Below are 70365 nucleotides of genomic sequence, written 5' to 3'. Positions count from 1 at the left end.
TAAAGGCCTGAGCCAATGTGGTTAGAGGTAGCAGCAGTGGTAGTCCTACGACCCCTTTCATCCGTAAAAAACTTCAGATAATGAATACAGCTCTCATATCCCCCCTGTGTCTTCTCTTTCCTAAATGAAAGGTCTCCATTTCCTTTCAATCACGCCAATAAAGGAGCAAAGATTGACACTATGGGAATATTCAAGAGATTATGTCAAGGAATCCTATGGCACCCTGGCTAGTGTGGCTCTGGGGATTGAGTGCTGGCCTGTGAACCAAGGGGTCACCAGTTTGATTCCCAGTCTAGGGCACATGCCTGGATTGCGGGCCAGGTCCCTGGTGGTGGTGTTGGGGGGTGGCCCATGAGAGGCAATCGCACATTGATGTTTCTTGCCTCTCTTTCTCCCTCCCTTCTCCTCTCTAAAAATATATAAAATCTTTAAAACAAACAAAAAAAAGGAACCCTATGGCATTTCCAAAAGAAACATTTTGAAAATGTCTATACAGTGATGGCCCCACTAGAATAGTTAGCAGATCGGTTGAGACTGTTTTCATTTGCAAGTGATACATAACCTGACCAGTAGTGGCTTTAACCCATGAGGTCGAGTCTTCTCACATAACAAGAAGTCCTGAGGTAGATGATTGTTGTAACACAATTCATTTCTGCACCAAGCATCAAATCTATGTTCAAGGCATGAAGAATAGGGAAGCGGCCCTGGGTGGTATGGCTCAGTGGAGTGAGTACCAGCCTGAGAATCAAAGGGTCACTGGTTCAATTCCCAGTCAGGGCACATGCCTGGGTTGCAGGCCAAGTCCCTAGTAGGGGGCATGCAAGAGGCAACCAGACATTGATACTTCTCTCCCTCTCTTTTTCCCTCCCTTTCTCTCTCTGTAAAAATAAATAAAGTCTTAAAAAAAAAAAGAATAGGAAAGGGGAGGCATCAGTAGCTGCCTTTTATTAAGAAAGCAAAAGATTTTTGGAAGCCCCTCAACGGATTTCTGCTTATATCTCACCAGCCAGAGCTGTCTTGTAACCACCTACAAGGTAGGTCTGGAAAAGTCTGAAAAGTGGTTATTTAACATTTCCAGACTCTGCATTGCCAGAAGGGGCAAAGGAAAAGAGGTCAATGAAGAGACATTGGATTAGCCAACCACGAGTAATCTTCCATAGTTTTGGCAGAACTCAGAGTCCAGGGGTCAAACCCAGTTTTATATGGTTAGACTCTCAGTGGTGCCAGAGTTCCCAGTATCAATCAAAATCAGGGAAACGACTCCTGCTACTCAAGCTCACAAAAAGATCAAATAAAATCCCGATGTTTTCACGTGTGATGGGGGACAGTTGTTAGTTTACCTTGCAGGTGACAGAGCAAAGCTCCTTCCCCAGGGAGTAGGTTAGTGCATCCAGGCACTGGAAAGCCAAGATTCTGTGACCTGGTGGATGGGCAGGTTATTTAGCTTCTCTATGCCTCTGTCGATAGAGTACACCGTGTGCCAGCAACTACTTGACAAGAATTGCAAGGAGAAATCAGCAACATGCATGTGGAACAGACTGAAATTATGAAATTCAAATTTTAAAACCCAACAAATCAGAATAACACTATGAACCTTCAAGACTTACTATAAAGCTATAATAATAATCAAGACAATGTGGTAGTGAAATAGACAAACAGATCAATGGGACAGGACAGAGAACCTAGAAATAGATCCACACAAATAGAGTCAACTGACTACATTTCGCTATCATTTACACAGGAGCAAAGACTACTCAATGGAGAAAGGATAGTCTTTTCAACAAACAGAGCTGGGACAATTGAATATAATAACCAAAAATATGAATCCCGGTCTGTACCTTTGTACCATGTATAAGAATTAACTTAAAATGGCTCATGAACTTAAATGTAATGCCTAAAATGACAAACTTCCAGGAGAAAATGCAAGAGTAAAGTTTTATGACTTTGAGTTAGGTAATGATTTCTTCGATATAACAACAAAGCATAATCCATAATGAAAAGCATGATAAATTGGACTTCATAAAAATTAAAAACTTCTGTTCTTACAAAGTTACTGTGACATGAATAGGCAAGTCACAGATAGAGAAAAGATTTGCTAATCACATATCTGGTAAGGCACTTTTATTGAAAACATATGAAGGAGATATATAAATAACTCCAAAAACCCCAACTGCCAGACACTGTGCTGGGGCAGGGGGGCGGTGCAGTAGTGAGTGAGACTGACACAGGTTATGGCCCCGTGGGGAAGACTAAGGCCAAGATTTAAAAAGGGAAGGCAATGTAGCATGGATGGCCGCAGGCTAGGGGCAGTATGAGGAATGACAGTGGCCCACAGGAGCCTTCCTAACCTAGTTGTGAAGCATGAAGAAAGGGTTACCCAAGAGTGACATTTGAACCCAGGCCTCCCAGGAAGATCCACAATGTAAACATATTGTTTTAGTTGACGCGCACATACCAATTTTGTCTTTTCACAAAATTCTCCAAACCCTTGCTACTTAAAATGTGTTACGGGACCAGCAACATTAGTCTCAACACAGAGTTTGTTAGAAATGTAGGTTCATAGGCTTCATCACAGACCTGCTGAATCAGCAGCTGCATTTAAGCTGGATATGCATAGAAAGTTTAAGACAAACTGTTTTAAGGTAGCTTGATTACAGAAGCTGTGGCTTTTGGACTTCATTGATCCTTAGTCCCATTAGAATATCAGCTTCATAAGGGAGGACCTTTTTTCCATCTTATTTTCTTCTGCTTGTATATGGTTAAAAGCTCAGGCTGAGAGCTGGGAAACCTTATGCATTTAATCCTACACCTTCCAATGCTCTCACAGAAGATCCACAGAATACGAAAGCTGGAAAAAATGAGCTAATACTGTCTCTTAGAACTACCTGTGATAATGAAAATGTTCTAAATCTTTGCTGTCCAGTATGATAGGCACTATTCACAACTATCTGTTGAGCATTTGAAATGTGTCTAGTGTAACTGAGAACTGAATTTCAAATTTTAGTTAAGGCCCTGGCCCAGTAACTCAGTTGGTTAGAGTGTTGTCCTGATACACCAAGGTTGCGGGTTCGATTCCTGGTCAGAGCACATACAAGAATCAACCAGTGAATGCATGAACAAGTGGAACAGCGATCTTTTCTCTCTTTCTCAAATCAATTGATAAAAATAATAAAATAAATTAATAAATAGCCATACATGACTACTATATTGACATCACAGATCTAGACTAATCCTCTAATCTATGGACAGAAAGAAGGAGACTCAGGAAAATGTCAGTGATGTGAGTAAGGTCACACCATGAGTAGAGATAGGCATCTAGGTGTGATTTGGTGAGCATTAAAAGTGCACCGAACTTAGAAACAGACAGACCTAGGTCTCTGGTACTGATTCACCTACGACAATGGGCAACTTGGGTAACTTTTGGGCCTCACATCTCTTCTGTAAAAAGAGGCATTTACTTTACCATTTGCTTGCTCTAAAATCCCTTCTAATTATTCATGTGGAATGGTTCTAATTGGGTGATTTGTGTGTCTCCTTGTATCATGCCACCTAGTGGTGAACTGTGAAGCCTACATCTCCTCTTGGATCAAATTCTTAGCCAAGGAGAATGGAAACGTGTGAGGTTACCACTTGCTTACTGTGAGTGATTTGGCCATCAGATCCCCCCACTCACATCTACAGTCTTCACATAGACTAGGCAGCAGTTCAGCGCTGACACCGCTAGATGTCCCAGGGCTTTTCCTGATTATCTCTCACCCTTTGCATCTATAGGACCAATGCTTTGGGACTGTGCTCTTAGTGAAGTTGTACTTAATTTACATGTCAAAATTGACCAGTCCTGCCGGGCTGGTGTGGCTCAGTGGAATGAGCACTGGCCTGCGAACCAAAAGGTTGCCAGTTTGATTCCCAGTCAGGGCACAGCCAGGGTTGCAGGCCAGGTCCCCAGTTGGGGGCATGTGAGAGGCAACTGATCAGTGTTTCTCTCTCACATGGATGTTTCTCTCCCACTCTTTCTCCCTCCCTTCCCACTCTGTAAAAATAAATAAAGGAAATCTTTTTAAAAAATACTTATATCTTGGATAGTTTTGAGAATTATAAATAACATATAAAGTACTTAGTGTACAATAGCTAATTAATAAATGGTAGTTAGTTATAGCCACAGTAATAACGCACACTATTTGCTCGGCAGCAATTTCTAAACTCTAGGGGATGCAGAAGAGCTGTGGAAGACATGATAGCAGCTGGCTTCTGCACTGGTTGTAAACAGCAGGCTACCACACAGGAGCAAGAGCAGGTAATTGGAGGTAGGTTATTATTAAGTTCAAAATGCGGGTGTCATGGCCTGTGAGTGCTGCAGGGGCACAGTGCCAAGAAAGATAATAACCATCCTTACGTCAATATAACACTTCAGTGTTTACAATGTCCATTAACATCTATAATTTTACTTATAACAACCCTGAGGTGGGTATTAATGTTATCATCTCCAGTTTGCAGAGGGAACTGAGGCTCTCAGAGGCAAAATGACATGCACAAGGCCACACTAGGAAGTGGCAAAGGTGGGACTTTAGCTACGGGCATCCTGACTCAGAGGTGGCCTTTTTTTTTTTTTTCATCCCCCAGAAAGCTTTCTGGATGAGTCTGGACTTGAGATGGGTCTTGGAGGGCAAGAGGCATTGAAGAAGCAACAGAAGCTTTTCAAGCAGTGCTACCCACCAGGGATGCAATGAAAAAGGACAGAGAATTAGACCAGGTCACAACTGGGATCCCTCCGAGTGGGGAGAATGTCCTCATTTTATAGACTAAGGATTCCTAACCCAGTCTGGTGGGACGGATGAGGTTGGAGGGCTCCCTGGAGAAAGTGGTATCTAGTCTAAGACCAGAATGATGCGCAGCTGGCCGGAGCTCTCAGGCAAAGGAAATATCATGAACACATTGAAGACACCAGCACAGTTCAATCAGGCAGGAGCAGAGTACGGTTAAAAGTGAGGCTGTGGCCAGTTAGGGAAGGGCCTCGTAAACCACATTAAGATCCTAGACTTTATATCAGGCCGCTGAAAACTCAATGCGGTGTTTACCCAGACAATTTGAGCTTTAGACCAATCACTCTGATTGCAATGTGGAGACTGAATGGCAGGGGGTCAACCTGGAGGCAAAGACCGGTGATGAGGCTGATGCTGCAACCCAGGCAAGAAAGCAGGGCTGCCTGGTATAGGGAACACAGCAAAGCAAGGATTGGGAAACATGGCAGATTTGGGAGACAATTTAAGAGGCAGAAATGGACTAGAGCTGATGAATTAGAAACTGGGGGTCTCTTTCTTTCCAGAAAGAAAGCAGTTGAGGATGACTTCTGGTTTCTGGCTGGAGCAGCTGCATGGGTGGCTGTGTCAATCCTTGAGCTGGGGAAGAGGAGGGAGAAACAGTCTCTAAAGGGAGAGCAAAGGAGTGAGGCTTCTAAGGGTGAGAGGGATTTAGCAGCTGATGGGGATTAGGGGGTGAAGTACTCTTAGTGGAAGAAAGTAGAGTTTCCCCTTTTTATTCACTCAACACATTAGGGACCTACTCTGTGTCAGACACTAGGGTTACAGCAGTGAACCAGACAGACCAGGTCCTTGTCCTCCTGGAGTTTAAGGTCTAGTAGGTGGAGACACACAATAAGCAGAGAAATAAATACAGTTTAAATCTGTGTATCAGTGGACCCACGGGTTCAAGTCCGTGTTGTTCAAGGGTCAAGTGTGTATAAATATGTCAAGTTGTGGTAGGTGCTACGAAGACAAATGAGACACAGTAAAGGGATGTGGGTGACAGAGGCTGCTCTTTGGATGTGGGGTGATCAGGGAAGGCCTGTCTGATTTTTAGGCAGAGACCCAAATGAAGCGAGGGAGTAATATGGTGGGGGCAGACTCTTGTTTGGCCAAACAAGGGCAGGTCTTTAAGGTTGAAAGGTTCTCTGCATGCTGTGGCCACTCTAGCCATGGCAGGGGGCAAGGTCAGAGATGGGAGCTGGATACCCAGTAAAAAAACTTGGATTTTACCATAAAGCCATTTCCTCTTCCCCTAAAAGGTGAAATTCCCCCAAATCATTTTTTGAGTCCATGCTTCTAAAGACTTGAACGGGCCTTCTTCTCTCCCAGCTCTGCCCCTTAGCAGCTGCATAGCCCTTGGCATGCCACTTACTTTCTCTGAGGCTGTGTTCTCGTCTATAAAATGGGCATAGTAGTACAGAGTTGCTGTTAAATGATTGCTCAATAATGTTAGCCTTTTACTTTCCCCCTGGAAGGATAAAAGACACAAAATGGAGAGAACTGGTTTAATTGAGGTGTGAGAATCTGATACATTCTAGCATTGAACTCTCATAGCGAGACTACTGGTAGGAAAAGTGTACACCGTACATTCCTTCCCCTCCTTTTCTCTCCCCTCTTTTCCTTCCCCCAGCTCCTGACCTGGATGTATTTGTGTTTCCAAGCAGGCCTGCTGCAGAGAGATTGATAACGGATGATTTTCCTGGAGTCCTGATACCCTAGGTTCTGTCTTGAAGCCTCCTCTTCTTCTGCCTCCGAGCCCTCTTCCCCCACCAATGGACTGCTTACATTTCATTATGGGAGGAAGGAATGAGCAGAGTGGGTGTGGTGGAAGAAATGACTCAATCTGGAGTAGGTTGATTTTTATATAAGCTTTGCCCTTTAAATCCCTGCTAGGGGGTATCTGTGCTGGGCAGGCCCTTCAGCCCTTACCAGGTGTTATATGTTGTGATTCTGAATGTTGAGCCTCTGAAGACCACTGATCTAGGATGGGCTATGGGTGGCAGGGTGGGCAGGGTAGGTGATCATGACTGTGCTTGTGATTCAGATTCATGCCAGAGCTTGGTCTCTATGGGCAAAGAAGGAAGAGCTCTTGGAAGGAAAGGGCTGTGGAGTAGGGAGCCTCAGGAAGCAGAACTGTGTGACCTTGGCTAAATCACTGTGTAATCAGCCACACCCTTGCTTAATAGCCTTGGAAGGCTACTGCCACAGGATAAAGTCCCAAAGGCTTAACCTGGCCCTAACCTACAATTTCGGTTGGGTCTGCTATGCAACTCCACCCACTGCCCAAGCTTCCTGCAATGCAGCCTCATCAGAGGCCTCAGAGAGAGGCCTCTTGGAAGAGCAAGACCTCCTTTCTTTTCTGATGCCTTTCTCCCCTGGGTTTCATATATATTGTGGAGGCAGCGGGGCGTGGGGCGGCGGGGGCAGGGGGGAAGGGGTTCTATGAAAACTAACTTAACAGGGTGATCTGACCATAAATTCCTAGCTGGGCAGGTCCTGGGGGCGAGTCATGCCCCAGGCATACAACATCTTCAGGAGTGGGTTTACCTTTGCCTCAGGTAAGCCCCGTCCATTGTCCTTGTGCATCTAGGTCAACACACCTTTGAAATACCAGAAGAAGTACCCCTTGAAGACAAAAGAAGAAAAAAAATACCCCATAAAGGGGGTTTTAATCCTCAGGAGAGCATATAACCTTGTTAACTATCCACTAATCCAATCCCTACCATGCTCTCTCCAATATTCCTTAATTTGAAATGCATAAAAGAAGCTGCAAAAGTGTTATTTTCTGGAGCATTTGAAATCTTGCTCCCTGGCAGACTGGCTCAAATAAACTCATAAAAATTCTCTATAAGTTTCTTATGATTCTTATGTTGAAAATACACACACGCGCGCACACACAGGATATATAAAAAATAAGCTTTTGCCCTGACTGGTGTGGGTTGGGCAATGTCCCCCAAACTGAAAGGTTTGCTGGTTGGATTCCAGGTCAGGGCAATGCCTGGGTTGAGGGTTTGGTCCCTGGTTGGGGCACAGGAGGCAACCAATTGATGTTTCTCTCTCACATTGATGTTTCTTTTTCTTTTTTCTTTTTCTTAGATTTTATTTATTTATTTTTAGAAAGGAGGAAAGGAAGAAAAGGAGTGGGAGAAAAATATCGATGTGCAAGAGAAACGTCGATCAGTTGCCTCTCTCACACCTCCAGCTGGGGACCTGGCCCATAAACCAGGCATGTGCCCTGACCGAGAATCAGACTGGCAACCTTTTGGTCTGCAGGCCGGAGCTCAATCCATTGAGCCACACCAGCCAGCACAAATTGCTGCTTCTCTTCCTCTCTTTCTCCCTCCCCTTACCTCTTCCTAAAATAAATAATTTTTTTTAAATTAAGCTTTTCTTCAGCTAAAGAGCTAAGAGATATTGTCCCATTTTTTTCTCCCCTTTATGCCCCTCTGCCCTGCACCCTACTCCCTCCACCAGTCCCCCCTCTTAGTTCATGTCCATGGGTCATATATATAAGTTCTTTGGCTTCTCCATTTCCTATACTATCCTTAGCCTCACCTTGTCTATTTTGTACCTAACAATTATGCTTCTTATTCCCTGTACCGTTTCCCCTCATTCTCTCCCCTCTACCTCCCCACTCATAACCCTTCATGTGATCTCCATTTATGATTCTGTTCCTGTTCTAGTTGTTTGCTCAATCTGTTTTTGTTTTTTGTGTTCTTTTTAGGTTCAGTTGTTGATAGTTGTGAATTTGTTGTCATTTTACTGTTCATAGTTTTGATCTTCTTTTTCTTAGATAAGTCCCTTTAACGTTTCATAGAATAAGAGCTTGGTGGTAATGAACTCCTTTACCTTGACCTTATCTGGGAAGCACTTTACCTGCCCTTCCATTCTAAATGAAAGCTTTGCTGGATATAGTCATCTCAGATGTAGGTCCTTGCTTTCATGACTTTGAATATTTCTTTCCAGCCCCTTCTTGCCTGTAAGGTTTCTTTTGAGAAGTCAGCTGATAGTCTTATGGGAACTCCTTTGTAGGTAACTGTCTCCTTTTCTCTTGCTGCTTTTACGATTCTCTCCTTATCTTTAATCTTGGGCATTTTAATTATGATGTATCTTAGTGAGTTCGTCCTTGGGTCTAACTTTTTTGGGAATCTCTGAGCTTCCCAGACTTGCATGTCTATTTCCTTTGCCAGATTGAGTAGTTTTCTTTCATTATGTCTTCAAATAAGCTTTCAATTTCTTCCTCTTCCTCTTCTCCTTCTGGGATCCCTATGATTCAGATGTTTGAACATTTAAAGTTGTCCCAGAGGTTCCTAAGCCTCTCCTCATTTTTTAAAATTCTTTTTTCTTCATTCTGTTCTGGTTGAATGTTTCTTCCTTCCTTTTGTTCCAAATTGTTGATTTGAGTCCTGGTTTCCTTCCCTTCATTGTTGATTCCCTGTCTATTTTTCTTTGTTTCACTTCGCATAGCCTTCACTTCTTCCTTTGTTTTATGACTGTACTCAACAATTTCTGTGAGCATCCTGATTACCAGTGTTTTGAACTCTGCACCTGATAGTTTTCCTATATCCTCGATGCTTAGTTCTTTTTCTAGAGTTTTGATCTGTTTTTTCATTTGGGCCATATTTCTTTGTCTTGGTGCACCTGTTACATTGTAAGGGGCAAAGCCTTAGGAATTCACCAGGGTGGGGCAACCCACTTCACTGTTTTGAAGCGCTATGTGTGGGGGAGGGGTAGTGAGGGAACAGTACCATTTGCCTGGCTCTCGCCCCACTGTCAGTCACTTCCCCTGCTTCCTTCAAGCAGATTGTGCCCTTTTCAGGTGATGCCCTGGTGCTGATTCCCGGGTGGGTGGGTTTGTGTATGTTCTAGGATCCTGTGGGCCCCTCTAACAGACTCTTCTATGAGGCTGGGAGTTTTTCCCATCACTGCAACCCAGACAGGTTTTTACAGCCAGAGGTTTTGAGGTTTTAGTTTCCTGTGCTGGAACCCTGGGTTGTATGGTCTTTCTCACTCCTCAGTTGTTCCTCCCAGTTATCCGCACATGAATGTGGGACTATCTGGTTCACCAGCTGCTGCCATGCCACGTGTCCTTTCCACCCCAGCTTCCTGTCTCTGCCCCTCCTACTGGTCTGGATGAATGTTTTTTCTTAAGTCCTTGGTTGTCGGACTTCCATACAGTTCAATTTTCTGGCAGTTCTGGTTGTTTTTTGTTCTTAAACTGGTTGTTATCCTTCTTTTGGTTGTGCGAGGGAACAAAGCATATCTACTCATGCCTCCATCTTGGCTGGAACCCATCCACACCCTATTCTTAAAACAAGTCACCAAGCCCATCCCACACTCAAGGGGTAGGGAGTGAGATTAAACTCCACCTTCTGGAAGGGAGAGCTTCTACATAAATTATTTGGAATTTTTTAAAGATTTGTCTCTTCTCCCCCATTTGTTTATTTATATCATAATACGTATGTATACATATACAGCATCTGGCAGAAATAATGCCTGCCTGAGTGTGATTGGTAGGTTCTCACACAGTTGGACAGCAGTTTGAAAAAATGTCATATGGTGTGCTTGAGTGTGATATTGTTAGGTTACAGAACCACATGATTATGATTTTGTAATAAAAAAGGGGCATTATTTGTGCCAGACCCTGTATTTTATTTTGGGGGTTATAATCCTATAACTGAGCAAACTGGGACCTGTCCACATGTTGCCTTGATGTATGGCCAACAAGTAGTGTTGAAAGAAACAGGGTTTTATTTACGGGATTCCAATCTGGTGGGGGCTGGGAGCTCTCCTGCTTGGAGCCCTGTTCTCCCATGAGACCCTGCATTTCCCTTGCTCCCCACCAGGCTATAAGCCAAAAACATGCCCAGAATTTCCTCATGTCCTTATCCGTTCTTAAGGTGGCTGCACAAACAGTTCTCCATCCCCTCTGGAAGGTACACTTGTGGGTTTCTGAGTCACCATCCTCTCGCAGCAGCTCCCTCATTCAGGATCTGGCATATGTTGTCCTCAGCTTCCATATAATAGTCCAGGAAAAAACGTGCCGTGTTACACTGCATCATGGTGGAGTCTAGGGAGGCACATGTCCCAAGAGAGTGGCTTCTCTGTTTGTCTTTCAGAGAAGCCGAAGTCTACAGTCTCTGCAATCCTAGTCACAGTTGAGTTCAAGCATCTCCCACGAATCCAGGTGGCTAGGCAGGTTCCCACGGCTTCGTCAGCTTTGCTGGGTTCCCGCACAGCTCCATCAGCTCTCTCCTTTTACCCTTTCCTCAGTCTGTATGGCTACTGCTTCTACACTATAGCCCACATGGTTGTGTCTCCTCATGGCTGCCTCTTCCTTATTACACCTGGCTGCATGGTGGAATCCTGACTCCCAGCTGGCATGGCTTCTACCTTACACACCAGCCCTCATGGCTGAAGCCTGATTACAAACTGCATAGCTGCTTGCTGCATCCTCTCTCAGACCTTGTGGCCAAATCCTGTTCTCTCTGAGCCTGCCCTTATTTTTAAATGCTGACCTGGAACTTCCTATGTGACCTCATATCCAGCCCCTCCTACAATGTGCTACTTTTGCCAGTTCCCCCGTATCTTTTACCTTCTTTCGGCTGCCATCTTTAGTCAGGGCAGAAGTTCTCAGTGATGCTTTGACATGCCCCTCCCTTGGCTACATCAGGAGTCACTGAATGCTCTCAGAGTCACATATTCCTTTTGCCCAGAGCAGCAGCAAAGCTATCAACTTGCCATTTGTTATGCAAAGTATCTTAAACCATATCATCCACTTCCTGTTCCCCCAATCCAGGTTTGTGGAAAATATTCTCTGCTTTTTTGAGGTACCCCTGCTCTGCACCCTGTTACAATCCAATACTATGTTATATATTCTGTTGCTCACATTGTCCCATCATTGGGAGCTTTTTCAGGTTGACTCCTTTGTCCCTTTGCCTTGCCTCCGTTCTTTTGTTTTCTGAACACTTCCTTACTTTCTGGCACTACAAGGGGCTCTGGGCTCATCTTGTCTTTTCTCTTCCCCAGCCTTAGAATCAGCCACTTCTTCAAAGATCTCTGGTTCTTTTTTATATGAGAACAGCTTTTAGAAACCAAAATCTGGATGTTGGATCATTGTTCGTTGCTACTGGGGAGTAAACCTATGTTCTAAAATCATGAAATATATCTTATATTCAGAAGAGTACATCAAACATATAAATGCAGTTTGAAGAATAATTATAAACTGAACATCATTAAATATGTTTTTAGCATTATGTTCATTCCTTTTTATCTTCCTCCTGAAACCTTGCCCTGACCTGCAATGCCAGCATTGGGTGCCCCTGATATGAGCACTCATAGCACCTAGTACTTATTCCTATCCGGAATCTATATTAATATATGTCCATGGTAAACAAGTTGGAAGATGCAGATGTTTAAATGAGAATCAAGCCAGCATTTCTACCACCCAAGGGAAAACTTTTTTACTGCCAGAGTGGTCTGAGGATGTAACGGGTTCCTTCTAGATCTGTGCTTTCACTAGCCACCTGGAGCCACCGAGCACATGAAACGCAGGTGGTCTGAATTGGGATGATTTAGTGCAAAAAAGACTGTAAAATATCTCAACAGTTTTTATATTGATTACATGTTGAAAAGATATTATTTTGAATGTATAGAATTGAATAAAATGTTAAAATTAATTTCAACTATTGTATTTTTTGTAGTGTCAGAAAATTTTAAATGATATATGTGTGGCTCACATTGTATTTCTGTTGGCCAGAGATATTCCATACAGAGTGAGCTCCCCATGACCAGATGTATTTGAGCACCGAGTGGATTTCGGTGGAGTGGAGATGGTAGTAGTGGCGATTGGGTTAGGTGATCTGTAAGCTTTGTGAGTTTATGATTCTATGTCTCCAGCCTTTTCTCCCTCTCTTTGCCTATGCCTCCACTCTGCTTCTACCGAAGTGTTATTCCCCAAACTCGCCTTCTGATTTCTCACCTGGAATGACCTCTTTACTATTTCTTTTGTCAAAATCCTACAGAACTTGAAAAGCATCATACATGCCTCCTCATCCTTGAAGCCTTTCCTGTCCCTCCACAGCTGGAAAGTAAACTCTGAATGCCTCCAGCACTACTCACCTACCAACCTCTCAGTACATTCTGTAGTTTGGCAATTTGCTAACTTCTTTAGCTGACGTTTCAGATCTTCAAACTTTACATGTGCTCTTTCCTAAGACCCAGCTTCTGGAGAATACATGCTAAAGTCCAGGTCCAACTTCTCCTTTTCCACCTCCCCTGCTCACACTTTACAAAAGCTTCTCCAACTGAGGCTTTTACCCACATTACCCCAGCAATAAAAACCTCCAGATCACCAACCAAAGGTGAAGGATCCTAATGACTGAACAATAAAGCATTTTGCAAGTTGGCAGGTGCTAGTTCTTTGCTTTCAATAAAGTTGAAGAAGGTTCTAATTTTTTTGTCATTAAAAATAACTTAATGACAGGTCGCTTTGTGACTTTATGGCTTGTAACTCAAAAAGAATTTAAATAATTGAGACTTTGTTTATTGTAACAAAACTTCCTCCATTCTCATCTACTTATTTATGAGAACATGGTTTCTCAGTGATTCTATTTATAAAAATAAAAAATAGATAGAAAATTGATGCTGAATCCAGCCACATTCTAGCAGTAATATTTATCCATAAATATAAAAGTAATTGCAAAATATCTATTTCAGCAAGAGATGCATTTCCAATCATTTTACTCCTTGTTTAATAATTGTTTATCAAAAGATATATATTATGTTGCTTCGATCAATTGTGTACTAATATAATAATAATACTGGTGATACTTTAATCCAGTAGAAATTTTAAAGACATACTGTTTTAGAGTCAATTGAAATTTAAAAGTTTTTCAATGTAAAAAAAAATAAATTTAAATTATATGCATGTATATAAATTTCTGTTGAAATATGAATTACGTAATCAATAACAGACTTTCAAGAATAAAATATATCATCCTAGGGTAACATTCTGTGAGAGAAAGCAAAATGTAACTACACCTTCAAGTTAAAGTAGAGCTTGTTCCAGTATATTCTTGAAATGAATGACAGTATCAAATCACAATGGTACTTGCATTCAGTGGATGATGGAACAGCTTTATTTAAAATATTAGTATTTATAATATTCTAGGAAGTATATCCTTTGTAACAATATACAATTTATTTGTCAATTTAAAAATATGCCACATAGAGCCCTGGCTGGTGTGGCTCAGTGGACTGAGTGCCTGCCTTTGAACCAAAATGTCTTGGTAGATTCCCAGTCAGGGCATGTGCCTGGTTTGGGGACCAGGTCCCCAGAAGACAGCGTGTGAGAGGCAAATGATTGACGTTTCCCCCACACATCAATGTTTCTCCCCCTCTCTCCCTCCCTTCCCCTCTCTCTAAAAATAAATTAATAAAGTCTTTAAAAACAAAACAAAACAAAACAAATATGCATGGGCTGCACAACATGAACGTACTTAATGTCACTGGAGTATACATTTAAAATGGTTAAAATGATAAGTTTTATATTATATGTATTTTGCCACATTTTAAAAAAATAAATACCTTTAAATTAAAAAATAAAAATAAAATTAAAATATGCCAGATATCCTGCATGTGGACTTGCAGATCCAGTCTCCACCTTCCTTCTCCCTGACTCTCCCCTGATTGGCTGACTTGAAGGTATCTTCTGGCCTTGGCTTGGGTTTGGCCAATGGGAAATCTTGGCGGAACTGGAGGGAGGGAAGAAAGTGAGGTCAGCATCTCTATTCTCCTGATTCCCAGCTCTAGTCAGTCTGGCTCTGTCTCTGGACTGAAAGTTAGTGCTCCTCTTAAGGCAGAGGAATTGTGTGGGAACACCCTGACTGATGCCCATCCCTGCTTTCTGCATGATCCCTTGTGATTTCCCTACACCTTGACCACAGCTTCTAAATTAGCCCCTTTGAATATAGAACCTTCTTGAATTATCTTGAGTGTGCCATTTGTTTCCTGCTGAATTTTTCTCAAATACAGAGGGCTTTAGAGTTTAAAGAAAAATCTTAAAGAGGGCACAAGAGTAAAAAGTCTGAAGACTGCTGATGCAGACTATAGCCTCATCCATTTATCCAATAAACATCGACAGCATCATGCCCCATGCTTGGTTACACAGATGAATTACAAGGTGTCCCTCTTCTCAAGTAATAACAATCTAGTGGGACAGAAGCACACTCACAATTAAGCAAACAGCAAAATAATAGCATGTGATACGTACTGTAATAAAGATAGGGTCAATACGTGTGGGAGCACCATGGAGAGAGCAACCACCCAGTTCCACCTGGGGAATTAGAAAGGGCTTTGCAGAGGATGTTTCATTTGGCTTATAACATTAAAGATAAGTAGAAGCTTGCTCAGAGGGAAAAGTAGGGAAGGTATGCAAGCGAAGGGGTGACTTGAATAGTCACTAGAACCAATGGTTGTTAGGGGATTGCTGAGACATGCTGGGCACTTAACGGTGGTTCAAAAAGCACCAAGAGTAAAGGGAATAATATTTAAATATGATTGAATTAAAATAGAAACTTGTATATGGCAAAAGTCATTATAAACAAAATTAAAATATTAAATGACTCCTTGGGACAAGATAATTGTAATTTCTATATAAATAACACCTAGAAATCAGTGAGAACTAAAGACAAGCAAACAAGTTGAAACTTAAGCAAAAGACACAAACAGTCAATTCTCCTAAGAACTCTTAACACTAGGGAAATGTGAATTAAAATGGCTAGATACCACCTCCAGAGAATAGACTAGGGAAAAAGGAAAAATAGTAACTTTGCAGTGGGGAAACCTGGAAACACCACATTAACCAAGTGGTAGAGGGTAATAACATCACCGGTAACAAGGCATGTGGGTCGCCTGTGCCCCCGCTGGGACACGATGAGAAGGGCACTTCACCTCTGTGCTGTTCTTTCCCTAAACCCGTAACTTCAGTCTAGTCATGAGGAAAACATCAAACAAGTTCAAAGTGAGGGATGGTTTGCAAAATACCTGACTAATGCCGTCCTCAAGATTACCCAGGTCACAGGAACAAGGAAAGATCAGTAAGCTGTCCCAGACCAGAGGTGACTAAGGAGACATGACTAAGCGCAACGTAGTGTCCTAGAAATATGGAATTAGTGAAATCTGAATAATGTCTGGAGTTTAATCAACAGTAATAAGCCAATATTGGCTTCTTAGTTTTGACAAATCTACCCTGCTAATGGAAAATGTTAACATTAGGAGACATTGAGTGAGGGGGATATGGGAACTCCCTTGACTACTGTAACTTTTCCGTAGATCTAAAGAGATTCCAAAGTAAAAAAGTGTATTTAAAAAAATGATGAGAGTCCCAGCTGGTGTGGCTCAGTGTGTTGAGCTCTGTCTCGTGACCCAAGGGGTCGCCAGTTCAATTTCCAGTCAGGGCACATGCCTGGGTTGCTGGCCAGGTCCCCAGTGGGGGGCCCTCAAGAGGCAACCACACTGATGTTTCTCTTCCTGCTTTCCCCTCTCTAAAAATAAATAAATAAAAAGATATTAAAAAAGATTTTATTTACTTATTTTCAGAGAGAGGGGAAGGGAGAAATAGAGGTAGAGAAACATCGATGTGCGAGGGAAACATCAGTTGGTTGCTTCTCCCACGCTCCTAACTGGAGACCTGGCCCACAACCCAGGCACGTGCCCTGACTGGGAATCAAACCGATGATCTTTTGGTTTGCAGGCTGGCACTCAATCCGCTGAGCCACACCAACCAGGGAGGAAAAGAGATTTTAAAATTGAAATATATTAATATGATGGAATATTTACTATAGAGCAGTTAGTTAAGAGGAAAAAATGAGATCTGTATATACCAACATGACTTGATGTAAAATATAATACTGGGTGAAAAAGTAAAGATGAAGAAGGATGTATATGATATGATGGCATTGATATAGATTTAAAAGACACTCAAAAAGACTATATATATACACTCTATATCTAAATCTATATCCTAATTCATTCATCTAACAGATCACTCTTGAATGACTTATGTGCCAAGTCCTATTCTCAGTTCTGAGGATACAGCAGATACATGTTCAGGATACAGAACAATAAAAGCTAACAGTTGTGTAGGACTTACTATGAGCCAAGCATTCTAATCATAGCAAGCGCATGAAGCATTTAGTCGATAGCAGGTGTAATTTTAAGCTCTTTATATGCATTAACTTATTTAATCCTCACAGTAACCTTATGACATAGGTTCTCTTATTACCCCCATCTTGTAGATGAAGACATCGAGGTGCAGTGAAGTTAAGTACCTTGCCTGGGGTCACATGGCTAGGCAGTGGTAGAGGCAGCATTCAAATCCAAGCAGCCTGGCTCCAAGTCTGTCCTACCAACCATTGTGCTCTCTGCCTTGAATACCTGCGATCGTGGAGCTTACATTCTAGTGAGAGCAACACAGTCCATAAAAATATGTAGTATATCAGGCAGTGAAAGAGCTATGGAGAAAAATAAAGGAAAATAAAAAGGAAATGTAGAGTAGGGTTATTCCCCTTGATGGAAGGGCTTGGGGGTCAGGGAAGGCCTCACTGAGAGGTAACTTCTGAGCAAAAACCCTAAGGAAGTGAAGGAGCAAACCATATAGATATCTTAGGGGTAACTGCATTCCCGGCAGAGGGAACAGCAAGGTCAAAGGCTCTGAGGAGGCAGTAAACCCTGAGTGTCTGAAAAATAAATAGCAAGGAAGCCAGGGTGGCTAAAGCAGAGGGAATAATGGAGAAGAGTCAGAGATGACGCCAGAGCAATGTGGGGGCTAGATTGGGTGGGGCCTTATAGGTCATAACAAGGACCTTGGAGGGGTCTGAGCAGGGGGCGACAGCTTTTGACTCAGCTGTAGAGAGATGCCTCTGACTGTTTTGTTGAGAGAAGAATGCTCAGAGGACACTGTAATAATCTGGGCGAGAAAGAGCGGTGGCTCGGACCAGAGTGGTAGCAGTGGGGGTGGTAGGAAGTGGTTGGATTCTGGGTATATTTCAAAGATCGAATTGACAGTATTTGCTGAGGACTGACGTGAAAAAAAGAAAGAAGCCATCCAAAGGCAAGAGAAACAAGTGGGACTAGATCAAACGAAAAAGCTTCTGCACAATGAATGAAACCATCATCAAAATGAAAAGGCAACTTGCTGAATGGGAGAAGATATTTGTCCATGACACATCTGACAAGGGTTCATATATAAAATATATAAAGAATTCACACAACGCAATCATAAAAAAAAGCAACCTGATTTTAAAATGGGCAGAGAATCTGAATAGACATTTTTCCAAAGGAGACATACAGATGGCCAACAGGTATATGAGAAGATGTTCAACATCACTAATTATTAGGAAAACACAACAAGTGTTGGAGAGAATGTGGAGAAAAAGGAACCCTTGCACACTGCTGGTAGGATTGTAAATTAGCGCAGCTACTATGGAAAACAGTATGGAAATTCCTCAACAAATTAAGACTAAAACTACCATATGATCCACTTCTGGGTATTTATCCAAAGAATACAAAAACTCTAATTCTAAAATATATGTACTTCTATGTTCATAGCAGCATTATATACAGTGGTTAAGATATGGAAACAATCTACTATGTGTCCATCAGTAAATAAATGGATAAAGAAGAGGTGGTACCTATGTGCAACGAACTCCTACTCAGCCATAAAAGGAGTGAAATCTTGCCATTTGGACAACAGGGATGCAACTTGAGGGTATAATGCTAAGTGAAGTAAGTCAGAAGAAGAAAGACAAGTACCATATGATTTCACTCCTATGTGCAATCTAAAAGCAACAATAAACAAATAAGCACAATAAAACAAAACCAAATGCACAGGAGGAACAGATGGAGGTTATCAGGAGACGGGGGCTAGGGATGACTGAAAGGGGTAAAGAGGGTCACTGAACGGTGATGGATGATAACTAGGCTTTTGGGGGTGATCACTTTGTAGTGTGTACAGATGGCAATGACAATGTCATATACCTGGAACATATAAAAAAATGAAGGAAGGGAGGGAGGCAGGAAGGTCAAAGATAACTCAAATTTTTTATCTTAATAAGTGGAAGATGAAAGCACTGTTACCTGGACTGGGAAGAGAATGGGAGAAGCAGGCTTGAGGAGGGAGTGGGAAGGCCTGGAGTTCCGTTGTGGACATGTTGAGTCTGAGATTTCTCTTGGACGACCAGGTGGACGTGTCAAGTCATCAGCTGGATGTGGTTAGTGGTCTGAAGTTTAGAGCAGAAAAGATAAAAATCTATGTGTTGTCTGCACAGAGATGTTACCTGAAACCACAAGAAAGGATGAGATCATTAGAGAAATGAATACAGATATAGAACATGAAAAGGTGAGAACTCAACCCTGAGGCCCTAACATTGGGAGGTTGTCCCTGAGGAGTAGAACGAGGAGAAGGGGAAGGATTCAGCAACAGGGGACTGAGCAGGAACAGCCAGTAAAGTGGGAGGGGAAAAAAACCCCAGGAGAGTGTGGGGTCTGATTAGCCGAGGAAAGTGTTTCAGGAAGGAGAGCATGATCAAATGTGTTGAGGCTGCTGATAGGCAGAGAAAGATAAGGACTGAGTATGGCCATTGGATTGAGCAACGTGAAGGTGTAAGGTAGCAGAATATGCCACCCCACAACACGCCACTTTAGCGTAAGGATTATTTTGAGTTGAAGGCAGTTGGAAAGAAGCAGATCTGAGAAAACTCTGTCCTCCCTCTATCTGCATAAAAGCAGGACACAAATTTACAGGTGTCCCTCCTTTCCTCTCTACCAGGAAAAACAAGTTAATCACAAGAGACAAATTTAGACCCGTATGAACCTGGAGACAGCACCAGAGGGATCTACAGAGTAAACTGTACTAACTAGCCTTTATCTACCGAGTTTCCCATATATTTGCCTTCCCACCGTTTGCCACCCCTAGATAGAGGTCCTTTCCCGTTGTCTTGTCATTTCTCTAAAAATGTATTGTTCCTTTGCTAAGATGCCATATATGCGCAAGTTCTAACTAAACCTTCGAGTCACTCATCTCTGGGTTTGCAATGTACATTTATGAACTTCTGTTTTTTGCACTAAAAAAAATTATTTATTTTTAGAGAAGAGGAAGGGAGGGAGAAAGAGAGGGAGAGAAACATCAGTGGGTGAGAGATACATCAATAAGTTGTCTCTCAAACACCCCCAACTGGGAACCTGGTCTACCACACAGGCATATGCCCTGACTGGGAATCGAACCAGCAACCTTTTAGTTTGCAGGCCGAAACTCCGTCCACTGAGCTGCACCACCAGAGCCTGGTTTCCTCTTGTTGACCTGTCTTTGACCAGTCTGATTTATAGGGCCTCAGATGGAGAATCTAAAATGGGTGGAGGAAGAGATTTTCCTCTGCTACAAAGATCACCAGTGGAATTGACAAGAGGAAATCGGGTACAGTATATGCGGGTGAAAACCTAACTGAGCCGGATTAGAGAGACTGGGAGGAGAGAAATGATGCATACACTATAGACAATTCTCTTGAGTTTGGCAGTAGCTGGAAGGGAGTGTGAGGTGAAGACATTGGTGTTAAAGTTTCTAAAACAACACATTACACTCGTGATAGAGGTTCCCTGTCACCGATAGAGGTTGACATCCAGTCCATTCATGGTAGTTAATCAGGTAAATGTATGCAGGACAGGCTGGGGCGCTGCTCTGAGGGCACTGGCTAACATCCTCATAATAGCCCCCCAAGATTGGCTTGCTCCCCACATTATGGAGGGAGACTGTGGAACAGGGGTTTGATTGACTTATCTAAGGTCTTACCACTAGTGATGCTGGGACTTTTAAAAAATATTTTACTTATTTTGAGAGAGAGAGAGAAACATAGATGTACAAGAGATACATCAATGGGTTGCCTCTTGCATGCCTCCAACTGGGAACCTGGCCTGTAACCCAGGCACGTGCCATGACCAGGAATTGAACCAGTGACCTTTGCATTTGTAGGCAAGCACTCAGTCCACTGAGCCACACCAGCTAAGGCATTAACCTACATAAAACGGCTATCCACATCAGGCAGCACCTGTACTTAACTTTTATGCTCTACCGCCTGGTCTGGGCCGAGCCTTGGCCATGGGCTGTCCCAGATAGTTTCTCCCAAGAGCTCTTTCCTGGTTCTGTCACGTTACAACGTCCTCCAGGCTGTGGAGGATCTCAGGGCTGGCCCTTGTGGGATCTGCTACCCGCCAAGGAGTCACTGAGGATGAAAAGAGGGAGAGTCAGAAAGCAGGGAGGGTGGGAGCACAACAGTGAACGTCTTCAAGACTGGAAAGGACTAGAGATCTCAGGCTTCTGGCTCCATGTTATCTGTGGGAAGTCCCTCTACCAGCCCCACCTCCTCCCTCTCTCTTTTTTTCAACACTGAACCTCTGGTGTTTTGAAAGAGTTCTGATTCACTTATTAGAAAGCTGGCTTCTAAGTTCTGGATCTGCTACCTAATAGCTGTGTGGCCTTGGCCAAATGGCTTCATTTCTGAGTCCTGGTTTTTTATCTGTAAAATGAAAATGAGCCCTCACTATGCACCAGGACTTGGATCATTGAAAAACCTGGGGCCCTTGGTTGTGAACTATAAGGGACTGAACCATTGAGAAGCATTATTGTCATTATTCCGATCCTGGTCCTAAATGCTGTTCCTCTCTTTGGTTATTTCCAGTGTAACTGATGTTCTCCTTTCACCTGCTCCCAGGTGATGCAAGGCCCTTGGCCTTCTCTGAAGGCTCCTCTAGGCTCTTTTGTCATCTCTCAAGTGACTGGACCTGTGCCAGGAGAATGTGAGGTAGAGAGAATTCAGTTTAATGCCGGCACCTTCCGTCACTATCACATCACTCTGGTATTTTAATATATCTTTTCATGAAAGGACAGCATATCTTTAAAAAAGTACACAAACGAACGTTTGATGAGTTATCACAAAACTACATCTGTGCAACCTTTGTTAGCACCACTCAGGAAAGAAATAGAACATCATCAGCACCTAGAAGCCCTTGCTGTGCCTATTTTGTGGCCCTTCCCACTCACTTCCACTTCCCTCCTCCCCATGACTTGTATCGGTATTGCCGGAGTCCAGCATGCAGCCTAGTCAAGAGGCGCAGTAAACATTTGCGAAACTGAACTGAAACCCTTTGAAATCATTTTGCTAGGCACTCTGGCCTTCTTGGCTTTGATTTACTCTTCTGCAAAGTAGGGATGGCATTTCAGTAGTTTCAATAGTTCTCAACCCTAACTGTGCATTAGACTCATCTGATGAGGGATCTTTTGAAAAAATACCCGTCACGTTTGGGCACTTCCCAGGAGCAACCGGATCCAAGTCTCTGAAGGTGGGTCCCAGGCAATGGCGGTGTTTAAAAACTTTCCGATGATTCCAGTGTACAGCCATGGCCTCACAAATCCTACCAATTCCATCCAACACTATACTTTCAAATCTCAGTTCGACTACTACTGTGAGTTAAATTGTGTCTTCCAAAAGATGCTGAAGTTCAAACCCCCAGCACCTGTGAAGGTGGTCTTATAGTGTTATCAAAGATGATCAAGTCAAGATGAGTCGATTAGGAAGGGCCCCTAATCCAGTCTGACTGGTGACCTTATAAAAAGGGGAATTCGCATCCAGAGGCAGAGACACAGGGAGATCGCCGTGTGAAGACAGGGGAGGGGATACCAAAGATTGTGAGCAAACCAGCAACTCTGCCAACACCTGGATTTCAGACCTCTAGCCTCCAGGATATGAAACAACAAGTGTGTGTTTAAGCCACACAGTTCGTGGTATTTGGTTGAAGCAACCTTGGCAAACTAATACAGCTATTTACATACCAGCTAAGGAACTCTCTTCACCCATTTCCTCAAGTGCAAAACGGAAACACTAATAGTAGTTCTATGTGCCAAGCTTCATTTTAAACACTTTACACAGAGTAGTTATCCCAGGATCCCTCTGATAGGTACTACTACCATTTCCACTTCACAGATGAAAAAGTGTGGAACAGGGAGGTTAAGTAACTTGCCCAAGGCCACATGGTCACTACATTCATAAGATAATAATACATCCTTCACAAGACTATTGGGAATCCTTATGAGACTGCGGCGCGGACGTTGAAGCGCTTTGTAATTAGTAAAGTATTTCACCCTTGTTTGATAGAATCTCTGCAGATTCAGGACTTTTTTTGTACCATCATCTCTGGCTCTCCTCTCTTCTTACGGAATACTTCCTTCCGTCGGCGCCAAGGGGTCGCTGCGCCTAGAGGGTGCTGACAGGTCCCTCTAGCCTGCTTACGCTGGATGCTCGTTGGTGCCTATAAGTGGCAGTGACCGGCTCGACTGGGTTTCAGTCCACCGCCGCTGGGGCCGGACCCGGCGCAGGAACTAGAGCTGGAGCCGGACGCGGAGAAGCTGAAGCTGGGCCGGGGCGGAGCGCAGAGCCGCGCCGGGGCCGCGAGGAGGGGCGTGTTGCTGCTGGCCCACCGCGAGCCGCCCCCAGCCCGCGCCGAGGCGCGCTCTCGCCAGGCCGCCTGCCTCCGCCTTCCTCTGCCCTCCCTTTCCCCGGAATCTCACCCCGGCGCGCTTGCACCCCGACGCTTCTCTGGGTGGGGAAGCTCCCGGCTGCTTTCTGGCTTCGCTCCTTCTTCGCAACCTGGTCTCCCAGCCCCCTCTCTTGTTTTTCTGGGCTGGGTCCCACCCCCTTCTGATCCCTTCCTTAATCGCAGGCTCCCTGCTTCCCTTCGTCCAGTCCCCGCTCCTCAGTCACTTTCCTCAGCCAAGAGTCCCAGCCTTCCCTCTTCCTTTTCCTTTCCCGGGGTGCACCCTATCCTGTCCCTTTCCCTGCCCTCGGGTGCAGTGGATTCCCCACTCCTTTTCCCTGGCCTGGAGTTCCAGACCTTTTGGTCTCCTCCTGTGGTCCGTCCTGGGTCCTTGTCCCCCTTCTCCAGTTTGGAGTGCTAGATCGAGAACCCAGCCTCCCTCCACCCGCGGAGGACTGCTTCTACAAAAAGACCTCTCTAAGACATGAACTTTTCCTAGAGACTACCGCAGTCCTTCTTCCCACCTGCTGACCCCTTGCTACCTATGTCCCAGGTCTGACTCTCACTTTGCTAAGGGTCAAGGCCTACCGGGCTGAGGGAGAGGCAGGATGCTTTTGTGGTCTGGCATCTGTGGCCTGTCTCCGCCTCGAATCTTCCCTTCGTTGCTGGTGGTAGTAGCGTTGGTGGGGCTACTACCTGTTCTCAGGAGCCATGGCCTCCAGCCCAGCCCTACTGCCAGCACCATCCGAGGCTCAGAGGCGCCACGGGAACGCTCGATTGGGGATGTCACCACCGCCCCGCCAGAGCTCACCCCTGAGAGCCACCCTGTTAACCATTCCAACACGGCAGAGGGCAGGAAGACCCGAAAGCCCTTTCCTGTCCTGGGCATTGACTACACACACGTGCGCACACCCTTCGAGATCTCCCTCTGGATCCTGCTGGCCTGCCTCATGAAGATAGGTAAGTCCAGTTTACTCTGGAGCGCTCGTTGCCACCAGACCGGTGAGCTACTTGCCCCATCCTTATCCTCCCCACCTGAGGCAGGAATAAAGGTCTGGGCTCCTCCTGTAACGTAGGCAGCTTCCATCGTGCCATCTTGGTTCTTCTCAAGCTTGAGCTCTGTGGCCTCTGGGGCCTGTGGCCTCCCAAGATTGGAGCCAACGTCGTGCACGGGAAAGAGCAGAATTAGAGCATGGGGTGCTTTTGATACTAGGTAGTTTCAGGAAGGCTACCAGACCTGGCAAGTCTCCTCTGGCTGGGCCAGACCCTGAGGGGAGCCGGGCACCCAGCTGTGTGTAAGGCAGAAAGGAGTGTCTCCCAGCAAGTGGCACAGTCTGCTGTGTCAAGAGCAACCAGCGCAATTACACGCCGCATGGGGAGGTGTTCCAGGGTGGAGTGTATTTCTACTTGGCCTGTGTAAGGAGTTTGATGATAGCGGGGGATCAGTGGACTGGACACCTAGAAGTGTGAGGGGTCCAATATTTTCTCCCTCCTTTACCTCCGGAATATTGTCTGTCAGCTTTGCCTGTCCGGGCAGGTCAGGAGCCCCTGAGTCAGTTTCCGGGCCAGGAATGCCATTCTTTAAACGGTTTATGGTATAGGAGGTCGTGGAACTTCTGCAGTCTCTTTGGGTGAATGGAGGCGGTTGAAGCTTGGCCTGACGCCAGCTCACCTCCAGGTTGGCACCTGGCTGTGTCTCAGAGTGGTGTCTGGGCTGACCCATCATTGGTGGTCAGCTGCCCAACCAAGCAGGAGAGGGACAGGTGGAGGGGCTCAGGAGGTTCTGGTCTGAAGAGACTTTGAAATGTTCTTTCTGGGAGAAGGAAGCATGAAAGTTGTCCCCTTCCAGAGGGTTGGTCTCCCTGCTAGGCCTGAGCACTCTGTTCCGCTGGGTGATTGATGGAGCTCACCGGAGCCTGCACAGCCCAGAAGTCCCTGGAAGGAGGGGGGTGGTGGCTTTAAAAGCTGCCTTTGCTTTTTTAGCCCCAGCTAGCTGTGGAAGGCTTGGGGGCTGAGGACTCTGATGCTTTGGGTCTGGGGAGTTTGTGACTCTTGGCAGGAAGCCTTGCAGCTTTCCCAAGGACAGGCCGGGCTGAGTGGCAATGCCAGGTCGGTGTGAGGCAGGCTCTGGGACACACTGCAGCAGGGCACTCTGTTTTGACACATCAAGGAGCTTGGCTTCCTGGTGCAGGGCTTGGGTGCTGTGACGGTAGCAGGGCCTGGGCCACTGGCACCTGTACCCTAATGGCAGCCAGTTTCCTGGAAAAAGTTAAGGACTGGGCCTGGGGAGCCATGTGTACCAATTCTGACGAATAACATGACCTTGAACAAGCTGGGTCCTTTTTCTGCAGGTCTTGCCCACCTGTGAAACTGGCAAGAATCTAAATTTGAACTTATCATTTGAGTCATAAAATCTGTGTTTTAATTGTTGTAAGAATCTGAAGTAACCATGAAGAGACCTTACAAGCACCGTCTATACATTGCCCTCCTCTCCCAACCCCCTCACCTCCCAACCACACCTGACATTGTCTTAGAGCCTTGGGGGCTGATACGCACGTTGTAGGTCTCAGTGACTTCTGGTGGGATGACAGCATGGCCACAAAAATCCTACTCTGGACAGGCAGGAGTTTGTCCCTGCAGGCCTGATACCTCTAGTTCTAACGGAGTCGGGCTTGGCCTGCTCTGTCCCCACCAGAACCTGTGCCAGGGACCCTGGACAACAGGAGAACAGAGATGGTGCCGTGGCAAGACTATCAGTCTAGAAGTTAGAAAACTTGGCATCTCATCCCAGCTCTCCCTGTGACCTCAGGCCAGTCACCCGTCTCCACCTATTAGTTGATCTTTGTGGCCCTTTCTGGTTCTGCCATTTCACTGACTTGGATAACCCAGGCACGTCGCTCAGCCTTGGGGCCTCAGTTTTCCCATGGTAAAATGAGGACGTTGGACATGATCTTGAAGGCCTTTGCAGCTCCAAAGGTCTGTGTTGCTGACTTAGAAGGGCATTTTTCTGCACCTGAAAACAGAAGGGTCCTAGCACCTGGCCATCTTGGGGAAGAAAATAGAGAGAAAGGTGACCAAAAGATCTCAAGGGTCCCTGTTCAGGTGGCAAAAGTGAAAGCCAATCTTTTTCTTCACCTTTGCAGTGTAGCATTAGATAAGGGCTCCACCACGTTTCCTTTTCTTTGCCCTCTCTGTGCCTCAGTTTCCTCACATATAAAATGGGGAAATAACATATCTGGCCACAGCACTGCTGATGTGCCCGTGACTAAATTAATGCATGTGAAGTTGTCTTTGTACCCACAGGAAGCACTCAGTGAGGGGCAACTGCCCCTGATGGTATTTTCACCACCTAAGGCAACGCATCCCCCTTCCGCACCCTCCCAGAGTCCTCTTCTGAGGCTGGATGATTGCATGTCCCTCACACGTAGGCTGCCACAGGGTGTCTTCCCTTAAGGTGTCAGGGCTTGGGGTGTGTCCTACTGACTTTATTTTCCTTTCACTTAAGCTGCCTCCCGAGTTGGTCCTGGTTGGAGGGGAGATGGCATCAGCTGACTTCGGAGATAGGGTTGGGGGCTGAGGCCATGTTCCCTCTGCACTAGGAGATACCCAAGAACCTAGGAGTTCATTTTGGGGTCTTGCCTATTCCCTCAGTGCCCCAGTGTGGGTAGGAGCTATGTTGGAGCCCTCATTCTGTCATCTGTGGCAGCTGCTTCCCTTGCAAGCTACCCCTCCTTTGAGAATGGAGAGGGCTGTGTGCAGTCCCCATTCCCATCTAATCACTGAGCCAGAGCCTCAGGTAGACACTGTCAGGGATGCGTGTGGGAGGGGTGGGGTTGGAGCTGAAGTTTCAGAGTAGATGCTTCTGGCTTCTCCTCTAACTGATACAGTGGGCTAGTAGGCAAGTCACTGCCCTTCTCTGGGCCTTTTGTTTCTCTCTGACAGTCAGGCATTCTTGCCTTTTCCTTGGTGTGGAGGGGCTGGTGGCCTGAGGGGTTTAGATGAGAGAACTGTGAGAGTGACCCCAAGCTTTAGGCTAGGTCCATACCCTGCCCCCACCACGCATCGTGGTGTGGACTCTGCATGAATTCTGCTTTGTCTTCAGTTCACCTGGCTCCCAGTCCAGTGCTTGTTCCAAGAGAGAACCTCACTGTAACCCGGCTCACCACTGGCACCCACTGGATTTGTTTGCCCATATCCTTGACCTGGAACTCCTGGCAGAGGCCTGGGGGCCCATAAAGCAGGTATTCATCTTGTCTCCTGACCGGAGGCAAACAAACATCTTTCAGCTTGTTTTGATCTCTGCAAGGTGTATCCTGACATTTCCTCCTAGAACAAGTCTGTGATTGGGGAGGACGGGGTCATTACTGCCCACTTCCCATGCAGGGATATCAGAGCCAACTTCTGGTTTCCTGTGAAAATAAGACTAGTACTTTTCCCTCCCACTTCCCAAAAGGACAGAGGAACAACTTAAAGGTCACCTTGAAACTGTCTCAAGAAGCCCAGATGGGACCTTTCTAAAAAGAAACAGGTGACTTTTTTTCTCTTCGGGAAAACAGCTGACTGGAGGACAGTGGGAGGGGAGGTCAGCTGAGGACGAGGAGGAACCTTCAGGTAGGACATGTGTCTTCAGAAGCGCCGGGGCACTCACAGGGCTGGGTTGGTCGTACTGTTCGCATTTCGTTTAGCTGCACCCTTGAGGCACGCCTTTCCTCTTGGCCGTGCCCTGCCCCTCCAGCTCTGGTGGGAAGGAAAGACCTGCTTGGAAAGCCTGAGCCAGGCACCGTGGTCCTCTGAACCCGATTTGCCTCATCGGGAAGGTGACATGCTGTCTCTACTTTCTAGGACCCGTGTGGAGATTGAACGTGGGAACACCCAGGATAGTGCCCAGCTCGCGAGAGCAGCTTTCAGGGCCTGTTCAGACTCCGGCCCCTTTGGGCGGTCTTTTCAGCCCTTCCAACCCCAGCAGTGGCTTTCACTTCTCCTCATGAACCCATCTCCCTTATTGTTTATCCACAACTTCGGCATTAGGCCTCGCCTGCCCTGTGACATCTCTTCTGTTGGGTGTGTGCGTTTTAATAAGAATTACCATTTATTGAGTATCTACAGAGGAGAGTCAGGCACTTTATAAAAGTGATCTCATTTAATACTTACTAAAGTCATATGAGATAAAGGCTATCTTTGTTTGGCAGATGAGGAAACAGCTCAAAGAGGTCATCTGCTGTGATGCTGAATTGTTGTTTGTTTTCTGTTTGACTCCTGCATAGCCTCCCGGAGGTACAGCCACATCTCCTACCCCTCACGTTCCCCATGGCAGATGCACACGACACTGCACTGAGTAGGTGCCCTGCTTGCTGCTCCTGCACTGGGGAGTTTAGGACTCCCTCTAGGGGCTGGGCAGGTGTCAATGGTGGGAGCCCTCTCTCTCCCTGAGAAAACTCTAAGGGTTCTGTGATGGCTTTGGGCCCAGTCTCTGTCCCTGGGAGTCCACATGGGTGTGCCTGAATCTCGCTGTCAGGCTGGGCCTATCCCTTGGCCTCTGGTAGTGCTCTCCATCTCTCGTTCTAAGTATTTTGAACAGGGATGTCTTGGCTGCTCTCTGGATCATTACTTGAGTTTGAGGGAAAACTGTGACCCCCCTCCAAGTCCCACTGTGAAACAAATATTCTTTCTCGGAGGTGGCTGGCATGAGAAACACAGGAGGGGCTGGGAATTGGAGCTGAAGGGCCCCAGGCTCCCTTTGGGAACGCCAGCCTGTACACAGCTGGCAGGCCTTCCTCCTTCCCTCCCTCTTCCCATTACAGCCACTCCCACCCCCACCCCGGCCCTGCCCACTTTCCTTCCCTGGTGGGGTGAAGTCTCACTCAGCAAGCCCTGGACCTGGGTTATTCCTGAGTCATCCATCGCCTGTGTGGGCCTAATTTTGCAGCAAGCACTCCCCCTGCAAACGTCTGAGTCAGACATGTCTCCCCAAGGTTGTCTGCACACACCGCACTGGGCCAAACCATCTCTTTGAATGCCGATAAACGTTAACTGATACTTTAAGGCAGCCAGTGATTACGTGTGGGTATTTTTAATCTTATGGGCTAATCTAATTTTAACTGAGCTAGGTTCTGGATTGGGCCTGGATCAGTGGGCCACCCCCCTTCCCTGGGATCATGGTGACTTCATTTTCTTTTCCCTAAAGCTCACTCAATGTGCGGGGCCAGTTTTGGGGTTCTGTCAGGTCAGACCTGACCCCTGAGTTCTGGTACTGACTTGCTGAAAATCTGGAATTCCCTAATTTACCCCAGCAAGCTGTTTCCTGAAAAGATGTGTCCTTAAACAGCACCGAGTGAGGCTCAGGATGAGAAGTCCTGTTCCTTCGCAGTCCCCCTTCCTGGTCTCCTGGGGCACACATACCCCTAAGCCCAGACTGGCCCTTCCACAGTGCTCAGCCTATTTGAGACCAGGTGGAGGGGTGACACCACAGCTGTGTGTCAGGCAGAGCCCACAAGCTCACCAAAATAATAAATAGCTGACACTCACATAGCACTTGCCTTGTGCCAGGCAAAATGCACAGAGGCTGTGTCTGCACTGGCCAGCCAGGACTGGGAGCAGCTAATTAATTCGTCTGTTCAGGCTAGGGTGGAAGAGGCAGGTCAGCTGAAATTACCCACCAGGCATTTAACTTGTAGCCCATCGGGGAACCAAAAAGTGTAAAACCCTGGCCCTGCTCATTAGGACCTTCCGGTCTGCTTAGGAGAAAGTGGCTGATTTGTGTGGAGGGCCGGGCAGATTCCTGGCAGAAATAAAGTTCTAAGGAATAATCAGTCCCCTAGGGCAGGGGTGGATAGGGAAGGCTTCTCAGAGGAGGTGGAACTTGAGCCAGTATTGAAGGATGGAGAAGAATTAGATAAGCAGGCAGGACACAGAGAGCTATTCTTAGTACAGATGCCTACAAGAATGTAAGCCCCTTGAGGACAGAGCCTTTCTGTGCCCGGCACAGAGTGAGGGCTCCTAAATATTTGAGGAATGAATGAGTGCTTGACAGACTTTCAGGTAGACATGGGGTCCATGTGAAGCCTTTGGGCACACAGAAGCCAGTTTGACTGCTCTGAGGAGGGAGAGCAAGGGCTGGGGAGGCTAGTTGCCAGACTGAATGCCAGGCCAGGGGATTTAACTGAGCTTGGAGAGTGGCACAGAGTGATGCTCGATGCACCCGTCCGTGTGTTGCTGTTGCTTCCTGCCTCCTTCCCTCCTTCCCTCCCTCCCAGCCTCCTTCATCTTGGCTCTAATGGAGGGTCTTGCAAGGACATCATCTCTGGGCTGGGTGGGGTCTCTCTAGGCAAGTCTGGGTTTGTTTGGTCTGCCCTTGATTTGCGTAAGTAAAAGCAGGATACCAGAGCTTCCTCAGGGAGCTGCTTCGATAGTCCTAATTGAATTAAGCTTTTCCTGGGAAGATTCCTCAAGCCATCTACCACGCTGTGACTGTGAATTAATGAGACCAGTGGCCATAAACCACACAAGAAGGCAATCTTGTTAATTTATAGTTGTACCTGGACCGGTTGACGTATGGCTTCTCTTTGTTTTTATGTGTGTGTTGGGAGTGGGTTGGGGCCAGAATCTCCTTTCTGTGGCAGATTTATTTTTATAATATGAATAAATAAAACATGTTCATGGTAAAAACAACAACAACAACAAAAACCCAAACAAATAAAAATAAAACCCCAAAGTACTGCAGGGTGTTAAGGTACAAAGTAAAAGTTCCCCTCCTCACTTCTCTGGCCTCCCCCACCGTCACACTCGCCGGGGGGCGGTAGTGCTAACTTTCTTGGGTGTCTTTTCAGAACTTGGCTGTGCGTGTGTGAGCGTGGGAGTGTGTGGGCAGAGTTTCGTGTTCACGAAGCCACTTGTGTAAAGAGAAAGAGCCCTAGACTGGGAACTGGGGATCTGGTCCTAGTCTTCGCGCTGCTGCTTTCTTGTGTATTGACCTGTGGTAAGTCATTTTGTCTTCCTGGGCCTCAGTTTCCCCGATCTGTCAGTTTCCACTGTTGAAAGGCTCCCTGGGACTTTCTAGCTGGAAAGGCAGTCAGGAGGGCGGGGGCTGCTCTGGTGAGGCCTGGGCAGACTGAGAGGCCCTTGGAGGGGTATCTACACAGCCCCATCGTTTGGGGGATGGGCCACTGCTGTCCTGGTCCCTGGCTTCGAAGCACAGACTCCTCCAGTACGGAATCATGGTCATTTCCAGCTCCAGCTCAGGATTATGGAATTCAATAAATGGGTACTCAGAGAGCCTCCTCAGTTGCTGGGAAAGTAAGACAACACACAGGGAGAAAGCATAGGTAGGAAATTGTGTGGCTCAGGCTGGGATGCAGAGGAGATCAGAAAGGAGGGGTAGGAGGAGAGATAAGGGAAGGCTTCCTGAAGGGGGTGATCTTGAGTAGTGGGCGGCCAGGTGGAGAAGAACATCATTCAGGAGGGCTTGCTGTTAGAAGGGATTGTGGCTTAGATGGGAGAATGAATTGGGTGATCTGCGGTTCTTCCAGGGTATAGATTTTTTAAGATTCTTCCTCAGCGCATGATGGGGTTGAGGGGATGTGTGGACCCCCAAAATGACCTGCAGACACTTATATATGTGTACTTTCATCAGAGGGAGGGGGCCCGTAATAGCCACAGATTTTCAGAGGGATCTGTGACCCCCAAAAGTTAAGAGCTTTGGCCCTTTGTGCTACATGAATTTGAAGAAGGATAAAGGACTTTCCTTGGAGAAAGTGGTACTAACCCTGGGACGAGTGGGGCTTGCCTGGGGAGCTGCAGAACTCCTAGGTAAGGGGAACAGACCTAGTCAGAATAAGTAAGCTGTATCGTGGGGGAGAGGAGGGGAAAATGACTCTAAGGAAAGTACAGAAACGCTTTCCTGGATTGGGGATCGAAGCAGCTGCAACAGGGCAGGTACTGTCTTCCTTCCGCCCCCTGGGCCTGAGCGGTTCTGCGGTGAGCCCAGCAGGTAGTTCAGGTCTCTGCCCTGTCCTAACACGGCTGGAGCCCAAACACACCTCTGAGGTTCTGTCACGGGGAGCAGCTACCTTTGAGGCAGCAGGAGCAGGGGATTGCCCCTGAAGGGGACAGGCTTTTGAGGGCTTTGTGTCAGGCAACTTCAGTTGGCCTCTGCTGTTTCTTGGACTAAGGGCCCCCCATCTCTGCTCTCACCCTGATTTTGGAAGGAAGCAGAGAATGTTACTCTAGCTCTAGAATATTAGAGGTAGAAAGAACCTTATCACAGCCTGTGGCCCCAGGGCCCAAAGGGTAAGTGGAGATGTTTTGGTCCAGGGCTCTCATTTCCAGTTGAGGCCCGGAGAGCTTGTGCCCAGAGCCACACAGGAATCAATGGCAGAGGGAGGCCTTCCTCTGCGCTGCTAACCCAGGGGTCTCTAGGTGAGACCAACAGGAGGGACTATGGTCTTTGGCCTGGATGTTGGTATGTAAGCATTGGTTAGTCTCTAGTAGGCCCTTTAAGGCTAAGGAAGGGCAGCTTCCTGCTGGGGTACTTACCAGAGAATTGTTAGTGGCAGGGAAACCGTGTGGCCACACCAGTCCTTGCAGGAGAAACAAGGGCAGGGCTTGGGGCCTTTGAGCCAGCCTAGAGGCTTCTGCCCTCACCCACCGAATTCCTCAGGCCTTTGTTCTCCATCACAAAACGATGTTGAGCCTGGGTGCTCTGCTTTTTATAGCATCTTTTGCCATCAAACCAGGGAATGAGATCTTCTCCTGGGTCCTGGGTCAGGGCTTGCAGGAATCTGGATGCTGTACCAGGTAGGCAGGATGCCAGCGTCAGGGGGAACCAGCTCACCCAGCCGAGCACAGCCCCAGCCTCGAGTTACACGTCGGGGGGGGGGGGGGAGGGGAGCAAGCACCCTTCCAGGCCTGCCTGGCTGGTGGAACCAGCAGGAGAACTGCCCTCTCTTAGGAGCTCAGGGACTGGTTTGAGAAGTGCAGTATAGACACTGGGCAGTCAGGCAGTAGGAAGCAGCTGCAATTCAAGGTGCAAATGGAATTCCATGAGGGTTTAGAGGAGGCAGAACGACCTTACCTGGAGGGGAGAGGGGGGCGGTGCTTTGCGGTGGTGATTGGTGAACGGGGATGTAGATGAGATGCTTGAGATGCTTGAGTGAAATAGGTCTCATTGGGCACAACCAGCAACTTCTGCTTGGAGCAGGACCTGTGATGTGCTGTGAAGTGCATAGGAGCCACCCAGAGTGGTTCCCTGGGAAACACGGTGGCGAGGAACAGAGGCTTTGCCTCGAACCTTACCACTTCCTAGCACCATCACTTCGGGCAAGTCACTCCCCTTCCTTCTGAGTCTCAATTTGGTCATCCACAACATGGGGTAAGCCCTGGCAGGGATGCCAGGAAGGGTTGGGGAGCGTACTCTTGTAAGATGGGTGGCACAGAGTTTGGCACATTCTGAACATACATTAAAAGGTGGCACTTAGGAGCCCCTCCCGGATCCAGGAGGAAGGGAAATGCGGGCTTGTTTTAGCTGACTCCTGAGTCTCCCAGCAATCTGAATGATCCCTCAGTCAGACTTACTGGTGCCCTGCTACGTGTCCGGTGCTGTGCTAAGTGCGGGGTGAGGTGGCTACGAATAAATAGTATTTCTCCTTTTAATGAGTATGCCCCTGATGTGGGCAGAGCACTTTCTAGTATGCATCAGGAAACCTTTCAGGGAGATGCTGTTATTCTCTTTTTTTGTCAATGAGGATACAGGCCCAGAGAGGTTAGGTGACTTGCCTACGATCATACGGCCGGACTGTGGCACAGCTAAAGCCAGACCCAGGGCTTCGCATTCCGAACCCTATACTGTTTCTCCCACTTCACAGTCATTTCACCACCTAGCTGGAGCAGCAAGACTTACCACTTGAAATACTTAATGAGCAAAGCACCATTTTGTATGACAACTTGACATGTAGCTGTAAAAGTTACAATTTTGCAGAACAGAGGATAGTTTTTAAAATAGACCCAGCGATGATGAGGTGCCAGGTGAACTGTGCCAGTCTTAAGGGCAGAAGATTCTGCCACTTCCTAACTACCTCAACCTATCTGAGCCTCAGTTTCTCCTGTCAAATTTGCTAATGTCTTTAAAGCATACCCTGAGCACTCAGAAGTGGGTGTCACTACTATCCTAGCTGCATTTAAGGAAGAGGAGATGAGAACAGTGGAGGATGACTTCAGGTGTGTGGGCCAGGAGCACTGGGGTAGGGCTGAGTGTCTCCAGGACTGGTGAGACCGGGAGCCGAAGTGTCTGAGTTTAGTCACTAGTTGGGAGAGGGGGAGACCCACACTCAGCAAACACTGATTCATGCCTGATAAATGCCGCACTAAAGGTGGAAAGATCAGTGAATATAATCACAGCCTCATGGTGAGGGGGTGGAGGAGGCCAGTATGCAAAGAGGCACTTGTGAAGTGGGGAGCAGGGGCCCACAGAGCTGTGGGTGCATGGGAGGAGTTGGGTGGGGGGCGGATCAGGAAAGGCTTCCCAGAGCTTTGAGCTGAGGCTCGAAAGTTAAACAGAAGTTTGCTTCACTCACACAGAGGGAGGAGCTGGAGGAAGGTACAGAGAGATGCGAACAATGCAGAGCCACTGACTTTGCTTTTGGAAACATTTTGGGGCATTCTTCACCCCTCCACCTCATCCGCAATCATATTTCACCCGCTTGCCTGGCTGGGTAGAGAAGCTGAGCCCGTCTGTGTGGCTTGAGCCCCAAGGGTGGGTATTGCTACAGGTGGGCGGTAAGGAGGGAACTACTGTTGATTGGGACCTGCTGATCAAGACCTGCTGAGTGCCTGGTCTTGTGCTGCGGGCTCCAGATAGCACGCCATCGTCCTTCGTGCAGGTACGGTCACAGGACTATTGTAAGGGGAGGGGGCAGATCAGGCGAGGGTCACAATACCCACGGAGGCTCCGAGCAGTCGATGTGAGTGGCACCTGAGCGGAGGCCCAGCCAGCTGAGGCTTGGGGCTGGGCTGGGGGTCAGTGAAAAATAAGACTGGAGAGTTGGGCCAGCTGTGTTCCTGAGTATCCAGAACTCCCGCCAGAGGGGCGTAGCCTTGGCCAGGGCTTCTCAGGCTGATGGAAAGCATGGCTCCATGGGCCGAATGTAGCCCAGGTGACTCCAGTGACCTTCCAAATGGTCTTCTGGCTCCGCTCCCCTTTGCCTGTTGCTGGCTCCCTCTAGAGCAGCCAGAGGGATGTTGAGAATGCGGTGCTCCCCTGCACCACAGGAAAACCCTTCCGTTGCTTCCTGATGATCTTGGGGTAAAATCCAGGGGAGGAGTGGCCTACACCTTTCTCGACTTCACTCCCTGCTGCTCTTTCCCCTACTCCGCTCACACCAGCCTTCCCGGGTTCCTCAAATACACGGAGCCCTGCCAGGCCTGTTCCTCCAGGCAGCCACCGCACTGGTTTTCCCCAGCCCAGAAGACAGCCCCTGGCCACCATTCTAATGTGTAGCACCCCCCACCAGCCCCACGCCCCACGTCAGACTTTGTTCAGGGTACTGAGGACACAGCCAGGAGCGAGGCGAGGAGGCTTCTGATGTCAGGGCTCACTTGCCAGTGTGGGGTGTTAGAGGGTGGACACAATAATGTTGGACAGTGATAAGTGTCCTGAAGAAAATAAACGTGAGAGAGATTCGCTTTTTTTCCCTTCTCTCCAAACTATAAGCAGAAGTTTGTTTAGAAAGTCATAGAGGTAAAAGAAGAGTTGAGCTTGGCTACTTTGGATGGTCAGCAAAGGCCTCTCTAAAGAGATGGTTTCTGAGCTGAGCAATGACAAGAAGGAGCCGCCTTTCAAAGACCAGGAGACCTAAGGAGTGTGTGTTCAGGGAACCCGGAGTAGAGAGGGAGGTGTGTGAGAGTGGAGAGGAAGGTACGGGTCAGATCACACTGGGCCTGTGGGCCCTGCGTTAGACGTTGGACTGGATTCCGGGTGCTGCGTGGTGCCATCGGAGGCTTTGAGCAGGAAGATGTGGTCTGACCTGGGGCGGGGTTGGGGGGGTTCGGAGGGGGGTGGTCTGTGCACAGCAGCCTGGGAGTCAGAGATGGAGAGTTGACTCTGGCTTTGGACTGGCCACAGAGAGCCAAGCAAAGCAGGTCCCTGGCCCATAGCTACTCACCTGGGTCTATGAGCATCAAGAGCAAAGCTTTTAAACAGGCACCTCTGCCCATGCCGAGGGGACAGAAGCTGCGGCCTGGGGAAGCTGTTCCTCAGGAGGGGTGAACAGGCTACAGGAGGGGAGCAGAAGGGGACGGGGGTCCATGGGGAAAGGAAGGGCTGAGTGCCAGGCTCTGCTGGACTCCTGCCCCCTCCTTTGCCCAACCCCAGCATCAGCAGGCAGGCGGTCACCAGACCTGTCATGTGGGAGGCCAGCACTGTCCAGCTCCAGGACCCTACTGCCTGTTCCAGCAGAACCCTGTGGTTCCACGTGGCCTAGGGAGTTGTCAGCCCAGAAAGGGCGAGCCTAGAGTCAGAGAGTCAGACCTTACTGTTGAGAGGGATCCCAGAGACAGAGTGAGGAGTCCCAGAGGTGCAGTGGAAACGATAAGGGGGCTGGGGGCCAAAAGGCCGGGACTCGAAGCCTGGCTCTTGCTTTTGCAGCTGCGTGGTGCTTGAGGTGCAGATTTGCGGAGGTTCAATGACAGTGCTATGGAGTGAGGGCTCGGAAATGTTTGGTGAACAATGATGGAGCCTAGCCCAACCCCCTCATCTCACAGAGGAGGAAGCAGAAGGCCAGAGCGGAAATAACTTGCCCACAGGCCTCAGTGGGTGGTGGTAGAGCTGGGGTTAGGTCAGGTCCACGGCTCTTCTCCGATGGTGTAAATGGTCACTCTTTCCCGCACATTTCCCTCTGGAGCAGCCCCCTGTTCCTTCCGCAGAGGTGAGGTGGCCGCCCCCGGGTGTCCCACCTTCTCTTCCTCTGGCCTCTGAGCACCTACTGTGTGTCAGCACTGCTGTGTGGGTGGAGCTTCCTACCCTTTCCATGCTGCCAGTTTTGTGTGGGAGATAAGACACGCAAACAGCTAAAACACAAGGCTGAAGTGACACAGGGAGGCAGCGTGGGCCCTGGTGACAGACGGCTCTCGGCTCTGGCACTGCTACTTAGATGTAGTGGCGACGAGGCCCAAACCTACTTTGGACAGATTGGGAAGGCCTCTGATTCAATGCGGACGAGCATGACCTGCAGAGGTTTTGGGGGCGACACTATGATGGGCCTGTGTTTAGGACAAGGTCTCTCCTGGCAGGTGGACAATGCCCTAGACGAAGGTTTTCCCGGTATTCTTGGCTCTGGGAGTTTTCCGCCTCCTCTCTCTGTGGATAATTATCCTTCCTAAGAAACTGGTCAGATGGGAAACTGCAGGAAATGGTTCAGGACGAGGATTGGGAGGATTGCGGAGGAGTTGGGGGGAGAGGGGGGAGGATGCAGCAGGAGGGGAGACACATGCCAAGCAGCAGGAATGGCCCCCTTTGGAGGGGGAGGGAGGGGAGCCTGGACAGGCTGGAAGTTTAAAGCAGAGTGTGGGTGGCTCCTGGGGCGGAGCCAAGTTCCTCAAAACTCCTCTACTCCTGGTCCCTGGTCGGTAGAGGGGTATGGTTGACTGGCAGGGTCTAGCTTTTCTGAATCAACAGGGGCTGAGGGGCCCAATGGGAAAGTGCAAGGCAGTGTGGCCCAGCGGCCAGAGTACTGTCAGGTTCTGCTGCTTGGCTGTCCTTCCACATCTGAAATCCCATCACTGTGGCAGAGCCTGTCATGGCAAGCGGATGGGGCACCAGGCCCCTTTCCTGGTATAGAGCGCTCCTTCAGACCCAGTTCCCAGTAGGCTCAAAGCTCTAGTCGTGGGCCTGGGCTCTGCTCTTGTTTGGCCTTGACCGTGAAACAGCAGCTGTCAGTGTGCTGAGGCTTATGGGACGCCAGGCTCCACTTGGCATAAGCAGGTGCCTGAACCTCAGCAACTGATGAGCAGTGAGGAGCAATTAGGTCCTCAGATTGAAACCCAGGACTAAGGCTGCCTGTGCAGTGCCCGGACGGTGGGGATTCAAGGCATCCTTCGGGACAGTCAGGAGTCAGTATATGTCCAAGGGACCGAAGGTCATCAGACCTGTCATTGAATCCCAGCTTCACTACCCGCCAGCTGTATGGCCTTAGCTGAGTACCTGACCTGTGAGCATCGTTTTTTCTGGAGATAATTTTCCCCTGCATGTTTTTTTAACCTTTCCCCCTCCATTGTTTAATTGAGAGATAACATACATACAGTAGTGATCATAAGCTCACCGATTATGTACAAATGTTTGCATCCATGTTGACAACCACCCAGATCCAGGCAGAGGACGTCTGTGTCCACCCCCCGCCCCCACCATAGCCCCCTCCTGCCCTTCCTAGTGTGTACCCTGACGCTCCCCTGAGGTGACCAGTATTCTGATTCCTGTCATCAGTTGGTTGCACCTGTTCTTGAACTTCACATAACTGGAATCAGGCAACAGGTGTTCCTTTGTGTCTGGCTTTGGCTCCGCATCTCCGTGAGGTTCCTCTTTATTGCCACATGCACCAGAGGTGTGTTCTCTCAGTTGCTGCGTGGCGTTGCCTTGTATGAATACGCCGCAGCTGGGCCGTTCTTATGTTGACAGACATTTGGGTTGGTTCCCTTTTTTGACAATTATGAACAAAGCTGCTCTGAACATTCTTACACTTCATAGGGGTTTTGTGAAAATTAAATGAGATAATACAGCACAGTGTTTAATGCTGAGTTTTGATTTAGAGCTGGTGTTCAAAAAATTTCCCCCCAGATTTTCTTTTTGTTTGTTTGTAAAAAGGAAAAAAGATGCAAACACAACATAAGAAAAAGCCACAGGTCACGTCCCTTTCACTCCCTGCTCCTCAGGCTGACCAGTCTTTACCATTCACCGTGTCTGCCCGGGCTTCTCCCTGTAGTTGTGTGAAATTGTATTTCATAAAAACTGTTTTTTAATGATAATGCTGTCCATACTCTTTTGCAGCTTTTTTCATAATATCTGATCTTTTAAATGAGTCCCCTTATCTGCACTGAAGGAGCAACTTTGAGAGGGATAGGCTGGAATGAACTCCGGAACCCGTCCCTCGGGGCCTTCCATCCTAGCCTGGCCGGCCCATCATAGGCTTTCCTTTCTGTGGAACCCAGAGCCCTGGGTCCACGTCCTGCCTTCTCGAGCCCTGGGTGCAAGTCCTGGCTCTGTTGTGCCCTGTCTGGGTGTGTTCTTGTGCTTCAATGCCCTGAGCTTTGGTTTTCTCATCTTTAACAAAGGAGAACCCATAGCCACCTCAGAGGGATGCCCAGAGGTTTAAATCCAAAATGGAAAGTGATGCATGTATGCTGGTTGTTATTGTGTAAAATCATGGGCTGTCAGAGCTAGAGCAGCCTCTGAGAAGCTCACCCAGCTCATTGCCTTACACATCAAGGAAGGCCACAGAGCTAGCAAGTGATGGGGCCAGAACCTAACCAAAGATGGCCTGGGCATTGCAGCTGCCCAGTCTCCCTGGGCCAGAGCTTGGCTCTCACTGGCCCACTTTAAAACATATATTATTTATTTATTTATTTTTAGAGAGAGGGGATCGGAGGGAGAAAGAGAGGGAGAGACACTTTGATCAACTGCCTCTCACACACACCCCTACTGGGGACTGGGCCCGTAACCCAGGCCTGTGCCCTGACTGGGAATCGAACTAGCAACCTTTTGCTTTGTGGAGTGATGCCCAACCAACTGAGCCACGCTGATCAGTGCTCACGGGCCCACTTTCATCTGCAGGGACTCCTTGCTAGGGAATAAGGACACTCTAGAAAATTTCCCAGCCCCAGTCTCCCTCCAGTCCCTGGCTGAGGCCACAGGGGTGACCAGAACTTCCAGGCAGAGATCTGTGCCTGCCATACGCTGGTCCCAGAGGATAAGGAAGCAGGAAGTGGGGGCAGAGGAGTGGGGGCTTGGGTGGGGAGGGGCATGCTGCCCCAGTCTGGGCCACAGCACCTTCCCTATCCTAAAACCTGGGCCTCTGTCGATCTCCCAGCCCCATGGAGCTCAGTCCTTCTCCCTGAGCAGCCAGACCAGCACCCCTGCCCCCTGTCCCTTTGGGTAGATGACGGCCCGAATTTGAGTAGTCTCTTGGCTTCTCTTAGCTCAGTGTTCATGTTCCTTACCCTTTGCCCTCGGAGCTTCCATAAGGACAGAGAGGACTCTCCCAGTTCAGTGGGACTGTGGCCTAAGCTGAGGTCAAGAATCCGGAAACCAAACCCTAATCGTCATGAGCTGAGGCTTATGCCTCACTCACCCTGCTCCTCCCCAGGAAGAATTTGGTGTGATAAGGTTTGCCCTGTGCCAGCCCAGGCGGGCTCCACGCTCCCGTGTTAGCCACTGCGTGCAGTATCAGGCACATGGTGGCGGAAGTGGCTCCCCTGTTCTGGTTCCCACCTCCCTTGGAACCGAAGTTCGTTATGAAAATGCCAGCGGCAGCGATGTTAGGGAGTCGGGCAGGGCCTGCCTGGGAGTGCCCTGTTGGTCCAGGGCAGGGTTTGGGGAGTGGCTCCGAGTTCTGGTATTTGCTTTCAGGGTGAGGTTGTGGAGTGACACGTGTTCTAGTGGCTGTGAAAAGTAATGTCACAGAAGTTACCACACAAGAAAGTGGTGGAAATGGGTGCCCTTGAATCAGGGAGCCGGAGTGAAAGAGCCATTTGAGGTTACTGGGTCCTTTTTCCTCATATGGCTGAGCAAACCCAAGGGCCAGAGTTGGAGCATTGCGGGGACTGGCATTCAGGGACAGTGTCCCTTCCACTATATTGGTGACAACGATAGCCTGCTCCTTTGAACCTTCTGAGACAGTTCTAGTTAGGCCCCTCCTTTGGAGAATTGAGAAAATAGCTGTCCAGAGCATTTGAGATCTTGCTCCTGGCCTGTGTCGTCTGTTTGTCTCAAATAAAGTCAGAAGGTTGAGAAATGTCCTGGAGGATGAGCGCCTTTCAATTTCAAGTCAGTTTCCTGGGCCTTGCCACTATCAGCTAACCAGCTAGGTGGCACTGGGCAAGTGACCTCGTCTCTCTGAGCCTCAGATTCCTCACCTGTGATGTGGGTGTGATAGTGCCCTTCACTGAGCGGCTGTGAAGACTAAGGAGCCCTCAGTGGGTGCTGTCGTCACCAGTGTCCAGTCTCGTGAGGAAGCGGAGTGACTGAGCTGACTAGAACCAGGGCTTCTGCCTGAGGGCCAGGCCCTTCTTGCCCTGCCCTGCCTGCAGAGGCTTGCTTCCCCGTTCCTCCCACTGTCAAACTTCCCTGCCTCTGTGCCACGTGCAGAGCCCTGCCCAGGTGGAAGCAGGTGCTGATGAAGGTTTTCTTTACTCCTTCCTGGGCACAGGGCAGGGACTTCTGTGGGGTAGGCGGGCAAGCCATACTCAGTCACTGACGGATTCCCAGCCTCCAGCCAGGCTCTCGTGCACAAGAGCCAGACTCGGGACCTGTGCCTTGAGGATGAGAGCAGCGGGAAGCAGTTACAGGCCGTTCCCCTAGCCTGAGGGCAGAGCGGGGCCTCTAGGGTCAGGTAGTCCTGGGATCGAGTACCAGTTTTGTTGCTTTACTGGCTGTGTACCATTTGGGCAAGTTCTTGAGCTCTGAGCCTCAGTTTCTCCGCTGGAAAATGGAAATAGTGCCTATCTCATGCTGAGGCTAAGTGAGAAAGCACAGGGCTCGGTGATACTTCTCCCTTCTCACTCTGCTGTGTGAGGCTGGAGGGCTGTGCTGTGTCCTTCCAGGCAGCGCACACAGCGGGTAAGCAGGGGCCTTGCAGGCCCAACCCAGCCGTGGGAGGTGTTTCTGGAAGAGTTCCATTCCTTCTCGCTAGGGTACCAGATGGCTCCTGGTTCCCCTGCTGGCAGAGCACTCACAGAACTAGGGCGTATTGGTTCTGCCAGGGGTCTTCGAGGGACCCAGAAGTTTAGTGTGAGTGGGTGGCTCACCCCCAAGATTATATGGGAAGTGAGTGACAGCCTAAAGTGAACCAGGCTCCTGGTCCCACACAGCAAACAGCGAGTCAGGACTCAAAGCTGGAAGAGGCTTGGCTGGGCTGTGGCTCTGGAGTCAGAAGACCAGCTGTGGAGCCTCGGTTAAGTCCCTTCACTTCTCTCTGCCTCAGTTTCCTCAGCTGCAGAATGAGGGTGGTGATAGCTACATCAGAGAACTTCCAGGAGAATCACGCAGTTAAGGTGTGTGAACCATCACAGCGAAGTGCTCCATAAAAAGCAGTTTAAACAAAGGTGGGAGTAGGTGAGGGGTGGCATTTTGTTCCAGGTGAGGACCAGCTTTGGAAGATGAGTCCCGGCTGTGAGTCCAAGCCACTGCCTTGCTGTGTGAGCTCGGCCAAGTCCCTGCCCCTCTCTGGGCTTCATTCTTTGCATTTGTGAAATGGACACTTTATTTATTTATTTATTTATTTATTTAGAGTTTTTATGAGTTTATTTGAGCCAAACTGATGATGTATACTGGGGAGCATGATCTCATATGTTCCCTGGAATGGTCTTGGAAGGCCCTGCCTCCTCTAACCTCCTGTGGCTTCTTGGTGCCCCTCTTCTGCCCCAGGGGAGGCCTGACTGCCCTTTGCTGTTCCTGGAGCCCTGGGCCCTCCTGGCGCCGGAAGCGGTGCCTGCAGCCGACCGTGTCCTCATCTTTTCTCTGCAGTGTCCTCTAAAGGGCAGCATCCTCTGAGCATGCTCAGCTCTCCCATCTACTCAGTATGTCTTCTGGCTCCTAGAGGCCTAAGACGACAAACTGTCCCTAGTGGGCAGGGAGAGGAGGCAGGAGAGGCCCTCCAGTGCGTTCTGTGTCCCCCTCTTTCATGACAGGCAGCCAGCTGGGCTGTTTTTAGGAGATGTGTGGGGGAGACATTCAGGACATGCCCTCCGGCATGGAGACGGATGCCTGCGGCACCTGCCTAGGGGAAGCTTTGGCCTCCCTACCCCGCCTGCCGGCCTCAGGAACCTGCTGCTTAGGTGTTAGGGAAGCTGCAACTGCATGGCTCAGCCACTTGTACGGCTCTTGTGACCGGTACTCAGGCAGCCTGGAAGGAAGTTTTTCAGATTTTGTAGCAGCCAAGAAGTCGGTTCAGTGGGGCTTCAGAGGGCTTCTGCCTCCTCAGCCTCCCTCCAGCCTCCCCCCAGCTTCCCTCAGCACCTCTGGATACTCATGCCGGCCAGGGCTGAGCCTAGAACCAATGATGACGGGGACAGAGTGCCAAGCTCTGCTTCAGAGGGGCTGCCTCAGAGTGTGCCGGTCCCCTGACTCTGGCTGCTTCCCTGGCAACAGTGCGGGCCCTGCCTGGGCCTGGGGGCCGGGGGTGCAGAGGTGGAAGCTCTCTGTGCTGTACACCTTCTCTGTTAGTACTTTGCTCCAGATACAGGTCTCCTCAGATCTTCAGAACAGCCCTTTGAGATAGAAATGATTATGAGCTCACTTTTCGGGTAAAGAAAGGAGACACAGAGGGTGAGTACCTGCCAATGAGACATAGCTAGTAGATGGCAGAGCCAGGAAACCAGGCTGCCAGGTTCTCAAGACCGAGCTCCCTGTTAACCACAGGACTCCCTGCCTCCCCTGTCTGACAGCTGAGTCTGAGCGGACACTTTGGACAGAGCCCTGAGCCAATGCTCTTGCTTGTTTTTTCAGATTTTCCCTTCCCAGCCATCTCACTCAGGATCTCCCAGTCTGCACGTGGGACCACCTCCCCTGGACCAGCCCTCCTTGCAGCCCAGGCCCAGTCCCTCTGCCTCAGTCCCCAGAGTGCTGGCTGCCCAGCCTCTGAGAGAAGCTGCCTTTGGTACAGGCCGCCGCCTGGCTAGTAGGTCCTCCTCGCAGTGGGCCTGGGCGGAGGCTCCAGAGTAAGCCAGGCAGTGAGGGAGCCCTGCTCCAGCGGGGTCCCAGCCCCCACAGTGTCGTGATTTTCCTGCTGTGCTCTTGTGGAGCCCAGCTTCGGTGTCCTCTGTCCCCCTAGTGTCGTCTTTCAAAGCAGAGCTGTCACAGCGATGCCACAGCCCTCTGGGTGCTTGTTTTTGTTTTTCTGAGTGGTTTTTTTTTTAACCTCCATTCCCTCTTCTTTCTCACAGCTCCCCTGGCCCCTGAGCACTGCTTATCTTCATGCTAGAGAGGAAGGGGGTGAGGCTCAGGGCAGTATCGTGATTTGCCAGAAGTTCAGGTTTAGAGCTGGGAGAGAAGCCAGCTCCCATGTAGCAGACCAGGACTCTACAGTGCCCTGTGCTCCTCGTGTGATCGTGCTCTGTGTGAAGACTCTTCTGGGCCCAGGCGCTGTGCTTGATGGTGAAAATGTCATAGAGCCTGGCTTTGTCCAACAGCACAGGTCATCAGTGAGATTGCAGAGCTGGAAAGGCTTTCGACACACCTCTGCGGATGGGGAAGCTGAGGCCAGAGAAAGGCAAGGGCTTGTTCAAAGTGCCTAGCGAGTCAGTGGCAGGGTCCAGACTGGATGCAACTCAAGCTTCCTGATCCCCAGCCAGGGCTAGGCTCAGGCCCTCCTCTCTCCGAATGTAGCTTTGTGGCCTCTTGAGGCATTTGGAGGTGGGGTGGGGAGGGCTCACCCATCCTGCTAGAATATTCAGGAGGCAGTGCCAGCTGCCCCTGGAGCCTAGATTTAATGACAGTGCTGCGGACCACGCCGCCCCATCCCAGGGCGCTGAGCCGGGTGGGGGTGGGGCAGGGGCCTGCACCACCTCCCTTGATGTCCTCCCTGAGGTGCTTGCTGGTGGCTTCCACAGGATCCGGGTTCAGAGCCCTCTGGTGGCTCTGCCTGGCTCACCAGGTTGACTCAGAATTCCCTCTTAAGGATATTTAAGGCCTTTTACAATCTGGCCCTGGGTGAGCACTGGGCTGGGAGTCAGCAGTCCCAGATTTGAGACTTGGCTCTGGGCCACCCATGTGATCTTGGGTGAATGTGTGGACCTCCCTGACCGTGCTTTTCCTGTCTGTTGCTTGCTGCCTGGGGTTTTAGTGAGGACCAGAGGAGTGGCTGCTTTATGACCACCTAAGCAATTATTTCCTCTCCAGCCTTCACTGCCGTTTGCGCCCAATAGAAATCCCCTACTGCACCACGCTCGTTCCTCTGTCCTGCCTTTCCAATGCTGCCGCTCTGCCTCCCTAACCCCGACCCTTCCTTCAGCTTCAGGCCAGTTCAGCTAGCATTTAGAACACACGAGCTGAGTGCCAAACGCTGCAGATTAGGAAGTCAGACGGGAATTCTGCCCTTGAATAGTCAAGCAGACTCAACGAACAGGTCTTAATCCCTGCCATGTGCTGTGCTCTGTGCCAAGTGCTGGAGAGTCAGAGATGCGTTAAGACAGGGTCCCTGCCCTGGAGAAGTGGTTTGGCAGGGGAGATAACAACCTAGCACACAGTGTGAGCAGGCTCAGTGGGGCCCTGCGTCCTGGGTTCTGCAGCACTGAGTGTGACTAGTTTCTGCCCTGGCAGGTGGTTAGGGAAAGCTGCTCCCAGTGACCCGCCCTGACGAGGTCTGAGGCTGCTCCACGCTCTCATATCTGTGGTCTCCCGGGATCCTCACGGCATTGTGAGGTCACTGAGGCAGGAGATGATCATCCATTGAGCAGATACTCATTGTGAGCCTACTGTGTGCCAGGCACAACTCTAGGTGCTAGGGTACAGCAGTGATCGGGACAGTCTGCCCTCTCGGAGCTTGTGTTCTATGCTGGGGGCGGGGCAGGAACCGCCAGTGAGCACGTGCAGACTGTCAGGGAGTGGTAAGCACTCCAAGAAGGATAAAGCAGGGGGAGCCAATAGAGAGGCTTGAAGAAGACCTCCCTGAGGAGATGGCATTTGGAGTAGGGACCTGAAAGGTGTGGGGGGGAGTCTGCCCTTCACCCATGTGATGCAGAGTTTCAGGCAGAGGGAACAACAAATGCGTAGGTCGTAGGGTAGAATCGTATTTGTGCTCAAGGAAAAGCGAGGAGGCCAGCAGAGGTAGAGGGGGGTGAGTGGCTTGCCCCCGGGTTGGATACGGGGTATGAGAGAACAGAGTCAGGATGATTCCAGGGTGTGGGGCCAGAACCACTGAGTGATTCTAAGGAGAGAGAGACCTTTGTAGGAGGAACAGGTTCGGAGGTGGGGGAATGAGAGTTCTGCGCCTGTGCCCTTGCCATTCTGCAGGTCCACCCCCTGCCTCGCCCAGACACACCAGCCTAAGGGTCACCCCATGCCCACCTCTCCTCTCCACCTCCTTAAGCCTAATCCAAATTCTGTCATCTGAGAATCTTTTCCCTTATCTGTAAGGAGTGTCAGATGCCCTTCATCACCAGCCCAGCACTGTGAAACACCTAATAGACTCCGAAGCTGACTGAGCAGTAGAAGGACCCCAGACCCCCCTGAGCGACTGCTCTCTCTTCCCACCCAGCAGCCCCGCCTGAGGTTGGTTCTCCATGTGCCGCTCCCCCTCCCTCCTCTGTAGCAGCTGAAAATGGGACGCCTGACTCGCTTTCTGCAGGGCCGTTGTCCTGGAAATGGTAGAATCTCTCTTTGTGTTGCTTTCCTATTGCCACCTCTCTGTACTCCACCTCTCTAGTATGATGATATCGCACGCAAATTCAAGTTATATATGATAGATTTACTTCATCGTTAGGTTTCTAAGCTAATTGACTTTCACCTGGAAGGGACTCTAAAAACAACAGGTATTTGATAAACTCAATTTTGAGATTTGCATTTTGCAAATTCTACCCTACCCCCACCAAAAGAAAAGAAAAGAAAAACCCAACTTTCCCATGGCTCTAAAGCTTCTCTAATGGAACCTTTCTTATCGAGCCTCTTGTTTCTCCCACTAGCCCAGGTATGTGGCAGGCAGGTGCTTGGAGCCCCTGCTCCTGCCTGCAAAAAGTCATGGACAGGGCCAGCGAGCGGCTGGCGGTGGTGGTGGGGAGCTTGAGCTAGGGAGCCCCACTCCTGGGGCCCCAGAAAAGGAAGGGGTTGGTGGCTTGAAACCAGACTAATCCCAGGTTCTTTTCCAGCTCAGGCATTCTATGCTTTCACCCTCTCCACACTCCATGGGGAAATTTGCGGAGCCAAGAAGGGCCTCCTTTGCACGCGATGGGATTTAGGTTTTTCTGCTGCCAGTTGTACTGCAGGGTCAGGTGAAGGGGCAGAGGGTGTGGAAGCGGAGGCTGTGTGATTTCATGGCCAGCCACAGAGGCAAGGCCTGCCTGGGGCTCTTAGTGGAAGATCCCAGTGTAAGAAACCTGCCTTCACCTGACTGCCATTGGGGGTGGGGGGTGGGGGGCTGTCTGTTCGGTGCATTGTGGCACAGGCAAGGCCTGGAAGACAGTGCGGTCACTCCACAGGGCTTGGGACAGTGGGGCTGGGTGGGTCGTCCTGCGTCTGAAACACTGCTCTGCAGCGCTGGCTCCTTGGAGCATGCATGTAAGTGGCCGTCCCTCTGACGTCCTCTTTGCTTATCTTAAATGGGGGATAGTAGGGTTGTTGAGAAAATGAAATGAGATGCTGCAGGAAAGTGCTTAGTGCGTCTCCGCCTCATTGAAGCAATTACAGCAAAGTCCAAAAATTTTAAACTATGATCAGACAAGTTAGGAATTTTGCATCCCAAACTGTTCACAGTGTAGATTTGGGGGTTGGGGGAGATGCTGGTAGAGTGGGTGTAGGGAACGGAGAATCACTGCGAGGTTTTCTCCTTCTGCTTATATACTGTTAGAAAAACGTCTTAAATGACCATGGTTCCATTTAAAATCGCTGACGCAATATATTTCCATTTTGAAAAAAATCGAAGGAAACCAGCGTGTATCCCACGGTCAGCTGCTAGGGACCCAAAGCAGACTTTGGAGCCCGAGGTGGTGCTCCGCCCCTCTGGGCTGCCGCCCCTGCTGGCTGCCTGGAAACCTGTCCCTAGCCAGGCCTGTCTGGGCTCTGTATCTCGTCAACACCTAGGGACTGTTTACTGCTAGGTTCCTGGTTCCTGTCCCTACCCTGCCCCACCTCCTGTGTGAGTCATTCTCCACCTCACTGCGTGGGGACTGTCAACCCAGGTGCCTTTCCTGTGGGGGGTGGGGAGAATCTGCTGGAGTGAAATTCATTCGACAAATGTTTATGGAGAGCTTAGGTGATTGAGAAGGCCAGGCTGGGTACCAAGAGGTGCTGCCCCAGCTCGGAAGGGTGACGCGGGGTGAGGTGGGGTAGGGACCAGGGTAATGGGTATTTGAGACTTGGGGTGGGGCGGAGAGGAGGCTGGTGGGACTGAAAAGCAGGGAAGGAGTAGAACCTGGCTCAAGACTAGGTCAGGGGCATTCAGGGCCAGGCGTGATGGTCAGGGGACCCGCTGAGCTCTGCGACATCAGCTCAGGCCCCTTGACTCAGTTCCTTGCATGGCTGGCCTGCTTCAGCTGTGTGCCAGAGTCTCCCTCACTGTACCCTCATTTCCAGGCTGGCTGGAGGCTCAGGGCCCTTGGAAGACTGAGATTTCTTTTTACTTGTTCACACTCTTCCTCCACCAGTCCACTGCCCTGGAAACCCAGCTCCATCCCGTGACCCTGAGGAAGCTTCCATCACTCCCTAACCTGCTTCTCCTGAGCGTCACCTTGGCGTGGCCCAGGGCCAGGTTCTGGGATGCCAAGCCGACTAGAGCACCAGCCACAGTGCTCCTGGCTGCTCATCTAGGAGGAGCGCCTGACCCAGCCTGGGGGGGGGGTCGGGAAGGCTCCCCAGAGGAGGTGACAGCGGCACTGGCTTTTGAGAAGTGGGTAGAAGTTCAAGGCAAAGAAGAGTTTCCCTCTGTGTGCATACAGATGGGGTTTGGGGGACATCTGGCAACTGGAAGACAGGCATCCATGTGGTCCGGAGGTTAAGTACTCAGGGTTAGTCCTGAGCTTGACCAGCTTCCTGACCTCGAACCCTGATCACAGCATACCCGCTCTCCTGCTAGGTCTCTGAGAGGGTCCTGGCAGGCGCTCCGTCTCTGTGCTTATTGCTCTCAGGTCTCCTTGGCTGCTGGGCGACCTCCAGCCCATGTGGTTTTTCTCTCCTAACCTCTCTTTTAGCAGTCGTCACTGAGGTCTGCCTGCCACTTCAGGCAGACCAACCTTCAGGTCACGGGTTCCTTTGATTCTCTCTTGTCTGTGCATGAGGAAACCGAGGCCTATCCATGGTGTAATAATTTGCCTAACAGTTACTGAAGGGCAGAGCAGGGGCTTGAACCCAGGCTGTGGCCTCCCAGTCCACTTTTCTTTTTTCTGTGCCTCAGGTGGCCCAGCATGTGCTGCTTGTGTTCGCAGCTAGCTTTTAAGCTAATGTCCCAGCCAGATTTGATATTCCTGGAGGGTAGGACCCTGTATCCCTGAAGCGTGTATTGAAGCAAGCAAGAAATAGAGGTGCTTGGAATACGATAGGGGAAGGCACACAGGGAGAGACTGACCCCCACCCCCCGCCTCAGCGTGGGGAACGATTCCTACCCAGGTACTCAGAACAGATTGTTTTATGGCTGTTTGTATGAGGGAGGCATATTGCAGCCTTGAATTCCCTTCCTGTTCATCCCGTAGGCTTACTTTTCATTGATTGCAGCGTGGCCTAAAGAACTGGCAATTAGGAGGCCTGGGTTCTAATTCGAACCTGCTACTTCCCAGCTAGGTACCCTTGGGCAAGTCATTTCACCTCTCTGTGCCTCAGTTTCTTCGTTTATCAGTAGGGGTCAGAGTATGAGATGAAATGAGAGTTTCGTAAAAGGCCCAAGCGCAACGCCTTGCCTCAGACACCCTAAGTGTCCGGTACGTGTTTTTCTTCTCTCTAGTGGAGGTTGTATCTTAACATGACTCACTGGCTTGCATTTTTTAAAAATTGTCATTAATTGAGTGACTCCTGTGGGCTAAGAGCTCTACATAAACGATCTCAGTGACTCTTACAGCCACCCTGGGGGTGGCACCGTCACCCCAGTTACAGAGAAGGGACCAAAATACATGTAACAGGTATTGCGCTGAGTGTTTTTATGTGTATCGTTTCATTTACTCTTCATAACAGCACTCATATTTGGGTGTTGGCAAGAGCTTGGTGAAGTCAGCCTGCCTTCCTATTTATCTTTTTCTTACTTGGTTTCATTTATTCATTACCCCTACATCCATTTACTGTGCGCACGTATTTGTTCTGAACTCTGTAGAGGATACGGACCCAAGAATGGCTTTTCTCCTGCTTTTCTGTCTCTGGCAAACTTCTGTTGAATCTTCAAAGCCCCATTCAAATGGTCCCCTGCTCTGAGAGCATCGCCTACTCTTGAAATTTCAGAGCCATTCCCACCTCCTTCCTCTTCCCCACACTTCACATCTAAAAGTTAGTTTTATCTCATTTCTCACATAGTTATTGCCTAGTCTATGCTGGAAGCTGGAGATCCAGGTGCCTGTAGAAAGTTCCCACCCTATAGGGAGCTTAAAGCCCAGTGATGGGCAGACACATACCAACGGGCCCTGAAAATGTAGAATAACTCATTTTATACTTGGGTTTTGAGGAAAATTACAATAATAATAGCAGCCACCATTTTTTGCTAACTTTGGCGTTCTTTACCCTCATTATCCCCTGCTGTGCTCCAGAAATCCTCTGAGACAGGTTTTAACAGGCAGGGAAACTGAGGGTAGGACTTACAATGTAACTTGCCTGTGGTCGCCCAGTTAGTCAGGGGCCGAACCTGATTGGATCCCAGGGCAGAGTGGCTAGTGCCATGTGTCTGCCTTTGTTCACCTGGCTGTGAACCTGGCTGTGAGGCAGTGGCTGAGTCTGGTTTATCTCTCTCCCTGGTCCTCGTGGCTGATGTTCACCGTGGGAAGAATTAACATTGAGAAGAATCAGAGCCCCTCCTACCCCAAAGGACAGTCTGGTCATTCCCACATCCTGCCTTAGGAGTTTAGTGGAGAATACTGATCTCTTCTGGCTGGGTTAACTTGGGAGGGCTTCCTGGAGGGGGCAGGCCTAAAAGATAGGATTCCCCGGGGTCTTTACTAGGCCACTGGAGTAGAGGGGAGGAGTGGTGAGACTTCCCTGGAGAAGAGCTCATGGAAAGAAATACCACATCTGATCCTCTGGGAACCACATCGGGCCTCTTTAGTCCTGGTCACTGATGCTCCCCTTAGAAACGAAATAAGAATAAAACCAGGAAAAAGAGTGGCTAAGCACACGGGCTCTGCCTGGGTTTGAATCAGTTACCAGCTACTTGACTTCAAACAAGTTGCTTAACCTTTCTGTGCCTTAGTTTCTTCATCTGCAAAATGTAGGGGATGGTGAGTGACCTCCCAGACCTGTGGTTAGGTGCGACTGAGTTAACAAGGGTCAGAGCGCGCTCACCGCTGTAAGCACCGCTGTAAACTGTAGAGCACAGGCTTGCGTTGGCAGGTATCACCTTTCGTTGCTGTGGCTGAGACTGGTTGCTGGGGCAGTTGAAGAGGGAGTTAAAGAAATGGAATCGTTGTGCAACCAGGAATCCCTTGGGACCTGGCCGAGTTGCAGCCCCAGAGTCCTCAGGCCTGGAACTAGGGCGACAGAGCCCCTCGTGGGCCCCTGGCGACCCGGCACTGGTGGGCCAAGGAGGCCCCTCTCCCCACCACTCTCTCCTGACTGCCAAGGCCAGGGGAGAGATACAGGAAGGGGGATCAGGGGTGTCTGCTCACCCTGGCAGCCAAGGGTGATGTGGAGCAGCCTTGCCTGCCTGCTCTGCTCCAGTCTCAGCAGATGGGGACGGTCTGGGGAAAAGAAATAAAACATCGCACGGTGAAGAGCAGAGAAGCTACAGAGGAGCTGGAAGCCCCTCACCAATTCAAAGTTTGGTTAAGTGTCTCTTCAGTGTGTGTGTGTGTAAGAAAGTGAGAGTGCGTGTCAATGTGTGTGTAAGAGAGTAAGAGTGTGTTTCCCTAGTACCGCCTGTTGCCCAACTGCCACCTGTACTGGACAGAATAAGAAACACTTCTTCCCTCCCCCAGTCTCTTCACTTAAAAGGGGAGCCAGGCCCGAACTGTGTCAGCAGGGCTGCCCTGTGGCTCCAAGATGCTGAGTCCCATACCTTCTCCCACCCTTGCTCTGGGAGTGCTGGGGACCCTCACAGAAAGCCATGTGGTTTGAAAGATTGCTGGACTTGGGGCTTCATGGGCTCTTGTGGTGGGACTGGTCATGTGACCATTAACAGGTCACTGGCTCTCTCTGAGTCTCAGTTTCCCCAGCCACGTAGTGGGAGATTTGGATGTTCTCCACGGTCTGTCCCAGCTTTCACAGCTCTAGATCTGATTCCGACACTGCCCCACCCTGATTCCATGCTGGTGACATCATCCTGCGACAGATTTGTGCCTTGGAAGTTTTGCCTCATCTCTTGGCATCTTGGGATCTCAGCTCAGTGCTGGGCCTTCATCGGGGACCAGGGGGCCCGGGTGTGCCCCTTTCATCACACCTCGAGTCAGCAGAGTTTCCGGCACTTTGAGGAGACGGTTAAGGGGTGCAGGGTAAGGACTGGTGGAGTCGGCCGTGAGAGAGGGGCAAGCCAGAACAGGCCCGCAGGCCGCCCCCTCCCTGAGCTTTCCCACCTAATCACAGAATCCACCCCCTTGTCGCTGGGAGCCATTTTCCTGTGGGCAAGGAGCCAAGAGTGGATCCCAGACCTGCCTCCTCAGCCTGGGTTCAGCCCCCCCCCCTTTCCTTGCCTGTCAGGGCCCAGAGTTCCACCTGCCCACTGAGAGGCAGGGCTAACACAGGAAGACCTGGGGGACCCACTCTGAGAACATGGCTCCAGCCCCTGGCACTGTGGGAGCTGCCTTACTTGGAAGAGAGTGTGCTGTGCCTGAGCCAGGAGGCCCCGGACCCAGTCCTGGGCGGCCTGCGCATGTCCTGCCTCCTCTGAGCTCCAGGGTTTCTCTCAAGTAGGAAGCCAGCTGTCTCCTCACCTACTGGTGGAGACCTGGTGTCCCAAAGGCCCCGCGGTTGGGAAAAGCATGGTGATCCCCACGAGCCCCTCACAGCGGCCCTAACCCTGAGCCACTGGGGTGTCCCCAGTGCACAGCTCCTGCCTGGCTCAGAAAAAGCACACGCACTTAGTAAAGGATTAATTAGCTGTCTCTGCTATAAGTTGGAGATGCTCTGAGCTAGAGTAGAACTCTTCTCTTCCACTCTGGGGAAGCCACCTAATCTTGCCTAGCCCCAGCTTTCTCTTCTGTAAAATGGGGGCAGTACCGACCCCCACGGGCTGTTGTGAGGACTAAAGAGATGATATGAGCCAGGCTTCCAGCACAGAGCCTGGCCCTGGTGCACCTTTAGGAGTAAGGAGCGTTCTTCCTGTTACTGCCCCTGGCTTGTTTCACGCGCCTCCCACCCCTCCCTGTGGCTGTGGCTTGTCTCTGGGTCTCCAGTGCACTCTGGCACTTCTTAGGGCCAGGAAAGCTCTGTGGGTATTTTAAAGATCTAATGTGCTAGGTCGAAGTGGAAGTTATCATCTGTCTGCCCTGGGCTGTCTCTTTAAACGCTGCCTTCTCCTAAGGTGGCTGTCAGTACTCAACTCTAGGGCAGTGGGGGTAGGGTGTGGACAAGCAGGTCTGCTGGCTGGAGCAGGACTCCTGGCCTTGAGAAGCTTCTTCCTGGCTCGTGCCTGAGGAGGAGCTCTGTTCCTCTAAGCCCCCATGCTGTCTTATCTCCTCTGGGAGGGTGGCACCGTTGTACTGTTCCCACCATTTGCACATGGGTTGTTTGGCCTTGCTGGGTGCCAGGGAGAGAGAGGGATCTGGGTGACAACTGTGGATTGAAGATTATGAGAGACGTCGAAGAAGGACTCCTGCCCCAACTTGGACAGATGGGAGTGGTCAGGGAGCACTTCCTGGAGGAGGAAGGCGGAAGGATATGGTGTCAGCCACACAGTAGGAGTAGAGATACAGGAACGGAGTTCTGAAGAGACAAACTAGACCATGCAAAGATCTGCAGGCAAAAGAGGATGTGGCTCATTTGGGGGAACTACAGAGGATTTGGCAAGGCTGAAACGTAATGACTGACAGTAGGGAACATGGGACATGAGTGAGGCCGGATGATGGAGGCAATGCTGAGCATTTGGACTTTAACCTATACAGCAAGAAACTTGGACTCAACATGACCTGGCTCTTCCCAGTGTACCAGCCCCGTGAACACGGGGGTTTACTGGTGGGCACTACAAAGACTGGGGGACTTTAGAGCCAAAGAGGTGACTTGGTCAGGTCTGTTTTGGACTCAGGAGAATGTACATGATGGCTTTGGGGTCCTCTCCTGGCCTAGAATGGAGATGTGTTTTTCCACCCTGCCCCCAACATATAAGTGTCTCCTGGGTGCTTGGCACTGTGCCAAGGTTCTGGGCCTAGATAGTGTTTCAAGTGTGAATCTTGACTTGTAGCTATTCTGACACTTTCCAGATCACTACCTGAGAGTAGGAGGAGCTTCGGACAAGGGGAGGGATGTTCCTCCTCCTCCTCCCCGAGGATCTCAGGGGTAATGAGAGCAGAGTCCTGGTCAGATCTGCTATTGGGAGTCACGTGGGCAATGGCCCAGCCCTGTGCATTTTCAAATCAGTAGATACATGTTGGGCACCTACCGTGTCCCCAGCCCTGGGAGTGTAACTATCAACAGATACGGAATCTGCCTGCTCAGAGTTACAGGGACAGGAGGAAAGCAGGACTTTCACCTGAGCAAAGTGCCTTCCCTCTTAACCAAGCTGATCCTGGGGGTTATGGTACTCAACATGCAGCGAGATGCCCAGGCCTTTACCCACCTCCCCACCCAAAAAACAACCCCAAAACTCAGAGGGAACTTGGGGCCAGACCTAGCATTGAGAGACGCTCTCTCTGAAGGGGGTTTTTGCTACCTCCCAGCTCTGGGTTTAAAGCCCCAAGGTGGGCCACTGTGGAGTAGCCTGCTGCTGCTGGGCAGGACCTGCCTTGGGGAGATAGTTGGTGGGTCTCAGGCTGAGGGGCATGTTCAGGCCTCGATAGGGAGAGAGGACTGGGAGGGTTGACGTACAGAACTGGAAATTTGATGGGAGCTGGGAGGTCTGCCCTTAGAGTTTGTCCTGGTTCTGCTACTGATTTGCTGTTGTGACCTTGGGCAAGTCCTTTCTCTTTTCTGAGCCTCAGTTGCCCCATCTTTAAAGTAGGTGAGGTTGGACTAGAAACAGGGTGACAAGTAGGTTTTGTTTCACATGAAAAATGATTGGTTGATGTTGGCTTCCTAAGCAGCTCTCTGGGCTCGGCAGGAAAGCATGCAAGTCTGGGATTGGACGTCGCTGCACGCATTCTGTGGGTTTGCAGACCCCAGGTGGTGTGAACCCCGAGCTCCATCCTCCACTGATATTCTTTGATTCTTCTGTGCTTCCTTCTATCTCCTGTGTCACTTCTCCACCAGCCTGTGGTCTGCCCTCTGCTTAAACACCTTCATGACGGGGAACTCACTATCTCCCCTCAGACAGAATTGTTAGATTGTTGTGCCTGGTCTTGAGCTCACATCTGCCTCCTTGAACTTGTGCCTGGAATGACGGATGGCTTGGGTTCAGGTGTAGGAGCCTCAGTGATGGATATATAATTTCTGCCTTTTGGAGGCATACAGAGCTGCTGCTTTCTGCTATTTTATGAGAGTGACAGAGATTGCATCTGTATATCCTTTGCAAAAAGCACTTTTAAAGACACTGTCACTTAGCTTATACAGCAACGCTGTGAACCCTGTGGTATTATCGCTTCCATTTTACAGTGAGGAAGCTGAGGTTGGAGAGTTAACAGAGCAGCCCCCTGAGACCAAGCCTGTACCCTTCTCCCCAGCTCCTTTCCTCACCCCCGGCCCTGTCCCCAGCCTTCTGTTCTGGCTCCCCATGAGCCCACAGCCTCCCTTCTCTCGCCCTCAGGTTTCCATGTGATTCCCACTATCTCGAGCATCGTCCCGGAGAGCTGCCTGCTGATCGTGGTGGGGCTGCTGGTAGGGGGCCTGATCAAGGGCGTGGGCGAGACACCCCCCTTCCTACAGTCGGAAGTCTTCTTCCTCTTCCTGCTGCCACCCATCATCCTGGATGCGGGCTACTTCCTGCCGCTGCGGCAGTTCACAGAGAACCTGGGCACCATCCTGATCTTCGCCGTGGTGGGCACGCTGTGGAACGCCTTCTTCCTGGGCGGCCTCATGTACGCCGTGTGCCTGGTGGGTGGCGAGCAGATCAACAACATCGGCCTCCTGGACAACCTGCTCTTTGGCAGCATCATCTCGGCCGTGGACCCCGTGGCTGTGCTGGCTGTCTTTGAGGAGATTCACATCAACGAGCTGCTGCATATCCTCGTCTTTGGGGAGTCCCTGCTCAATGACGCCGTCACTGTGGTGAGGGGGTGGGGACCACACGCCTGCACACACAGGACACAGACCCAAATCCAAGTCCAGAGTGACCCACATCCGCCTGCTAATGATAGTAACACAACAGCAAATGTCCGCTCCTGCTTACTGTGTGCCAGGCATCACGCTGAGCGTGAAACATGGGTGATTTTATTTCATCCTCACGGCAGCCTTGGGGATGCTTAAAGTATTCCCACTTTATAGAGGAGGGATCAGGCTCGAAGAAGTTAAATAACTTGCTAGAGTATGGCAGGACCAAGGTTAGAAGCCAGGTCTGTCTGACTCCAGGGCCTGAGTTCTTGGCCTCACCAGGGCATATGCTCCGTCCCTGACTTGGATTGGGGTAGGATCTTGGTTAAATGACTTACCCTCTTTGTACCTCAGTTCACCCTTTACAGACCGGTTAGTCTGGAATGGGCGTTTCAGCTTCCATGTTGGCTGTGTCTCTAAATTAGAGCTTGATTTGTGCAGAGTCCTGGAGCAGCGGTTGTGGAAGGAACCTTGCCCCCCAAACCTCCAGAATGTGAATGAGTAAACTGGGTTGGTCTGGGTTGGCCACTTGCTTCCTGTGTGGCCTTAAGCAAGTGACTGTACCTCTCCGGGCCTCACCTTGACAGCCGCAAAGTGGCAGAGGATTTGGTGCTTTCCTCCCAGGGTCTAGTGAGGACAGACAGCGCCAGAGCAGGGTCCGCACACGTCCTTCCTCCCAGCAGTTTCCTCAGGAAGCAGATACGCGTATGTGCACATTCAGTGTGTTGTGAAAACACCCCCTCCCCTCCCAGCTGGACCCCTCAGCAGCTGCACACGTAGGAGAACACAAGGACACGTGTGCACACCCAGTGCATGCTTGCACATGCACTCCCTCTTTTCCACCCGCAGGCTCTCAGGAAGCTGCACCTCAGAGGAGAGACAGCCAGTGGCCGTTGGCTGCCAGCAGCCCTGGCTTCCTGTTCTTCCCCACCCCCGCCTTCACTGGCTCCTCGTGAGGCTGATTGAGCAGCAACCTGGCTTGAGCGGGCAGGCCTCGGCCTGGGCCTCTGTTAGCGCCCTCTTGCCTAGGGTTTCCACACGAGCCTCAGTGTCTCCATCTGTAACAGGAGTGGCAATGCTTAGCCTGTCGTCCTCCTAGGGTTCTTAACGGGAGTCACACTCACTAAGGCTCAAACCACTGGGTGCCAGGTAAAGTCCTCCCGTTGCATCTGGGTGTTGGGCTGGCACTACCAGCGGGCAGCGGGATGTGGTGTGTTAAGTGGGCACCTCACTCCGGCCACCGTGGGCCATGGCCACGCCTCACCACAGCAGTGGCAGTGGTGGTCGAAATCACTGGTCACCGAGCACTTCCTGTCAGAACTACGTATTGCCTCATCTAATCTGCCCAGAAACTCCATGAGGTGGGCGCTCTTGTTATCCCCGTTTTTCTAAAATGAGGAAACTTCGGCACTGAGAGGATAACTAACTCACCCAAGGTCACGTTCTCTGATAAGTGATGTGGCCAGGGTTCCCGGCTACCCAGTCTGATGCTTACCACTCTGCTGCACCGCCTCCCTAGCCCCAGTGACAGTAATGCGAGGCCAGGAGGGAGGACCTCGTCCTCTCGGCCTGCCCCACTGGCCCGGGTGGCGTACCCTGAGGACCCCGGAATCGCTTCAGGCCGGGAGTGAATTTAGGTGACCCGGGGCTGAGAACACACCCGCTGGCTGCTGCTGTCCCGCCCTGTCTCCCAGTTCAGGCCCTTTCAGGGGCTTTGGGTGTGATGCGAGCGCCTCATTTCCCGGACAGTACGCCCGAAGGCTGCCTCAGAGCTACGTGGTCTCAGAGCAAAACCTCCCCCACCCCCCTCTCCCTGCCTTCAGGTGGTGCCCAGGTACTGGGAGCTTTGGAGGTTCCCTCTCAGGAATCCTCAGCAGCCCCTGTGCCTGGAAACTTCCCGGCTGGTATCCTGGCCGAGCTGTCTAGGAATAGGCCAGGGCGCCAGCACCTAAGAGAGGGAAGAACCGCAAAGCTGCACCTTCCAGGAACACCCTGCCAATTTCTGTCAGGGAGCAAGTTCTCGGCCCAGTTTTGCTGCTTCTGGGCTGGGCCGTCTGGCGAGTCGCTTCACCTCCCTGAGCCTCGGTGACAGGGAGCGAGGGAGCGGGCTTCCTCGGCCCACCTACCTCATCCCGCTCTTGTGTGTTGAGCAGACGACCATCGTCAAAGGGCCCTGCGGTGTCTGAAGTGCTACGTAGACCTCTGACGATAGTGTTAGAATGTTTGTTCCCCAATCCTGGAGGTGGGGGAGCCTGACAGAGCCTCTAGTTCCACAGCATTTGAACTTGGCTGTTCATTGCAGCCAGCCGGGGGACTTGTTGAATAGAGATTTCTGGGGCCTACCTCCAGAGATTCCAAGTAGGGTTTGGCCTGGCCTTATGTATTTTCGGAAAGTGTCAGAGGTTAAGAAGTCCTGTTGGAGTTCAGTGTCTGAACCTTCCCTGCTTTGTGCTGAAGGAGGGACGTGACCTGCCCAAGGTCAGACCACGGGAGAGGCGGGCCGAGCGGTGCCCGTCGTAGCCAGCGCCGTTACAGGCACGGTTACGGGCATTCTGCCTTCACTAACTAATGTAGTCCTCACCACAGCCCTGTACAGTTGGCACCGTTACCCCATTTCTGGGACAGGGAGACTAGCACAGGGAGACTGAGTACTTTGCCTCATGTGTACGGTAGGAAGTGGCCGAGCCAGAATGCCAGCCCAGGCAGGCTGGCCTTGGCACCTGTGCTTGTACCCAGCACGGTCCTGTAGGTCCCACCCAAGACCCTCTGGCCAGTGGTTCTGAGCACCCGTTTGCCACTAGGGTTTTTCTGTTACCATGTGGCCTCTTCTTGTGGCTGTGGTCATTGAAGGGGACAGGATCACCCTGGTCTGACTCAAGGGAGTCTTGGGGCAGGACCCGCCCTCCCACCGACCAGCCTGCACACCTTCCCCAGGTTCTGTATCACCTCTTTGAGGAGTTTGCCAACTATGACCGCGTGGGCATCGTCGACATCGTCCTCGGCTTCCTGAGCTTCTTCGTGGTGTCCCTGGGCGGGGTCTTTGTGGGCGTGGTCTACGGGGTCATCGCAGCCTTCACATCCCGATTCACTTCCCACATTCGTGTCATCGAGCCGCTCTTCGTCTTCCTCTACAGCTACATGGCCTACCTGTCAGCCGAGCTCTTCCACCTGTCCGGCATCATGGCGTGAGTCGGGGCTTCACGCGGGGCGGCCACCCACTTGGATTCCCTGGGCTTCTAGTGTCACAAGGGGGCTCTCCCGGGCCCAGCCTCCAACTCCAGGGAGGAGACCCAAGCTCCATGCTCCAGGCCCCAGGACCACCCTGGAAGCACTGAGCTTAAAGTTCTGGGGAGTCTAGCCTTGCTACTTCTTTCCTTCACTTGTCTCAAAGGGGGCCCCTTGGGTTGAGCTGGACACAGGCACTCACGTTCAATGTTCCCCTCGGCAGCCCCAGTGAGGAGGCTGAGGCTTCTGCTGAAGTGAGGAGTTCTGAGCCGTCAGCTGGGTGGTGAAGTCAGAGGCAGTGAGGTGCAAAGGTGTTCCCATGGGGACAGGCTTAGAAGTGCAGAGGTGGGCTGGACTGGGGGTTTCTGGGTGACGGTGAGAAAGCCGGGCCAGCAGAGCCCAGGTGTGGGCACCAGGCCAGGAGGGCTTGGAACACAGTTCCCTGTGGGAGCCCCCATGCGTTAAGGGGACACCACACTTGGGGATGCTGGGGGGATAAACCCTAGGCCACATACATGTGTAATTGATCTTCTGTTAGGCACAGGCTTTGGAGTTGGCCAGACCTTAGCTTGTGTCTTAGCTCTGTTCCTCGCCAGCAGCACGACAATGGGCAGGTGGCTTCATTTTTCCTCATCTGAAAAATACAAGAATATGACTGTAGGGTTGAGTGAGAGGCTTCAGCGAGAACAGGTGTGGGAAGCCCGTAAGCAGAGCCCAGGGAACGGGCAGCTGGCAGCCTCCCTGGCGGCGGAGGGGCTCCGGGAAGGTGCGGCTCGACTCTGAACCCGGAACCCCGCCTCCCCTGACCCCAGACTCATTGCCTCGGGAGTGGTGATGCGCCCCTATGTGGAGGCCAACATCTCCCACAAGTCCCACACAACCATCAAGTATTTTCTGAAGATGTGGAGCAGCGTCAGTGAGACCCTCATCTTCATCTTCCTCGGCGTCTCCACTGTGGCCGGCTCCCACCACTGGAACTGGACCTTTGTCATCAGCACCCTGCTCTTCTGCCTCATCGCCCGAGTGCTGGGTGAGGTCCCTGGGCCCGAGCCAGGGGAGGTGTGTGGGAATGGAGGGCTGGGGTGGGGGGTGCTGTGTGTGTGCACGTGTGTGTGTGGTGGGTTGTGTGGAGGGGCTCCCAGCACAGCTGAACAGCAGGGGCTTCCTCAGTCCTCTGCACAGTGCCAAGTGCCAGGCCCTTGAGGGGAGACAAGTCCATGCTCACGAGTCAGTCACAGTGTGTCAGAGTGGGGGGCCTCAGGGGCCCTGCGGTTCGGGGCCTGTCAGGCCTGAGGAAGGGACTAAGGCCCCCACAGTGCAGGTCTGTGAGTGTTCCGTGTTGTCCCATGGCACAGAGGACTTTAGCACTGACAAAGCTGCGGGCAGCTCCTCCAAACCTATGTTGACACCTGGTCCGCGCAAAGGACTGGGCCTCGGGTCCTTGGGTCCTGTTTATGCTTTGCAGACACATCTCACCTCAGTGACTCCCCTACTCTGGATGGATCTCACTGCCTCCTCTATGAGGTTATGTCTATGGTCCTTGGCCTCACAATCCCTTGGTGTACTTTTTAAAAATCCCTTTAATCCGGGGCCTCGTCCCCCCTAGATTCTGTTTCTGACAGTTGAGGTTGCACCCGTACCTCTGCATTTTTTAACTTTGCATTACAGGAAATTTCCAATCAGAGAAAAGCAGACACCCATGTACCCATCATATTCACTCAATGAGTATCACCCTGTTTCATCTCTTTTCTGATCATCCTCCTGCCCTGTGGCCACTAGAGGCCTCTGTGATGCCTCTAAAGTACATCCAGGTTGGGGACCCCCTTGAGGATCCACCCAGCTCTTAGATTGAGGGATTCAGAGCACCCTGAGCTGAGGGACCCAGAAAATGAGTAAGCTGCATGGGCTTATCATGGGGGCTTCCTCCAGACAGAGAAGTCCCTAGTGCAGAAGCCAGGAAGGTTTGGGGGCGGCCTGACCCCTCTTGTTCCCCCTCCCTGGCAGGTGTGCTGGGCCTGACCTGGTTCATCAACAAGTTCCGCATCGTGAAGCTGACGCCCAAGGACCAGTTCATCATCGCCTATGGCGGCCTGCGAGGGGCCATCGCCTTCTCTCTGGGCTACCTCCTGGACAAGAAGCACTTCCCCATGTGCGACCTGTTCCTCACTGCCATCATCACCGTCATCTTCTTCACCGTTTTTGTGCAGGTGCTGGACAGGGGGGAGCAGCCCTGCCCCGGGACCCTGACTCTGCCACTGGACAGAGGAAGCATGTGATCCAAGAGGGGGCCATGGGGTCTAGTCCCATCTCGACCAATAACTTGGGCTGCACAGCACTGGGCAAGCCACTTCCCTTTTCTGGGCCTCAGTTTCCTCAGTTGTTAAGAGGAAATTGTGATATTAAAAAAATATTCTTTTAATTTATTGATTTTAGAGAAGGGAAGGACAGAGAGAGAGAATGATTTGTTGTTTTGTTGTTCCTCTTATTTATACATTCATGGGTTGATTCTTTTTTTAATGTTTTCTAAAGATTTTATTTATTTTTAGACAAGGGGGAAGGGAGGGAGAAAGGGAGAGAAACATCAATGTGTGGTTGCCTCTTGTGCTCCCCCTACTGGGGACCTGGCCTACAACCCAGGCATGTGCCTTGAGAGAGAATCGAACCGGTGAGCCTTTGGCTCTCAGGCTGGTGCTCAAACCATTGAGCCACACCAGCCAGGGCCATGGGTTGATGCTTGTATGTGCTCTGATTGGGGATTGAACCTGTAATCTTGGCATATTGGGATAACGCTCTAACCAGCTGAGCTGCCCAGTCAGGGCAGGAGGGGATTGTGATAATGAGCCATAGCGATGACCCATCAGAATGTAAAGGAGCCAGAATGCTGCCTGACTTAGGAAACCAGAGGGAGAGAAATAGGTACAGTGAGCAGGCCCACAATCCATGCTCATTGGAGGGCTTCAGGGAAGCGATTTAATATTTTAGAGTCTCAGTTTCTACATCTGTAAAATGGGAATAATAGCGCAACACGGGGGACAGGAAAGGTTGCTGTGCCAGGCAGCAGGAGGTCTGGAGTGAGCCCAAGCTCTGATGCTGTCTTTGTGACCCTGGAAGATACCCTCCTCCTGTCTCTGGGTCTCAGTTCCCCATCTAAAGTGAGGGGACTGGACTGGATGATCCTGAAGGATCCTTCCAGCTTGCTTGCCAGTGATTTCTGTGCATTTGCATGACCCAGGCTCAGCTGAGAGCCCACCCCGACCCCCCGGTAGTCCCCAAGGAAGCCCAGCCTGGGACTGTGTAAGTCCCACCTTGCCTGATCTGTGACCTTGGGCAAGAAAGAAAACACTCTGTCTGGCCTCATTTTTCTACCATCCTTCCTGTCCCCTCCGTCTTTCCTCGACACTCATCCTTGTGAGAACATTATTGCCTTCTCAGGAGAAAAGAATGCAGAGGAAACTTCTTAGGGCTGGACTTATTTTCTGTCCTTTAAAAGGAAAGGGGGCTGCCTCTTTTTTCCTCTTGCGCAGCTTCCATCTCAGAAATATTTTATCACCTTGACTTTGCAGTTGTATATGCTGAGGGTTTACCAAGTCCATTTGCAACGAAGTGGCACTGAACAGTAGGGCTCTCCCTGCCTGAGTTTGAATCCAGCCCTCCTTTGAGACCTTAGGCACTTCACCTCTCTGAACTTCAGTTTCCTCATCTGTAAAATGGGGACAATAAAAGGACCTACTTCTTATGGTTGTTGTAGGTGTTAAAGAGCTAATACGAGTAAAACACAGCTGGCTCTGGCACATGGTAATTAGGCAGTTAAGTTAGCTGCTGCTGCCGTTACCAGGTGCCCCTGCAGGGCGGGCAGAGCACAGGCAGTCCTCCCTGTTACCCAGGCCTGACTTCCTTAGGGTTACAGAACGTGCCTGTGGTGGAGCTCGCACTTAAATCCAGGCCCTTGACCCCTGACCTGAGCTAGATGACCAGTGTGAGTCATTTGGCAGGACAGGCGCTCAGACCTCTGGCTGTGTTTTCGGGAAGAGCAGGTCTTGGGGACCTGCCTTTATAGAAGTGCTGGCATGGAAGTTGAGAGATTGGGGGCCTCAGAGCAGAGGGCATCCCAGCCTCGGGCCCTGGGGGGAGGTGGGAGCCCCCATGACCTCCTTGCCAGCATAGGAGAACTAAAGGGCTGACACCCGCCTGCTCCTCAGGGTATGACCATTCGGCCCCTGGTAGACCTGCTGGCTGTGAAGAAAAAGCAGGAAACGAAGCGCTCCATCAACGAGGAGATCCACACTCAGGTACTGGAAGCCGGGCCCTCAATTGCAGGAGAAGTCTCGGGGAGCAACTAGGGCTTGTGTCCATGCCCTCAGTCAGCCCCTTCTCCCTTCTCACAAGACTGGGTGGTCTTTAAGCCTCTTGAGGTCACCAGGTCTTGTCATAGGGAGACGTGGTATGAGCAGCTGGGAGCCTGAGGTGGGTGCATCAGGCACAGGTGGGTTTGGAGAAGGGAGGTCAGCCGCTCAGCAGTGGCTGAGCGTTTGAGATGCCACTGGGGTTTAGGATGACTGAGGTGTAGGCGCCACCTCCTGGCTGTTCTTGGAACTACAGGGTTGGTCTGAGCAGAGTGGCATTAGGTTTAAAGGTGGGGGCCTATTCAGAAGTCTTGGTAGGGAAGGAGCCCAGTAGTGAGGCTTGACCTGGCCCTGGGCCTGTTTCAGTTCCTGGACCACCTTCTGACAGGCATCGAGGACATCTGTGGCCACTACGGCCACCACCACTGGAAGGACAAGTAGGTGGCAGGCCTGGTGGGCAGGTGGGTGGGGAAGGGCAGGTAAGGGTCTCCCAGGGCCTGGGTGTCTCCCCACCCCTAGGATCTGGCTCCATCCACATTTTCCCTTCCCCCACCAGGCTCAACCGGTTTAACAAGAAGTACGTGAAGAAGTGTCTGATAGCTGGGGAGCGCTCTAAGGAGCCCCAGCTCATCGCCTTCTACCACAAGATGGAGATGAAGCAGGCCATTGAGCTGGTGGAAAGCGGAGGCATGGGCAAGATCCCCTCGGCTGTCTCCACCGTCTCCATGCAGTGAGTGCTAATGGCCAGCCCTGGCAGTTCCTGCACCCACACGCTAACCCCTCAACACTGGCCTGGAGCAGGCCACCTGGGCGGTCGGGGGCAGTGAGCACGGCCCCTCTGTCATCCTGTCAGGGCTGGTGAGACCTGCAGGGCCACACTGAGGGCCTGAAGCTTTGCCCACCCACCCAGGCCATCCCCAAAATGACTTTCCTCTGGCCCAGCCCAGAGGGCTCCAGGGTCACAGGAACTTCCTTGGGGACCTAACCTGTGTTGTGTTGTCCCAGGAACATCCACCCCAAGTCCCTGCCTGCCGAGCGCATCCTGCCTGCACTGTCCAAGGACAAGGAAGAGGAGATTCGCAAAATCCTAAGGAACAACTTGCAGAAGACCAGGCAGCGGGTGAGGGGCTGCTCCCCGCCCAGCTCCCCTACAGGACAGGAGCCCCTCTGCCCTGCGTGCCCCAACCCTGCCCCATATGTGTCCAGACCTGCCCCGGGCCCGCCCTGCCTGACTGCTGCTCCTCCCACAGCTGCGGTCTTACAACAGACACACACTGGTGGCAGACCCCTACGAGGAGGCTTGGAACCAGATGCTTCTTCGGAGACAGAAGGCGCGGCAACTGGAACAGAAGGTATGTCCAGGACAGGAGTGGCTCCTTCCTTTCTCTGGGTTCTTCCTCTTCCTGCACCCCCCCCCACTCCCACCAAGCCCTTTTGAAGACAGAACACTCCAGTCTGTTTTTTCAGCCTCCTGCACCTGCTCAGAAAACTAGCCCCTAGCGCAGGCTTCAGAAAGCCTTCCTCCCCACTGAAAACAGTGAAGAGGCCAGACTCCTCATCATGCCCTCAGGCATCTGCCCTAGAAGAGCCTCCACATACTCTTAATTCTCATTTTCTTCTGAGAAGACTAACGCCCACAGGGAAAGAGAGCCGCCCAAAATCACAAAGCAAGGCACACATTCATCCCATTCACTCATTCATTCATTCAGGGAACATTTGTTGAGTGGTCCCTAAGTGCTAAGCCTCTATGAATCCGGGTGAATCAGCACAGTCCTTCCCTTAGAGAGCTTCTCATGTAGAGACCCTTACAATATGTGCAAGGGACCCTGAGTACCTGGAACAGGGACGGGGTCAGGGTAAGCTTAGGAATCAGAGCCATGGTGAAGGGAGTGTGGGCAGAGGGAGGTCCGGGCAGAAGGAAAAACGTGCATAAGTTCCCAATCACAGGATGCGGCCCATCCTAGAAACAGAGGGTTCAGCTTTCAAGGGGAGACTGTTAATGGTGTAAGGGTTTGAGTTTTATTCTACAGGCACGGAGAGCTGTGAAGGGTGCTGAGCAAAGTCGTGATGGGAAGGGGTGGGGACAGCGGGGATTGGGGTGGTGGCAGGGAGAGAGAGAAAGGAGTGGATAGATTCAAGGGATATTTAGGAGGTGAAACTACCAGGATTTGGTCACCGTTTGAAGTGGGGTTGAGGGAAGAGGAAGAGGAGTCAGGGGTCATGTCCAGCCTTATGACTGGGGTAGCTGGGAGTGGGGTAGCTACAATAAGGGACGCCAAGGAAGGAACGAGGTTAGGAGGGAAGATAAGAAACTGAGTTTGTTTTCAGCATGTTGCATTGAGATGCCTGGGGGCCATCCGGGGCCCAGGTGTCCACACCTGAGTTGACTTCATGGGCCTATACCTCAGTGGTAGGTGGGGCTAGAGCTAGAGCCTGGGCAGTGCTACCACGGGCGAGGCAGAGCAGCGCAGAAGCGTTCGGGCCGCCCAGGAGACTGCACAGCTTGAGGAGGACCTGGGCCCAGCCCCCAGGAGCCCCTGAAGTGCCAGCATGACACTGCCTAATGAGGAACTGCCAAGAGGGAGCAAGCACCCCAAACACGCCCGCGGCCACCAGCCTCCGGTGCCACCCGGAGGGGCTGCCCGAGCTCACACCTGTCTGCTCTTTCTCTGTCAGATCAACAACTACCTGACAGTGCCGGCCCACAAACTGGACTCGCCCACCATGTCTCGGGCCCGCATCGGCTCAGGTAAGGCAGGGCACAGGGTGCCTGGTGAGGGGCCTCGCAGCTGGGTGCTCAGGGCCACTGTCCCTTCAAGATGAGGCTCCAACAGGAACAGGCCTCAGAGAGCCAGTGGGGAGGACAGGCTTCTCCTTCACTGACCCCCTCCCAAGTCATGAGCTCCTCCCACCTCAGGTGGAGTTGGCGGGGGGGGGGGGGGGGGGACAGCCCTGCTGCCCTCCCCAGGGACAGAGATGCTCCACATGGGGCCGACAGTGAGGAGTGTGAAGGGAGCTGGGTGCCTTGGTGGGGAGGCAGGGGAGTCTGCACCACTGGGATCGCCAACGTAGGGGGGAAACAAGAGCAGGCCTTCTCTCAGGCCTGGGTCCCTGGGGGCTGGCGGTGCCTCCGGAAGGAGCCCGAATTCTTAGTCCGAGGAGGAACACCCATGGGAGCCCCTGGTCTGAAGAAAGGAACACAGTCCTACCTCTGAGACCCCAGCCTGCCGGGAAGAGAAACTATCCGGTGAAGGCTCTTCAAGTTCACGTGGAGTGATTCTGAGACTTACCAGGATTGCTCCACTCACAGAGGCTCCGTGGGAGCTGCTGGCACGGGCTGAGGGTCTCGGGCAGCAGCCAACTTGTGCCTTGCTCTTGGTCCTCAGATCCACTGGCTTATGAGCCGAAGGCCGACTTGCCTGTTATCACCATCGACCCAGCCTCCCCACAGTCGCCGGAGTCTGTGGACCTCGTGAACGAGGATCTGAAGGGCAAGGTCCTGGGGCTGAACCGGGACCCCAGAGTGGCTAATGAGGATGAGGACGATGATGGGGGCATTGTGATGAGGACCAAGGAGCCCTCTTCCCCAGGCACTGATGATGTTTTCACCCCTGGGCCAAGTGACAGCCCCAGCTCCCAGAGGATACAGCGCTGTCTCAGTGACCCAGGCCCCCACCCTGAGCCTGGGGAGGGAGAGCCTTTCATTCCCAAGGGGCAGTAGTGCTACGGCCAGTGGGCGGTGCCTGTCCCACCTCAGACTCTCCCACCAGAGCAGGGGCTGCTGGGAGCTGGGGGGCTCCCCTCGTCCTTCCTGACCTGGATTGCCCCTCCCCTGACCGCATGGCAGCTGGGCCCACCGCAGCACGGCTTCCCCCTGCCTCCTGGGAAGCGCCTTCCCTTCCACCAGAACTGCCTTCCCAATTCATCTGGCAGAACTGCTGGGCTGCGAGGCAGACCCTGCCCCTTCCTATCCAGGCTCTCTCCCATCCCCAGGGGAGGGCCTCTCCGAGTTTCCCAGACCTTAGTGACCCCCCTTCTTCTCCATCACCCTCCTCGTTCAAACCAATCTTACTTTCTAACCAAAGAGCCGCTGGCTCAGCCTTGGTCCCACCTGGGAAAGGAAGGAGCCCAGGCCTCTCTTGGCCCAGGCCCGGCTCTTCATTTACAGGGGAAAGGCAGGGAGAACAGACATTTTTTTTTTAAGGTTTTTATTTTATTAGGGGGAGCAGACTTTTTTTTTTTCAGGTTTAAATTTTCTCATTTGAGGGAGAGGTGAAGCGAATCGAGGGAGGGAGGGGGAGAGAGAGAAAAACATCAATGCAAGAGAAAAACACTGATTGGCTGCCTTCTGCCTGCTGCATGCAGCTGTCCCAGCCCGGGATCAAGCCTGAAACCTGGGCATGTGCCCTGACCGGGAATCAAACCAGTGACCTTTTGGTTACAGAAGATGCTCCAACCAACTGGGCCATGCTGGCCAGGGCAGGGGAGCAGATATTTGATGGGGGGAGGGATTGGTGACCCACAGCAGTGTCACCCTCCTGCCAGCTCTGTCATCCTGGCCAGCCACCCCGACATGCCCTTACTCAGAGCTGCATCTCTGAGCTTCTCTGTGTGGAGCTGGGTCTCTGGACCATGATGTGACTCAGCTTTTTAAATTGCTCCAACGGGGACCACTGAGCCCTCCAGGGGCTGCTGTCAGGGGAGGGACTGACTGGGGCTCCAGAAAGTGCTGGCTTTTTATCTCTTTTGTTTGTTCACATGTCCATGTATGATCTCTTTGCACAGAGGCCATTCCTGTTTTTAAATCACTTTGAAAAACCCTGGCTGAATGAAACTCTGGCCTTCCTACTGCAAAGAATTACCCCTCCTCATTTGGGTCTGGCTGCCCACACTCCCCCAAATCAGTCCTCTGCCTCCTGGACTCATTACTGTAGCCCCAAGGCTCTAATTTCAGAAGTGACACCCTAACCCCAATCACGGTTCTCTCTGACTCACAGATGCTGGGCCTGCTGGGCCGCCTTTGCCCTTGGCCATGACCCTCAGTTCCTGCCGGCCTATTCTTTCTCTCACCCTCTCTGTTGGCCCCAGGAACCTCTCCCTCTTATGTTCACTGCACCCAGCTTGCTGTGGAGCCCAGTCCTCGGGGGAGAAGACCTCCCCTGAGCCTCTCCCACCTGGCCAGGGCTGGTAGGTGGGCAGAGTCCTAGGCTCCCAGAAGTCTTTGCTCCCAGGCACACACTTCCACTCCCATGCCCCCATGGCCAGGCCTAGGACTATTGGTGTCTGTCCTTCTTCCCAGGGCACTCCCCCAGGATTGTGCAATAGTCAGAGTGCCCCTCTTCCCAGTGGACTGGGCAGTGGGTGCTCATCTGTCCCCCTCTCCATGCAAGTGCTGGTTTGGGCAGGAGTCACCATTGCAAGGGTGACATTGACAACCATGTTCAAAGCCACCACAGCTGCTGCTGCTCTGCCGCCTATACAGAAGAAACCAAATTTTTTCATATTCTAATAAATCCATGTGAGTTTTTGATAGAGTTGAGGGCTGTTTCCTGGGAACAGGGACTTTGGGGAGTAGGGTGGCCTGGGGGCTGAAGGACTTAGCTCAATGGCTGGCACAGAGAAACGCCTTATCTGCGTCGGCTGCTGATGTGGTGATTACTGCATGCCAGGCACCAGGGATACAACTGTGAACGAAGCAGAGTGCTCCCTGCCCTCGGTTGCCTTCAACCTCCTGGGAAGAGCGGCAGTCCTACACACAGACCAGGAAAAACCCGATGTGTGTAGATGACAGTGAACGAAAGTTGGGGTGGCAAGGAGGACCTTCCTATGTGATATCCTAGGAGAGGACTAGAGAATGAGCTGAGCTTAACCAGGTGAAGAAGGTTTTAGAGAGTTCCCAAGTATTCTAACTGGGAGCCGCACAGTGAGCACCCCTGGAATCTGAAAGACTGGTGTGACTGGGTCAGGGTGACGGGAGGGG

The 70365-nt window shown here is 50.9% G+C and overlaps 1 protein-coding gene across 1 annotated transcript; it reads left to right on the top strand.

Moving 5' to 3' along the window:
• Positions 1–23180: 23180 nt before the first annotated feature.
• On the top strand, positions 23181–69919 carry SLC9A1 (solute carrier family 9 member A1). Its single transcript, XM_024554429.3, has 12 exons — positions 23181–24347; positions 56315–56775; positions 59752–60002; positions 60855–61072; positions 62047–62249; positions 64242–64331; positions 64752–64822; positions 64942–65115; positions 65391–65505; positions 65636–65737; positions 67062–67134; positions 67772–69919. Exons 1-12 carry the CDS (start codon positions 23996–23998, stop codon positions 68104–68106), a joined length of 2445 nt encoding a protein of 814 aa, XP_024410197.2. The 5' UTR covers positions 23181–23995; the 3' UTR covers positions 68107–69919.
• The last annotated feature ends 446 nt before the right edge of the window (positions 69920–70365 follow it).

The sequence above is a fragment of the Desmodus rotundus genome, chromosome 3 (assembly GCF_022682495.2).
Source record: "Desmodus rotundus isolate HL8 chromosome 3, HLdesRot8A.1, whole genome shotgun sequence".
NCBI lineage: Eukaryota > Metazoa > Chordata > Mammalia > Chiroptera > Phyllostomidae > Desmodus > Desmodus rotundus.
Note: the sequence above shows the minus strand (reverse complement) of the source record. Positions and strands in the feature narration are given on the sequence as shown.

Coding starts and splice junctions, on each gene's coding strand:
- SLC9A1 (XM_024554429.3), top strand. CDS start 23,996: ATGCTTTTGTGGTCTGGCATCTGTGGCCTGTCTCCGCCTCGAATCTTC. Junction 61,073..62,046: donor CCTCATCGCCCGAGTGCTGG/GTGAGGTCCCTG, acceptor CCTCCCTGGCAG/GTGTGCTGGGCCTGACCTGG. Junction 65,116..65,390: donor GTCTCCACCGTCTCCATGCA/GTGAGTGCTAAT, acceptor GTGTTGTCCCAG/GAACATCCACCCCAAGTCCC.